The sequence below is a fragment of the Eptesicus fuscus genome, chromosome 3 (genome assembly GCF_027574615.1).
Source record: "Eptesicus fuscus isolate TK198812 chromosome 3, DD_ASM_mEF_20220401, whole genome shotgun sequence".
Lineage (NCBI taxonomy): Eukaryota > Metazoa > Chordata > Mammalia > Chiroptera > Vespertilionidae > Eptesicus > Eptesicus fuscus.
In genome coordinates this window covers 75,734,635-75,806,723 of record NC_072475.1, presented here as the reverse complement: position 1 = coordinate 75,806,723, position 72,089 = coordinate 75,734,635, and the positions used below count along the sequence as shown (strand labels likewise).

At 38.6% G+C, this 72,089-nt stretch overlaps 1 protein-coding gene across 1 annotated transcript; it reads right to left on the bottom strand.

The window, feature by feature from the left end:
* Positions 1–19,884: 19,884 nt before the first annotated feature.
* LOC129147488 (protein FAM170A-like) lies at positions 19,885–51,771 on the bottom strand. Its single transcript, XM_054709872.1, has 7 exons — positions 51,738–51,771; positions 46,112–46,261; positions 45,081–45,182; positions 39,921–40,022; positions 34,735–34,836; positions 24,232–24,333; positions 19,885–20,504 (listed from the first exon to the last, which is right to left on the bottom strand). The coding sequence occupies exons 1-7, from the start codon at positions 51,769–51,771 to the stop codon at positions 19,885–19,887; spliced, it is 1,212 nt and encodes a 403-aa protein (XP_054565847.1).
* Between the last annotated feature and the right edge of the window lie 20,318 nt (positions 51,772–72,089).

The window sequence follows — 72,089 nt, the reverse complement described above, 5'->3', positions numbered from 1 at the left end:
CAAGACACTGAAAACCTATTTGAAGAAATAATGACAGAAAACTTCCCCCACCTGGTGAAAGAAATAGACTTACAAGTCCAGGAAGCGCACAGAACCCCAAATAAAAGGAATCCAAAGAGGACCACACCAGGACATATCATAATTAAAATGCCGAGGGCAAAAGACAAAGAGAGAATCTTACAAGCAGCAAGAGAAAAACAGTTAGTTACTTACAAGGGAGCACCCATACGATTGTCAGATGATTTCTCAACAGAAACTATGCAGGCCAGAAGGAGTGGCAAGAAATATTCAAAGTGAAGAATAGCAAGAACCTACAACCAAGACTACTCTATCCAGCAAAGTTATCATTCAGAATTGAAGGACAGATAAAGAGCTTCACAGATAAGAAAAAGCTAAAGGAGTTCACCACCACCAAACCAGTATTATATGAAAAGCTGAAAGGTATTATTTAAAAAGAGGAAAATGAAGAAAAAAGTAAAGATAAAAATTATGAACAACAAATACATATCTATCAACAAGTAAATCTAAAAGTCAAGTGAATTAAAAATCTGAAGAACAGAATGAACTGGTGAACATAATAGAATCAGGAGCATAGAATCGGAGTGGATTGATAATTCTCAGGGGGAAAGGGGTGTCTGTGTGAGGGGTACGGGAAGAGACTGGACAAAATCATACATCTATGGATGAGGACAGTGCGGGGGAGGTAAGGGCAGAGTGGGGGAGGGAACCGGGTGGAGGGGAGATATGAGGGGCAAAAAAGGAGAAAGAATTGTAATAATCTGAACAATAAAGATTTATTAAAAAAAAAAAAGACTGAGGACCACACTCACAACAAAACCAGGCTGTAAATTACCTTATAGCCCCCAAATAAGTTGGAGAAAAAAATGTGTCACTATCTTCCAGGAAAATAATTTATAATTCAAATATTACTCTAGTAACAAAATTAACTTTTCCAGAATTTGTAAAGACTTCTCATTAACGAATGGATTACTGTACTGCATTTAAATGATTTCTGGGTCTTTTTTAGTAGCAGCATGATCAGAACCTGGAGTACAAGGCCTCCACTTCAATTAATTAAGTAGGTATATTTTCATAGACACAGAAACAGTAATAACAGATTTCCAAGAATAATATTGAACCATGCACTATATAGCAAATAATAATTTATAGTGCAAAGTGAGGAGGGTGGTCAAATCTCACAGGTCTCTCTTCTCAATACTTACCATGATTCTAATTTCTTGTTGGTGCCCACCCTCTCTAAAAAACACCAGCCTATGTCCTTGCCTGCTCGCTACTGTAATTTTAGTTCTTAACATTAAGTTAGTAATGCCTGATTGATGGACAGTTGCGAAATTGAAATAAGGTAGAGTAAAGCAAAAGAAAAACACAAGCAGCCTCCCTCACCAAGATCCCTGGCAAAGACTCACCCCCTTTTCATACTTCACACTACCTATGTCTCATACTGATATGATCACCACAGCAGGACTGAATCTCTATGGTGCTGCCCTTGCCTTATGCTTGCAATTTCCTTCTTCTGCCTTCTTTAAAAAACAAAACAAAAAATTTAAAAAATAATCCAAGTTTCGTAAAATCCCTGAGATGAGTTAATTATGAAGGGAAATATATATATTTTTGTTAATCCTCATCTAAGATATTTTCCCATTGATTTTTTTAGAGATCCTGGAAGAAAGGGGGAGATGCAGAGGGAGAGAAACATAGATGTGTGAGAGATCGGTTGCCTCTGAGATCAAGCCTAGAACCCAGGTATATGCCCTTAACCAGAATCAGCACAGGACCTTTCTGTCCGTGGGCCTACACTCTATCCACTGAGCCAAACTGGCTAGGGTGAAGAAAAATAATGTTTTCACTGATAATGTTTGTACTTGTTTTGTGTGTGTGTTTGTTTATTTTTGTTGTTTTTTTCAAATAAGGGGATTTCCTAAAAATAAATGGCCTCCAATGGTGTACTTAATAGACAAATCTGTCATTTTGGATATCCATGTTTACTTTCATTATTCAATTACTCATGATTTTTATACCCAATAATTTTAGTAACCCACTGAATATTCTGGGGAAACTGGCTGTCTATACTATACAAGAGAAAATAGATGTGACATATAGCAAGTTTTGTTTGAACAACAAAAAAAATCTTGAAATTTGATTTTTTACAGTTAAAGTTCTAGATTTCTAGATTCTTTTGGGGAAAAGTAACAAACAGTGTATGTGTTAATGCTAGTTCTGAATTATAACATGGCAGCAATCTGATAGACATGAGTTTTAGACTTAACCTTTTGTATCTGAACTTTAATTTATCTACAATCCCATCTTACCTCCTCCATCTTACTTACTGCCTGGCTCTTGCAGACATCTGATTGTACTACCACCACCCATTAATGAGACTATCAGAGGTCAGGAGTTGACTGTCAGACTTAATTGGGTAGAAAAATGTTTGTTCATTTAAAATATAATTAATTAATTTTAATCCTCCTTTAATTATCCTTTTATACAGAGAATATTCATATTCAAATATATAAACATTAAGTCTTAGTAAACATGTTCTGAAAATAGAAAACAATAAATGTAGTTATAAGATTTCCAAAGAATTCAGTTATATAGCTGAAAATTAGTACTCCAACAACATGGCCTTCTTTTGAAAAGATGTTTTCACAAAATATTTATTGTTATTTAGATATGACATTTTAAAATGTATTTGCTTTTTCTATGAAAAGATATAAATCAGTGAAATATTTATAAATTTCTATGTATGCTTTACTTCACAATATACAGGGTGGACAAAAGTGGGCTTACAGTTCTTCATATGAAAAGTAATACAATAATTAATAAATAATAATACAAGAATAAACTATGTTCCATGTACTCACAACTGTAAACCTACTTTTTCCCAGCCCAGCATTAATATACTACTGTCATAGTTATTAAGATGCTCATAAGCAATTTAATTTGAAGCAGTAATATCTTCAGTAATGTTCCTGTACAGAGAGTAGTTATGTCTCACATAAATTATATATGATAGATAGATAGATAGATAGATAGATAGATAGATAGATGGATGATAGATGATATATGGGTAGATAAGAGAGAGGAGATAGAAGAGAGAAGAGAGAAACATTACTTAATCCTTTGGCTATATAAATTGTATAAGAAGCACACAAAATATACTTGTTACATAAAGAAGTGAGTCAGAAGATTTTTAATTCTTGCTCATACAATTTTCAACTGAGTATTATTTTACTGCTTCAAAAATTCAGGGGATACTAAATTTTCTTTTAATTACAATGCTTTACCACAAATAAAATGTAACTGCCAGGGCTGACCAGCAGACCCTGAGTGATGGATGAATGGATTACTCTGACACACATTTCTGTGAAAGAGAGGCTAAGGGACTGCTTGGCTATAGGAACCAAGTAGCCCTGTTCACCTGCCTCTTTAGGCTTTTATTGTAACAACAGTTTGAATTAAAAGTAATCTCTAGATACAATCATCAGGATGAGTATCCTTGAGAAAGCACATGCTTCTACAATGTCAGGTCTAAAAACTAAACATAGAGATTCCAGTAAAACACCTGGGCCTCAGACTTATTTGGAAAAGTCAAGGCAGTGGCTGCTGCCTTTGGCAAGGTCCCCCTAGAGGCCCTGACCTTTCAGAGAATCCTTCTTACAGACTTTCCAAACACATTCCATGCTTCTCTGTAGGTAACTATTTCAAACACTCTCTTGAGGTGAGACATTTCTAAAAATTAAGTTATGATAAATAAAGAATGAAAATATGAAATAAAAAATATATGGATTATGTATGCATGCCCAATTATTCATTTCTTTCTCTCCAACACCTCTCTGTGACACCTATCACCAGTTCAGGTCTGGATAAAAAAGCTGACTGAGGATAGATGAGACATCCTAAAGAGGCCTGGCAAGAACATTTTAATAGATTTATAAACATTATTGAATCTCTTAAAAATGTTCATAGGGACATCATTTTCCAATGTTCTATCATTTTTGTCACCTTTAGACCCTATGTTGGAAACATTTAAAAATTCAGGAAACTATGATTATGACAAATATATAATTTGCATTAATCAAATAAGAGGCAACACATCTTCTTGTGATAATTTTTAATGAATATTGAAATCTGATTATATTTCTCTTGTGTCTGAGTAATGCACTATCTATAAATTTGCCAAATTGAGTTTGACATTTGCTTTATTTGTCTGAGCTATATGTTCATAATAACTCTTTAGCATGTTTGAGTAAAAGTATTATTTTTCAGGGAAATTTTATGAAGCTAGCTATAATCATTTGGAACAAAACACTAGAAAAAAAGCAAATTATCTGTACTGATAAATCTGATTAAATGTATAATTCAAAATGAATTTAGAAATGACAGGCATTCCCACAAAGTTTGCAAATAAAATCCAGCTCCCCTATACACCATATTAGAAGATTTAAAATGACAATGCATTTTATCACTATCATTACAAATTCTGCTGTTTGGTTTGTGGCACATTCTTAGGATGCTGTAAAATCCTGTTATTCAATTTATGTTGCACAACTGCTAACATGTACAAAAAATGGAGAAATGGAAGATAAGTTGCACGTAATGAAATGAAAGAAGAAACAGTGAACAAAAGTGGGATGTTAACTTTAAATCTGCCTTCACACAAAGTTGTATGGAAAATAACAAACAGCCCTGGATGGGTCACTCAGTTGTTAGAGCATCGTCCCACTATACCAAAGTTGTGGGATTGATCCCTGGTCAGGGCACATACAAGAATCAACCAATGAATGCATAAATGAGTGGGACAACAAATAAATGCTTCTCTCTCTCCTCCACCCTCCTTCTCTTTCTTTCTAAAATCAGTAAATTAACAGAGAGAGAGAGAGAGAGAGAGAGAGAGAGAGAGAGAGAGAGAGAGAAGACATGCATTTAGCAGGATAGACAGTAATGTGGCTGGAGTATGAGATGTATTATCTGATTTTTTTTCTTCATTTTTATTGTTGATATTATTAGAGATGTCCCCAACTCCCCTTTTACCCCTCCACCCAGCCCTATGCCCCTCCCTCTGGCTATCACCACACTATCATCTGTGTCCATGGGTTATGCATATGTTTTTTGATTAATCCCTTCACCTTCTTTCATTCAGTCCCATCCTTCTCCCCTCAGACAGCTGTCAGACTATTCCATATATCCATGCTTCTATTTTGTTCATCAGTTTATTTTGTTCATTAGATTCTACATACACCTGAGATCATACAGTATGTATCTTTCTTTGACTTGTTATTTCTCTTAGCATAAATTCTCCAGTTCCATTAATGCTGTCACAAAAGGTAAGATTTCGTTCTTTCTTATGACCACATAGTATCCCACTGTGTAAATCCACCACAGCTTTTTTATCCACTCATTTACTGAGGAGCACTTGGGTTGTTTCCAGATCATAGCTATTGTAAATAATGCTACAATGAACATAGGTGTGAACATATACCATATATATATGTTTGTGTGTATATATATATATATATATATATATATATATATATATATTCAAATTAGTGCTTTGGGATTTTTAGGGTATAGTCCCAGAAGTAGGATCACTGCCTTAGCCCACCTCTTTATTCCTATGCTGCTATCAGAGTTCAGGCCATTATTACCTGGGATACTTCAATAGCTTTCCAACCAATCTCCTTACATCCAGTCACTTTTGACTTGGTTCATTTCTCATACACTGAAAAACTCAACAACCTATAAGATCTGTATTTATGGCTCATCCCATTTCAAAAACTCTAGGGCTTGCTTCACTTTCCCACAATATTTTCCTACACCTTAGAATTGAAAACCTTAAGCTGAATCAAGTTGCTTAATATACTACAAGCCTACTTGTTTATTGATATTACTTTCCAGGCAAATGGCACTAATTGCTATTAAGTAATCACTTTTCCATTTGTTATTGGAATGGTTTTCTCTCCATCAAGACATGAAAATCCTACCTATCGCTTAGGGCCTATTTTTAAAGTGCCAACTCACCTCTTAAATGTCTCTAGTATTTATACCTTCTGGAAGAAAACTTATCCTTCTATAAATAGAATGAGAATTATTTCTGTAGATATTTGATAAAAGTACGTTCTTCCTTAAAATTAATTTAGTCAAGAAATATTTATCAAGTAACCATGAGAATGATTATTTACATAAGCAAGTTTTACATTTAAAAAGAAAAACCCACAAAAAACTCACAAAATTATTTATGTGAAGCATTTAGCAGAAGAAGCATTTAGCAGAATAGATCCTATTTTATTAGGGACTCAGTCAAGAACATTTTCCTCTCATCTTCTTCCCCTAGTGAAAGGCTCAAGACTGTTTTACCACTATACATTTGCATAGCATCCAATCTATTGTCTTATAAGTAATCAATGTGCAGTAATTATTATTGAATTAGCAGGTGGATTTTTCCTTAACTGTTTCATAATCTTTTAAAACCATCACATTAATCATAAAACATTGCTCTAATATGGTTCATTTTATGAAAATGCCCATTTTTATAGATGTAGACCTGGGTACATCATAATGCACAACTGAGAAATATTTTTTTTGTTTCTTTTTTTGTTTTCTAAGCTCAAAGAACCATTTCAAATATTTTTTATTATTTATATTTTGTGATAAGAATAAAGAAAAAACTAAGTGTATTATCTTTTCAAGGGAGAAAATATCAAAACGGAAAGAGTTACAAATACCTGGTCATAGATACTGTCTTTTATTAGAATTAGCAACACAGTAGATCTTTCAGGTCTACATTCCAAATAGCCTTACATATAACTATGACTAAATTATAGTCATTAACATAATTGCAAGGTAATATAAAAGTTATATATCTACACTAATAAAAGAGAAACATGCAAAATGACCATCACTCCACTACACCCACCAGCCAATCAGAGTGAGTATGCAAATTAACCCAACTAAGATGGTGGCCACCACAGAGCTGGAGCAAGCAGGAAGCTTGGGGTGCCTCCGGTGATGGAGGAAGCCAAAATTCCTCCGCTCAAGGCTACAAAGTTTCAATTATAGAAGATAAATAAATCCTAACAAATATAGCAGTGGACACGAGGCTGGAGTGAGCCAGAGGCTTGGGTTGCCCTGGTGATGGAGGAAGCCAAGCTTCTCACTGCCCTGGCCTTCCCTGGCCTCTGCTCAAGGTTACAAAGTTTCAATTATAGAAGATAAATAAATCCCAGATACCAGGGTCTCCATTTGGGTCACCAGGGGTAGTAACTGGCCTGCAAACCACTACAGGCTCCTCATCCAGGCTGCCCCATGCCCTCACCCTGATCTGGGACACCCTTCAGGGCAAACCATATGGCCCCCACCCATGCACCAGGCCTCTATCCTATCTAATAAAAAATAATATGCAAATTGACTGTCACTCCAACACACAAGATGGCTGCCCCATGTGGACACAAGATGGCTTCCACAAGATAGCCAGCAGGGGAGGACAGTTGGGGGTGATCAAGCCTGCAGGTGAGGGAAGTTAGGGGTGACCAGGTCAGCAGAGGAGGGAAGTTGGGGTTGACCAGGCTGGCAGAGGAGGGAAGTTGGGGGCAAACAGGCCTGCAGGGAAGGACAGTTGGGGTGGACCAGGCCTGCAGGAGAGGGCAGTTATAAATGACCAGGTTGGCAGAGGATGGAGTTGGGAGGCATCAGATCTGCAATGGAAGGTAGTTGGGGGAGATCAGGCCAGCAGGTGAGGGCAGTTGGGGAGGACCAGGCCTGCAGGGAAGGGCAGTTAGGGGCAATCAGGCTGGCAGGGGAATAGTTAGGAATCAATCAGGCTGGCAGGGGAGTCGTTAGGGGGTGATCAGGCTGGCAGGCAGAAGTGGTTAGGGGTAATCAGGAAGGCAGGCAGGCGAGCAGTTGGGATCCAGCAGTCCTGGTTTGTGAGAGGGATGTCCAACTGCCCATTTAGGCCTGACCCTACTGGGTGAGAATTAAAGAAAAAAAAGAACAGATGGTTAATGAAGGCATAAAAATGGAAACTCTAAGAAAGTGTGAAAAGGAAATTCTAGGAATCAGACACTATAACAGAAATGAAGACTGCCCTTGTTGGACTAAATAGACTGCAAAAGCCAAAGAAAGAATCGGTGAGTTTAAAAATGGGGAAGTAGAATTGTTCCAAACTAAAATGCAAAAATGAAGAATTAACATGAATTTTATATAATCTTTTCCAGAATATCGTAGACAAAAATCTCTTTCCAAACAATTGTATGATGCTAGTGTTTTATGGATATAAAATCAGACAAAGACAATATTAGAAGAAGAAGAAAAGAAGGAGAAGGAGAAGGAGAAGGAGAAGGAGAAGGAGAAGAAAAAATGCTAGGCCAATATTTTTTATGAAATTAAACACAATATAAACAACCCAAATGCAAAATATATAAAACTAATTATACAGCATAACAAAGAGAGGTATGCAAGGCTGCTTCAAAATCTGAAAATAAATCAATACAAACCATCATATCAACAAATACATCAATTGAAACAGAAAGAACATTTGACAAACTCCAACACATATTCATGATAAAAGTTCTCAGAAAATTAGAAACTAAGAGAAACCTCCTTAACTTGATTTAAAAAAATCTAGGTAACCTACCTCTGATAACATACTTAAAGATGAATGACTGAATAATATCCTTTTGAGGTCAATGGGGGAAAACGGAGACATATGTAATACTTTAAACAATAAAGAATTTTTTTAAAAAAGTGAGAGCAAAGCAAGGATGTCTGTCTCACCAAACTTACTCCACACAATAATGGAAATTGTAGACACAAAGTAAGGATGAATAAATAAGTAAATAAAAGCCATAATAATAGAAAAGGAAAAAAAATAAAACTTTCTATTTGCAGATGGCATGATTGACTATATAGAAACATTTTAAACAAAAATAATAACAAAACCAAAATTTTCCTGGAAATAATAAATGAGTTCATTTAAATTGCTAAATATAAAAGGAACACTGCACAATCACATTTTTGTATACTGATAATAAACATTCAGAAACTGATATTAATATTAAAGTGTTAATAATCACTCTAAAAAATAAATACTTAGGTACACACTCAGCAAGGCATGTACATTGTATCTATGTGTAAATTATAAAATATTAGAGAATAAAGCAAAAATACCTAAATAAAAGGAGAATAAACCAAGTCCATGTATTAAAAGACTCAACATAGTAAAGATGAAATTTTTTTCCTAAATTGATTAAACGTTTAATGCAGTCCAATCAAAATCCCACAAGATTGTTGTATACATATACAAGCTTATTTTATAATTTATATGGAAATGAATAAAATCTGTTAAATAGCTAAAACAAGAAAGAACAAAGTGGAAACAATCACTCTGTTTTGTATTAAAGCTTACTCTGTATTTACAGCAATTAACAGTATGATATTGGTGAAGGTTCAGTACATAGAACAAAGTAAAATAATATAACAAGTAAAGACCAATACAAATATACTCAGCTGATTTTTTCTTTTCTTTTCTTTTCTTTTTTTTTTTTTTTTACAAATGAGTAAAAGTGATTCAATGAAGTAAGGAAGCCTTTTCAATGGATGGTTCTCGGGCAATTGGACAAGCACATGCAAATAAATAAATAAGTAAACTTCAACCCAAATCTTATAATTTATACAAAAAATTATTCAAAATGTATCACAGACTTCAATATAAAAAGTAAAGCTATAAAAATTTTAGAAATAAAAATAAATAAAAGTATTTGGTATCTCTGGCTAGGCCAAGAGTTCTTAGACTTGATATAAGAAAACATATTCCATAAGGTAAAACTTGATGAATTATACATCATGAAAATTATGAACTTTTACTCTATGAAAAGCCATGAGAAGAATATGAAAAGACTGAAATATTTGCAAACTGCATATCTGAAAAAACAAAAACAGAAACTAGTATCTAGAATATATAAAGAACTCTCAATACCCAACAGCTTAAGAAAAAGTCAAATAGAAAATGAACAGAAGTCAAGAACAGACATTTCACTAAAGAGTTTATACAGATGGCAAATAAGCACATAAAAAGGTGTTTGACATCATTAGCCATTTGGGAAATGCAAATTAAACCCACAGAGGATATAACCACATACCTTTCAGAATGGTCAAATAAAAAATAATGACAACACCAAATGCTACCCAGGATGCAGAGAAAATGGATTATATATACACTGCTGGTGGAGATATAAAATATTACAGCTTGCAAATGTTAAATTCTGAAAAATAGTTTGGCAGTTTCTGATAAAACTGAATACACAATAACCATATGATCCAACAATTGCACTTTTGGACACTTATTCCAGAAAAATAAAAACTCATGTTTACACAAAAATTCTACATAAATGTTTTTAGTAGTTTTATATGAATTAGCCAAAAACTAATCAGCTCAGATATACTTCAACAGTTAAATATTAAGAATTATATATTGTTGTATTAAACTCAGCAATCAAAAGGAATGGGCTATTGATACACTCAACTTGGGTGAATCTGCAGGGAATTATATTGATTGAGCACATCATTCACTAAGACACTAGCTTTACTAAGGTATTCAAATTCAGACCCTAGTTTAAATATGAATATTTTTAAACCACTAACTGACAGCACATGCAGAAGAAAGCTATAGCATTTAAATTTAGTTATATAATTAAAATCTGAATTTACAATTAGTATAAAAGTTAATGTTACTAAAAAGTTTTAAGTCAAATATTTTATAGAGCCTTGGTATTCAATATATAGTACCAGGAGCAGTTGTACCAGTATTCATATCTGTGAACTTGCTGTAAATGAAGAAACTTAGGCCTCAAACTAGTTAATATCTTCATTTTCTAAGATCCCTGTCTAGGTATTAAATTTTGAGACTCATTGTTGTAGAGTAATGGAAAGCTGTATGATGAGTAATTGTGCAGTACAATTTTTAAAAAATCACTTAACTATGCCGTGTTCTCACTATATATGGGCGTTAACTACCATATAAATGTTAAACCTTTATACATCACAGAACAAAATTAATAAAATAAAAAGGAAAACTACTGAATGGGAGAAAATATTGACAAATCATGTACCTTTTAAGGGGTTAATATCCATAAAACACAAATTAGTTTGAGAGTTCCAAAATGGTGGAGGAGTAAGTGGTAGCTTCACTGACACTCTCCCAAGACTAAACTGGAATGACAATTAAAATACAGAAACAAAACAAAACAAACAACATACTGAATAATGAACTGTAGACTAACTGGAGAGAACCTTGATAACCAAGACTGAAAATGGAGACTGCATAGAGACTGGTAGAAAGTGCAGAGGTGCTACAGGGCTGGCCTGGCTCCCACAGCGAGCAGATGAGGTTCTGGAGGGATATCTCAGCTGTGGTGGGTTTACATAGAGAACTCTGGGGTCTAAACCTCAAGTAGAGCTCCCCAGCCCAGAGCACTGAAACTGATAAAGGTGCCCACATAATATCTGGTTGTATAAATCAATGGGGGTTGCTGTCTGTCAAGGAGAGACATCCGGAAATGCAGAAACCCTCTTAAAAGGATAAAACACAAAATTTCATGTGCAGCCACTCACCATGGGCTCCAGCAGAAGGCGGGCAAGATTGCACTACATTTGTGTGAGGAGAATCCAGGGTTTTGAGCTCTGGGGTTAAAACTTGAAAGACAGCCAACCTGGTTTCCTAGGATGAGTCATTCTCTTCTACTTCAGAGGACATCTTTCTTGGACAAACATTCACCATCCAGGCAGCTTTTTCCTGGGGGGAAGGAGCAATTGCCCCACTCTGTAGTTAAACCTCTTCTCCCACCCTGTGAAGGCAACACCTTGCTGTGGTCTATAGCCTGAAGCAAATGTAAGACTGAGATTAAAAATCAGACTGTAAATAGAGGTGGATATCTGGAGGCTTTAAGTCTGCCTGATCTCCTTCTAGACTTGGGGCTAGGAAAAGCAGACATTGATATACATCTAGGTCTTTTCCTAAGACACCCAGCCCCAGCAGAGGGAGTCACAAGCTGTGAAATGACGATAGCTCCAAACAGGGTACTCAGGCCAGTTACAAACAGTGTCTTAAATTGCCCTACAACAGACACTGGGAGTCATAGCAAATATACCTAGTACATAGACACAAACCAAAATAGGCAGCTAAAATGGGGAGACTAAAACAAGCCCCAAATGAAAGGAAAAAAAAAAAGAATTCTGCCAAAAAAAGAGCTAAATTAAATGGAGATAACTTTATCAGATAGAGTTTTGAAAAGTGATTTCAAGGACCCTCAACAGCATGAGAAATATATAGAAACTGTGAAAAATGACCAGTCAGAAATGAAGAATAACATAGCACTAATAAATAACACATTAGAAAGTATACACAGATGATTAGGGGAAGTGGAGGATCAAATCAGTGAGTTAGAATACAAGGTAAAAAAAAAAAATCACTCAATCAGAGAACCAAAAAGAAGAAATAAAAAACAACAATTAAAAAAACAGGAAGACAGCTTAAGGGAGCTGTGGGACAACAGAAAACTTGGCAATAATCACATCAGAGGAGTTTCAGAAGGTGAAAAAAGTGAGCAAGGGGTAGAGAACATCATTGAAAAATATTGGCAGAAAACTTACTTAATGTGGTGAAGGAAAAAGTCAATATAAGTTCAGGAGGCACAGAGAGCCCATGCAAGAAGAACCCAAACAGGCCCACACCCAGACACATCACAATTAAAATGCCAAAAATTAAAGACAATGAGAGAATCTTAAAGGCAACAAAAGAAAAACAGTTTTTATTACCTACAAGGAGCTGCCATAAAGCTGTCAACTGATTTCTCATCAGAAACTCTACAGGCCAGAAAGGAACAGCATGAAGTAATAAAAGGCAAGAATCTGAAACCAGGACTACTATATCCAACAAGGCTAGCATTCAAAATAGATGATGAAATAAAGAGCTTCCCAGACAAATAAATAAATAAATAAATAAATAAATAAATAAAAATAAAAACATTTAAAAAGACTAAAGGAGTTTATCACCACCAAACAGGTTTGCACAAAAGCTTAAGGGACTGCTGTAATAATAAGAAATAAAGAGAGAGAAAAACATAGGCAACAATACTTAAAATAGCAATTAATAAGTACCTATCATTAATAACATTAAATATAAATGGATTAAATGCTTCAATCAAAAGACATAGGATAACTGAATGGATAAAAAAAAAATGACCAAGTACATGCTATCTATAAGAGACACACCTCATAACAAAAGATTCACATAGGATGAGAGTGAAGGAACGGAAAAAATATTCCATTGAAATGGAAATTTAAAACTGGTGTAGCAATACTCTTATCTGACATAATAGACTTCAAAATGAAGTCCATCACAAGAGATAGTAAAGGTCACCATATAATATTAAAGGAATAGATCCAACAAGAGAATATAACCCTGATAAATATAAATACACCCAATATTTGAGCCCCTAAATATATCCTACCTAATAATAGACAAATATGCAAATTGACCATACCTTTGCTATGCCCGCAATTGGCCAGGAGGCGTGGGGGGGTGGGACTCGGGGTGGCCGGGGTAGGCCGATTGGGCCGGCGGGACACTGAGCTCGTGTCGCCAGTGGCGGCTCAAGCTCAGCGTCTGCGCCATGGCTGTGCTGTGGCACAGAAGGGGCCTCTGGTGCAGCGAGCTCACGTCCCACCTCGGACCACCAAAAGTGGGGGAGCTGGGTGCCTGTCCGCTCAGCTTCGCCACACCGGAGGCTTCTGAAAGGCCTGGTGCACCAGCGGACAGGCACCCAGCTCCCCCCATAAATGTGCATGATTCAATCAAGCACTGGGCCTTTAATATATATATATATATATGTAATTCTAGAGAACTTTAAGGGAAAGATCATCAGCAATCCTATCTAATAAAGCAGGAATATGCAAATTGACTGTCACTCCGTGACAATGATTGTGACACCCACAGCCAATAAGGTGAGAATATGCAAATTGACATGACAAAGATGGCGGCGGCTGATCCAGGACACTTGCGTTGTCGCCATAGCAATGATGCAGGCTTTCCATCCCGCCCTGGCCACTCCGGGCCTCTGGAAAGCACATGCATGCAGGTGTGGAGCTGCCAGGGCAGGGCGGGACACCTGATATGAAGGGGGCGGGGGCGTGGAGGGAGCTACAAGAGGGTGGCAGGGCCAGAGTGAAGGCAGAAGGCAGCTCCAGCCAGAGTGAGGGTCCAGGTCCCGGGTGCCGGAGGGAAGCTGGTACTGGCAGCCAGGGGAAGGAAGGCCTATTCTTGCATGAATCTTCATGCATCGGACCTCTAGTACATTCATATTAGAGGACTTTAATACCCCACTGACTTCACGGAATAGATCACTCCAAAGTTGGAGCAATCACAATACCAGATATCTAGTTATACTTCAAAGCCACTGTAATCAAAGCAGCCTGGTACTGGCTCAAGAACACATATATAGATCAATGGAACAGAACAAGACCCCAGAAATTTACCCAAGCCATTACACTCAATGAATATTTGACAAAGAAGGCAAGATCATAAAATGGAGTCAAGATAGTCTCTTCAATAGATGTTGTTAGGAATATTGGACAAATATATGCAAAATAACAAAATTAGATAACCAACTTACACCATACAAAAGAATAAACTCAAAGTGGATCAATAACTTAAATGTCACTCATGAAAACCTAAAAATCCTATAAGAAACCATAAGTAGCAAAATCTTAAACATCTCAAATAGAAATATGTTAGCTGATAGATAGTCTAGGGTAGGGGAAACAAAAGAGAAAATAAACAAATGGGACTATCCAATCTATTAAAAGAGTAATATGTGAATTAACCATCACTCCGCTACACCCACCAGCCACGCCCACCAGCCACGCCCACCAACCACACCCACCAGACAATAAGGAGCGAGTATACAAATTAACCCAACCAAGATGTCTGCGGCCATGGAGAGAGCAGGAGAGAGTATTGGGTTTCCCTGGTGATGGAAGAAGCCAAGCTTTCTGCACACCCTGGCTGGCCCAGGCATCCGCTCAAGGCTACAAAGTTTCAATGATAGAAGATAAATAAATCACAACAGAAATGGCAGCAGCCATGGAGCTGGAGAGAGCAGGAGGCTTGAGTTGCCCCCGGTGATGGAGGAAGCCAAGCCTTTTGCACACCCTGGCTGGCCCAGGCCTCTAATTAAGGCTACAAAGTTTCAATTATAGAAGATATACACAAACCCCAAAAGAAATGGCTGCCACCACGGAGCAAGCATAAGGCTTGACTCTGCTCCAGACTACAAAGTTTCAATTGTAGAAGATAAATAAATCCCAGATACCAGGTCCTCTGCTTGAGTAGACAGGGGGTGTGGCTGGCCTGCAAACCACCACAGGCCCCTTGCCCAGGCTGCCCCACGCCACAAGGGAAACCCCACCATGATCCGGGACAACCTTCAGGGCAAACCAGCTGGCCCCTACCTATGCACCAGGCCTCTATCCTATCTAATAAAATAGTAATATGCAGATTGATAATCACTCTAACACACAAGATGGCTGCCCCCATGTGGTCAAAGATCCTGCCCCCAGGTGGATACAAGATGGCCACCTAAGATGGCTAGCAGGGGAGGGCAGATGGGAGGGACCAGACCTGCAAGGGAGGGCAGTTGGGGGCAATCAAGCCTGCAGGGGAGGGCAGTAAGGGGAGACCAGGCCGGCAGAGGAGGGAAGTTGGGGGTGACCGGGCCTGCAGGGGAAGGCAGTTGTGGGGGACCCACGCCTGCAGGGGAGAGCAGAGATCAGGCATAAACAGGCAATCGGACATCCTTTGAGGGGTCCCAGATTGGAGAGGGTGCTTGCTGGGCTGAGTGACACCCCCCCCCATGCACGAATTTCATGCACCGGGTCTCTAGTGTCAAAATAAAAAGCTTCTGAACAGAAAAACAAACAAACAAACAAACAAACAAAAAAGCCACACAAAACAAACAAAATTAACAAAATTAAAAGGGAGCCCACTGTATGAGAGAAGATGTTTGGCAATGATACATCCAATAAAGGGTTAATATCTAGAATACATAAGGAATTTATACAAATTAACAAAAGGAAGGCAAACAATCCAATTAAAAGTGCTCAAGTGACCTATATAGACAAAATGGACATACTGAAGGACAATAAACAAATGAAAAATACTCAATGTCACTAATCATCAGAGAGATGCGAATTAAGACCACAGTGATATATTATCTTATACCTGTCAGAATGGCTACCATCAAAAATCAACAAATGACAAGAGCTGGTGAGGATGTGGGGAAAACAGAACCGTAGTACTTGTGGGGATGTAGACTGGTGCAGCCATTATGAAAAACAGTATAAAGTTTCCTCAAAATATTAAAAATGAAACTGCCATTTGGCCCAGTGATCCCACTTCTAGAAATATATCCTAAGAAAACCAAAACACTAATCAAAAAGAATGTATGCACTCCTATCCCCAAAGTGGCACCATTTACAGTATCTAAGATTGAGAAACAGCTCAAGTGCCTGTCAGTAGATGAGTGAATAAAAAAACCTGTGGTACTTTTTCACCATGGATACCTCTCAGGTGTATAAAGAAAGAAAATATTACCTTTTGCAACATGGATGGAAATGATTATTATACTACATGAAATAAGTTCTTTAGAGAAAGATAAATGCCATATGATCTCACTCATATGTGGAATCTAATGAACAAATAATTTAACAAACAAAATGGAAATAGCAGGAGAGCTTCATATAACAAACTGACAGCTGGGGACTTGTAGGGCTGGATGAAATGAGGTGAATGCTTTAGAGGAGAGATGGAAGTGGCCAAAGATGCGATAAATAGTGACAAAAGTGACTTAGTTCCGGTGATGCAATATGCAGATGATGTTTTATTGAGTTATACAAGCCTTGAAACCTATATCATTTTATTAACCAATGTCAATGCAATAAATTCAATAAAAAACAAAACAAACAAACAAACAAACAAACAAACAAAAAACAACCTCATTTCTGCCTGGCAGGTGTGGCTCAGTGTTGGAACGTGGACCTAGGAATCAGGAGGTTAGAGTTTGATTCCTGGTCAGGGCACATGCCCTGGTTGTGGACTAGATCCTTAGTGAGGGTGTGGGGGGAAGCAGTAGGAAGCAGATCCATGAGTCTCTCTCATCATTGATGCTTCCATCTCTCTATCCCTCTTATTTTTCTCTGAAATCAATAAAAAATATGTTTAAATCATAACTCATTTCATTTGAGCATTGATGAGTTCTTTGAATTTTCAATTTTAAGAATAAAAAATAAGAAACTGTTTTAATAAGTCATTCTATCTGTAAAACCTTAGAAGCATACTATGCTATGAATAAGTGAAAAAATATACAATATAAACATTACCACGAATTTAAAACAAAGGCACAGCACATTAATATGGAAAAATGTTTGACAGGGAACTCAGTCTTTGAGCTGTAGAAAATTAAAAGCTATCCTTATTACCCAAAACATAATTTGTTACTCTAATCACTCTGTGGTAGCCACTGTAGAAAGTACTAGACTTTTTAAAAAAGGATATTTTATAGTATACTTAACAGTAGGTATACTGGAATGAGTAAGAAAATGAAAACAAGCATAGGGAGGATTTTGAATCTCAAAAGGATATACACTAGTACATGTATTTTTTAGACAAATGGGGAAAACACAACTGAATATAATATATGTAGATATTAGAATTATTAGCCATGATCTAGATAATAAGAATAAATAGTAAATACCCAAAATGGAATTGGTAACATATAAGAAATTTTATTCACTTTGCCCATTAAACAAAATTCCCAGTGGAACAGATACATATTTTCAATTATGCTCCAAATACATGCTATATTAACAAAGACCACTTTCATAGAAATTATAATCTGTATTATCAAAATTATAGTTTTTATGTTCTTTTAAAGCAAGCATGTATTCTTGGATGGTATATGTGGGGGATATAATAAAGTTGGATAGTCTGTAAGGCAATATCTGGGATGGTGTGATCTGCCTTCTTCTCCCTCAGGAAAGTGGTAGATGGTATAAAAAGGAGTTGTCTGCTCATATTGCTGGTATAGTTTAGAGGAAATGGTGGTAGATAAAAATATTGGATACTATATCTACTTAAGTACGTCCTAATTAATCAACTATAGATACTGACTACATGTATATCCCTTGATGTTTCAATATAAAGTCAGTGGAATATACTGTGTTACTTTTTAAGTTATATAATTTGAAATATTAAAATGGAAGAATGAGCACGTTAAAGCTGTAATTTGCATCAATTAAGGAACATTAGGTTACAAACAACAGTAAAGGGCTTAGGCTCATTGAGGAAAACAATCAAGATCTTAGTCACAGTTAAAACAGCCTGGTCTTTCAAAAGAGAGGAAATGAAGCAAGTCTAGAGTGGAATTGGAGTTGCAGACAAAGGATAACTCACCACCATCACCCTCCTCCCCTCCCCCCCCCCCAAATCTCTGTCTCTTCTGTTTTAATTTTCCAATTTATCAGTACAGATTGGTCAAGCATGGATGTTTATCCCTAGGTCCATTGATGAAAGGCACGTAGAGAAGTAATGATTTACCCACATATTTGGCCAGAAAATAGAGCCTCTTTTCAAAGGAAGAAGAAAAAAAATACTAGTCAGATGAAACCAACAGCAACTATAATCTCTCTCTTAGCTTCTTTGAACTTGTGGACAAACAGGTGCATATACAGTTCTTATACATGCATTTTCATGGGGAAGGATGGAGAATTGAACAGTTTCAAGATAATATGTGTATATACAGCTGTACAAAGTGTCACAGTGCAGTTTTAAGCTTTAATAAATTCAGAAGGATAAATACTATAAACTATGAAAATTTTTATGTAAAAGGGGAACTATTTTAATTTCCCTTCTCCTATATAGTTTTGTGAATTTTGAATAATTTTTTTATTTTATTTTTTGTTTGTATATGAGCCTCTGCAGATGACAGAGACCCAAAAATTAAAAATGATCTTTGAAAATGAGTGAAGTTAAATAAGTGTAAAAACATGCAAATAATTAAACATGCAAATTGTTTTTCACAGGTTGGTAGCTTTTACCCTTCTAAAGTTATTAAGCTTAAATACTCACTAGGACACTTTGGACACCTGTATATTATACATATCAGAAGATTTTGAAAGTACTCATTTTGTGCTCCATCCTTCCCCATGAATATGTATGTATAAGAGGTGAATATGCACCTGTGTGTCCACAGTAGAAGGTAAGGGGTGGATTATAGTTGCTTTTTGTTCCATCTGTGCAGTACCTTATTATCCCTCAATAATATCTGTCTTCCAGAAAATAATTGTGCAGATGAATATGTAATAGGGAGGAGATGTTGGAAAGAGGTATATCTTCATTTAAATAAATGGATTTAGAAAAATATGTAAAATTGTTTAAAAAGACCAATTTCATTGAAATGTGGGAGTCAGTGCAGGGGAGCGGTATTAGGATCTGTACTATTAAAACCTGTAGTGTCTACACTCTTTTGCATCAAGCATGCATTTATGGATGCTATATGTGTGGGTATAATCAATAAAGTAGGAGAGAGGGTAAGGCAGTATCTGGGATGGTGTGGTCTGCCTTCTGGTCCCTCGTTCTTAGTATTAAAAGGGGCTGTCTGCTCAGATTGGTGGTGTGGTCCTAGAGATGGTGGTGCTAGAAATGGAAAAAAGGTTGGATACTTTGTCTGCTGAGGGGAATGAAGCCTCCTCAGTGGAGTCTAACCTGCTTCACTTCCTCTCCTTTAGGGGCTGAAAAACATTCTCTTTAGTTGTTCAAATTTGTCTTCGTGTCAAATGTTTTTCCTCCTGGCAACTTAATGATGCCTTCATCAATTTCTTCTTCTTTCTCTTAAGCTTTTTGTACTTCAGACGAGCCATGGCTCGATGAAACACACGGCAGCTGAAGCCCTCCTGGACCCCATGCTCCACATGCCCCTGAAGGGCCTCCAGGCTAGCAAAGACGCGGCAGCAGGCCAGGCACCTGAACCCGCTCTCCAGGGCCCTCCACAATGGGATCCTGCGACATGCCACCAGATTTGGAGGTTCTGCGCTACAGCCAGCCTTCTCCCTTTTCTCTTGGGCTGGACTGTCTACGCTGGGCTCAGGGTCATTTAGGAGATTCTCCCCAGACATGTGAGAGAGGGGGACATTTTTATGCACCTCTGTAGTATAGGTCATTTCTTCCATTTTGATCTTTTTTGAGGGAGGCTCCCATCCTTCCCCTGTATGGCACAAGACAGCCACACCCCTTTTCAATTGTACACGCATATAGTAAATTTTCATGAGGCCGGGCTCCTTATTACTAGATGAATGTGAGGAATTGGAGCTATATGAATAGTCAGAGGAAGACTCTGTTTGCACCAAGTTCTTGGGTACACGTCTCTCCTTGATTCCTAGGAAAGAAAATGTCAAACATTAAAAAAATATTAGAACGGGTGTGGGATGGCTGTAGGTGTTATAATGGCTATGATCTACATGAACAGGTGAAATAAAGTACATCTGTATGTGATATTTCAGAATTCTGGGTGTAGTGTGCTTTATCTTAGATATTTAGATGGTTTAACTACGTGGGAATGAGGATGTAGGATTATATGTATATACTTTTGGAGTTGTATGTATATTCTGGGACATATCTGGGAAGTGTTTTTTGATGTTGCTAAAAGGCGATGGCTAATGTGTGTGTGCATGTTTGTTATATGTTATGATAGAACATGTGAGCAGTGCAAGAGTGGTACCGGGTATTACTATGAGATTGTGAGACTGAGAATGTTAGAGGAGGTGTGTATGAGCTCTCAGAATGTTCAGCTCATGAAGCTCTCAAGTGCTGGCAGCTGATGTGCTATATGGTTAGAGACAAAGCAGAAGAAAATTAATTTCCTTCAGGACATGAACATTTTTTCAAGTTTGACCTAAACAGGTTATCTATGTGATGGGGATGTGAACTATTTATGGAATTAGTGGGTAAATGGGTGAGTATGAAAATGCTTGTGTGAAGGAATGAAGGTAAGGGTGTATCTAGTAATGCTATTAGAGATAGGGAATAAAGGCCTGTGCATTTGAGAGAATAAGTGAAAAGAAGGAGAAATGGGGCAATAGCTTATATGAAGGAGTACAGATGTATGAGTGTGTGAAGATCCGAGTTTGTGCTCATTGGGGAGAAGGTTCTGAGTGAACTCCCATACACATGTCAGCCCTGCCCAGTACCCCAACCACAGCTGTCCCTCTGCTGCTATATTGAAAATTGGTGCTGAGGGACCTTGCCCTGTCCTGGAAGGCACACTCCCTACTGGTCCCGCTTCAGAAGCCTTAGTACTAGTCATCTGCCCTGAAGCCCTCTCCTGGTTTTGAGGGGAAAGTGAACTAAGTAGAGTAGGCTGAGTAGCTGAGCTGCATCTCTTGACCAAATCCAACTCCCACCTTTGTTTATTCCTTACCATCCTTATTATAACAGAAAAGCTAGGATGGTGAGGAAACACAAGTGAAATATTCAGAGGATGATGTATTTTCTCCTGCTAGCTGACTACAGCCTGGGGCCTCCACACGAGACACAGGCCAAGGAGTAACCTGTTGAATGTTGGAGGGTCCTGGGCAATGGAATAAAAAAGAACATTGAGATGAGGCATTTTAGGGGTCTGTGTCAATTCAAAAACTACATGTTGGGTGGACATTATATGTCAGGCATTATCACTTCACATGACATTGCTTTCACAGAAATTAAGTATAGTTTCCATTTAAAATTCCATTATTCCAAACCATAAATAAGCACATTAAATGGTGAGTTTGGTGGATGTCATTGGGAGTGAGTGTCTCGTATGTGATTTTTTTAGTGATCTATATGGATAATCAAAAACTTAGAAATACACTTGAAGGACAGAATGCAGGAATTACAACATGGATATCAACTCTATTTTCTAATAAAAAAATTTACCACTAGGGGATATATGGTACAAGTTTAAGAAACATTCTGCATGCATATGTATCTATTTTTATTGATATCTATATTGAGTTATAAATAGAGATGTAAAAAGATAAATTTTTATTTTTAAGAAATTAACTGCTAATTATTAGGTCACCATTCATTTTTCATTGTTAACAAAACTCAATGCTCATTATTTAACTGTTTAAAATTATCATCATGTCTAATGAATGTGTATGGTAAATATATTATTTCCATTTTTAGTAGTATGATATAGTGAGTGTAATGAGCTTGGTGTTTATGTTCATAATTTGTTGGTTAAAACTGGGTTAAGATTGAATAATGTGTGATTGATTTGTTCTTTGCAAATCTGAATATGAGATGAGTTTTGTGTGAATGAGGATAGTATGTGTACTTTGTGTCTCTGTGTTAGTTCAACACATGTTTATGTATGTAGATTGCTTTTCCTATTATTATGGGTTTTTCTGTGTGTTTAATATGTCATGTAGTTTAGGTATGGTATGTTATACTGAGAATATTCTCTGTGAGATTGGTGGAATGAGTGTATTTGCAAAATGAGAGGAAATGATTACAGAATGTGAGGATGTGAAAATCAAGAAGTATAAGAGAAAAAATACCTGGACTTTGAAAAAGATGGCAGAGAGTGAGGAGAAGTGTGTTTAAACAAGCTGTGCAGTAATATGAGATTGCATTAGAAAGTAAAGTGTGAAAAATTGAGTTATGAAGGGACTAAAAACTGAATATGGAAACTCAGGCCTAGCGGACTAACTTTTAAGCATTCAACAATCAGAAATGTGTACATGTTGAGAAAAAAAAGTAATAGAATATTCAGAATATCAGTTTCTTAAGTAATCCCAGACTCTTAGCAACCAAAATGCTCAGAAAAGTATAATCAATAATGAAATTATATTCATGCACTGGTATATAGAATGAGCAAACTAACATCACATGCAATGTGAATAAATCACACAAACATAATTATGAGAGAAAGTGATCAGACACAAAGTACATATTGTGCCCTTCTGTTTAAAGGAATTTAAAAACAAATGCTATCTAGTGTGTTAGGGGTCAGAGAAACTATAATTCCTTGTATGGTACAGACAATAAGAGATCATGGAGAATGTAGATGCACATGGAAGGCTATAAGGTAATGAAAGATGGGGAGAGTGAGTACAATGCAACTGATAAGGGATGACTGTGAATGTAAAACGTTGCCTATGAAAATATATGGGTGTGATGTGATCTTCAACTGGGTATCTCTGTACTCTATATCAATTTCAGTCTTGAGTATTTTAACACTTGTGTTGTTGTAAGTTATTGATGCTACACTGTAAAATAACATGCCCTTGTTTGACTCATAGGCACATACTATCCCATTTTTCTCTGATAAAACTCTCATCCCTTTAGGTCCTCTCCTAATATTTCCTCAAATAGAACACTGTTCTCCACAGATCTCCTTGCACATACTTAATGCTTTTCAGTGTTTTCCCTTGGAATACATTACTTCCTCTGCTGATCACATTGAAGATGATGAAGAAGAGTTTGAGTTTTTGCACTGAACAGCCGTGTGTTAATTAATGAGCAGAACCACTCAGCTCAACTCTGGGTTCTCTCTACATTCCCAGCAACTTTGTGTACTATTCATCCTTCCTTACCAGCACCAGATAGCCTGTCTTTAGAAGAGATAGAGGATACATTGTCTGAAGAAGAGGCCTTCCATGCTTTCAGGCCTTGAGTTAGGGCCACTGCCCTGTGTCTGTTCTGCAAAGTATCTTCTCTTAAATTCAACTTTGCTGAGCAAGTAAATAAAAATAATACAGATGTGGACCATGCTTGTGATCTGAGTATTTATCTGTCCATTAAACAAAAAAATAAGAGTCTGCTATGTGACATGTTCAGTGAACACACACAGTTTCTCTTCATGGAAAGTGTGAAAAGGTTCCCATGAAAATATAAAATGCACAGAAATATGCATTGTATCAATATATATCATGGGTGACTGGGTTTGCATAAAAAATATTATTTTTAAATGAAACAGAGACTGCTCTCACTTTTCTACCTGGACATACAAATATGTTGTAGTTATCAATTTCTCTTGAAGGTAGTTCTCACCATGATATAACATTCATAAAATGAAAAAAATGGAAATTACATGCACCACTAACAGGTATAAACACACAAACCTCCTATGTGCCCCTCCAAGATCTTCCATTTCCGTTCTGGCTGGTACACAGGCATATTAAGATTCCCAAGATAGGGAAAATTTTGTTGTAATTGATGGAATCCTAGGAAAGAAAGTTTCAAACATTAGAAAACTAGAATGTGTGTGCGAGGGCTGTGGGAGGTAAGATGGCCGTGCCTTATGGGAGCATGTAGAGTGAAAGTAGGTCTATGCATGATATTTCAGAATTCTGTGTGTGGTACGCCTCACTTAAGGTATTTACAAGGTATAACAATGCATGTGGTATGCTTTATTTGAGGAATTTACATGGTATAATTATGAGGATATAGCATTGTATGTATGTTTGTGTGTAGTTGTATGGATGTTCTGGGATATATCCCATGGGTATTTTTGATATTGATAAAAGGGAATGGCAAAAGACTTGGTGGCTGAAGTGGTTCATGGATTAGAAAGATAATAGGCCAAAGTACATATCCTTTAAGGCATATGAGTTTTCACATGTTTGGCGTAGAATTAAGATTGTAAAAGAGATTATCTGTCTGAGTGCATATAAGTTATTTATAGATTTAGTGTGTAATTGGGTGAGTGTGAAAGTATCAAGGTAAGAATGTACCTAGGTAATGGTACTAGAGAATGGGATGACAGGTGTGGAATGAAGGCCTGTGTATTTGAGAGAAAAACTTAAAAGGAGAAATGGGAAGATACCTGGTATGAAGGAGTACAGATGTGTGTGTGTGTGTGTGTGTGTGTGTGTGTGTGTGTGTGTGTGTGTGTGTGTAGAGTATATCAGTCTCTGCTCCCTGAGGAGCAGGTTCTGAGTAAATATGTAAACACGTATCAGCACTGTCCACTACCTCAGCCACAGCTGTCCCCATGCTTTTATGTTGGAAATGTGTGCTGAGCGATCTTGCTCTGTGTTGAAGGCACACTCCCTACTTGTCCCTCTGCAGAAGCCTTAGTACTGGTCTGTCTGCCCTCAATCCCTTTCCTGTTTTTGATGGGAAAGTGAAATCAGATGAGACTGGGCAGAGCAGCTGAGCAGCATCACTTCACCAAGCTCAGATCCTGCCTTTATATATTCCTTACCATCCTCATCATAATGGGGAAGCTTGGATGGTGAGGAGACACAAGAGAAATATTCAGAGGAGAATGCATTTTCTCCTGCTGCCTGACTACGGCCTGGGGCCTCCATAAGTGACTGAGGCTGAGGCACATCCTGTTGAATGTTACAGGGTCCAGGGCAATAGAAGAAGAAAGCACCTTAAGATGAGGCATTTTGTGGTTCTGTGTTAATTGAAAAACTACATGTTGAGTGGACATTACACATCAGACATTATTACCACACATGATATTGGTTCTCATACAATTTAAGATGGCTTTCCCATTTAAAATACCATTTATTCCTAAACTCTAAGTAAAAGCATATTAAAACTGTGTTTGATGAATATCATTGTATGTGATATTTCTGTTGATGTGTATGGATTATCATATACTTAGAAGTATACCTGAAAGACGGTATACATGAAATAAAATGTGGATATCAACGCAATTTTCTCATGAAAAAGTTATACCATTAGGGAATATGTGTTGCATGTTTTATGAATCATTCTGCATGTATATCTATCTATTATACTGATATCTATGTTGAGGTACATATATAGAGATATGTAAAAGGATAATTTATATAAATTAATTATGAATAGTTAATTTATTCAAAAATTCAGTTTCTGTTTCACTGTTCCTCTTCCTCTGTCATCTACACTAATAAAAGAGAAACATGCAAATTGACTGTCCCTGTGCTAAACTCACCAGCCAATCAGTAGCGAATATGCAGATTAACCCAACAAAGAAGGAGGTGGCCACAGAGCTGGACTGAGCAGGAGGCTTGGGTTATCCCTAGCTATGGAGGAAGTGAAGCTTCCTGTCCACCCTGGCGTCTACTCAAGGAGTGGCTCAGAGCCTGGGTCCTAGTAGGTGAACCAGGCTTTCAGCCTACCCTGGCTACTGCTGAAGGAGTGGTCCAGAAAAAAAAAAAAAAAAGAAAGAAAGGGTTGGGAGCCTGTGTCACTGGGGGGTGTGGCCAGCCTGAAAATAGGCCTCAGCACCTTACCTAGGATGGCCATGCCTCCATGGAGTAAGAGCTCACACTGGGGAGCCTGGCCAGCCTTCAAATAGCCATCAGCCGCTAACCCATGCTTGCAAAGCACCCCATGGGGACACCCCACCCTAAAGGGCTGTGGTCAGACTGAAAACAGCCTTCATCCCCTCAGCCATGCTGGTCAAACCCTCATGGGGTAAGTGTCCCTGCTGGGCCGGCTTGGTCAGCCTGCAAACAGCCATCAGCCTCTCACCCAGGCAGGCCAGGCACCCCATTGGAAACTCACACTCCAAAGGGGCTTTGACCAGCCTGAAAATGGCCCTCAGACCCTCACCCAGGCTGGCCACTCCCCCCAGTGGGGACGCTCAGCCCAGGGGAGAGTCGCTGGCCTGAAAACCACCACAGGCTCCTAGCCCAGGGCAACCTACGCTCCAAGGGAACTCCCACCCTGATCCTGGACGCCCTTCAGGGCAAACCATCCAGCCCCCACCTGTGCACCAGGCCTCTACCTATACTAATAAAAGGTTAATATGCTAATTAGACTGGGAGACCTTTCAGGAGATTTTCTGGACATTCTTCTGGAGAAAACCATGTTGGCAGGGCCAAGGCAGAGGTGGTTAGAGGCCAAAAGGAAAGGGCAGTTGTGGGTGATCAGTCCAGGCTGGAAATGCAGTTGTGAGAGATCAGGCTGTTGGGGGGGGGGGGGGGGGGGGGCATTGCAGGTGATCACGCCAGCGAGGGAATCCAGTTGGGGGTGAGTAGGCTATCAGTGTGGGTGATCAGGATGGGGGGGCAGTTTGGAGAGAGCAGGCCAGCAGGAGGCAGTTTTGGGCGAGCAGGCTAGTGGGAAGGGAAGGTGTGGGAAAGCAGGCTGGCAGGCAGAATAGTTATGGGCAATCAGGCAGGCAGGCGGGTGAGAGGTTAGGAGCTAGCAGGCCCAGATTGGGAGAGGGATGTTCGACTGCCAGTTTAGGCCCAATCTCTGTAAACTGGCAGTAGGACATCCTTTGAGGGGTAACAGATTGGAGGAGGTCCAGACCAGGCTGAGGGATACCCCCCGCCATGCACGAATTTTGTGCAACTGTCAACTAGTTGTTAATAACGCTCAATGCTCATTATATAACTGTTTAAGATTATCATCATCTCTTATAATGTTTCTGGTAAATGTATTATTCGCATTTTAGCAGTCAAGTATAGTGAATATAATGTGTTTGGTGTTTAAGTTCATAATTTGTTGGTTAAAACTGGGTTAAGATTAAATAATGTGTGAGTGATTTGTCTTCAATTCTGAATATGAAATAAGTTTTTGTGACTGTGAATAGTGTGTATACTTTTATCTGTGTGTTAGGTAAGCACATATTTTACTGTGTACATTGCTTTTCCTATATTGATAGAGATTTTTGTGTGTTTTACATACTATGTGGTTTGGATATGATATGTTATTACTGAGAATATTCCCTTTGATACTAGAAGAATTGCAAAACGTGAGGAAATATTTAAACAATGTGAGGATATGAAAACCAAGTTATGTAAGTGAAAGCATCCTGGGCTTTGAAAAGATGGCAGAGAGTGCAGAGAAGAGTGTGCAAATTAGGTGTGCAGTAACATGAGATTGCCTTAGAAAGCAAATAGAGAAAAATTGAGTTCTGAAAGGGGCTAAGATAGAATATGCAAGCTAAGCACTTGCAGTCTAACTGTTAAATATTCACCAAACCTAAATATCCTTATTGAAAGTACATGTAATATAATGCCCAGAACATCACCTTTATTAAGTAATTCAGACTGAAAGCAACCAAATGCTCAGAAAAGTATGATCAATAAAGAAATTATATTCATGCTATGGTATACATAGAATGAACAAACTAAAGTCACATGCAACATGAATATATTATACAAATACAATGATGAGAGAAATAAACCAGACAGAAAACATATATTGTGCCCTTCTGCTTATGAAAAATTAAAAACATGGAAAGTCATTTAGTGTGCTAAGAGTCAGGGAAATTTCTATGATACAGACAAAATGGAGCATAGAAAATTTAGAAGCCTGTGGAAAACTGTAAGGAAATGATTGATGGGGAGAATGAGTGCAAAAGGGTCTGTGTGATAGGGATGGCTGTGAATGTAAACATTGGCTATGAAAGGATATGGATGCGATGGGGTCTTTAATTGCATATGTCTGTACACTAGCTCAAGTTAAGTTCTTGAGGATCCTACCACTTTTGGCCTGTATTAAGATATTAGCGCTTCACAGGTTCACTGTAACATAACATGCCCTTGTCTGACTCATAGAAACATACTCTTAGATTTTTCTCTGATAAAACTCTCATCCATTTAAGTCCTCTCCTACTATTTCCTCAAATAGAACACTATTCTCCACTGATCTCCTTGCACATGCCCTAGTCCTTTTTAATGTTTTCCCTTGGAATACATTACTTCCTCTTCTGATCACATTGAAGATGATGCAGAAGAGTTTGAGTTTTTGCACTGAACAGCCGTGTGTTAATTAATGAGCAGAACCACTCAGCTCAACTCTGGGTTCTCTCTACATTCCCACCAACTTTGTGTACTATTCATCCTTCTTTACCAGCACCAGATATTCTGTCTTTAGAAGAGATGGAGGATACATTGTCTGAAGAAGAGGCCTTCCATGCTTTCAGGCCTTGAGTTACGGCCACTATCCTGTGTCTGTTAAATTCAACTTTGCTGAGCAATTAAATAAAAGTAATACAGATATGGACCATCAATGTTATCTGTGTATTTATCTGTCCATTAAACAAAAAATAAGAGTCTGCTATGTGACATATACAGTGATCACACACAGCCCTCTCTTCATGGAAAGTGTATGGTTCCCATGAAAATATAAAATGCACAGAAATATGCATTGTGTCAATATATATCATGGGTGACTGGGTTTGCATAAAAAATATTATTTTTAAATGAAACAGAGACTGCTCTCACTTTTCTACCTGGACATACAAATTTGTTATAGTTATCAATTTCCCTTGAAGGTAGTTCTCACCACGATATAACATTCATACAATGAAAAAATGGAAATTACATGGACCACTAACAGGCATAACCATACAAACCTCTTATGCGCCCCTCCATGATCTTCCGTTTCCGTGCTGTCTGGTACACAGGCATATTAAGATTCCCAAGATAGGGAACATTTTGTTGTAATTGATGGAATCCTAGGAAAGAAAGTTTCAAACATTAATAAACTAGAATGTGTGTGCGAGGGCTGTGGCAGGTAAGATGACCATGCCATAAGGGAGCATGTAGAGTGAAAGTAGGTCTATGGGTGATATTTCAGAATTCTGTGTGTGGTATGCCTCACTTGTGGTGTTTACAAGGTGTAACAATGTGTGTGATATGCTTTATTTGAGGAATTTACGTGGTGTAATTATGAGGATATAGCATTGTATGTATGTTTGTGTGGAGTTGTATGGATGTTCTGGGATATATCCTATGGGTATTTCCGATATTGGTAAAAGGGAATGGCAAAAGACTTGGTGGCTGAAGTGGTTCATGGATTAGAAAGATAATAGGTCAAAGTACATATCTTTTAAGGCACATGAGTTTTCAAGTGTTTGGGCTAGAATGAGGATTTTAAAAGACATTATCTGTCTGATTGCATATAAATTATTTATAGATTTAGTGTTTTATTGGGTGAGTGTGAAGGTATCAAGGTAAGAATGTACCTAGTTAATGGTACTAGAGAATGGGAGGACAGGTGTGGAATGAAGGCCTGTGTATTTGAGAGAAAAAGTTAAAAGGAGAAATGGGAAGTTACCTGGTATGAAGGAGTACAGAAGTGTGTGTGTGTGTGTGTGTGTGTGTGTGTGTGTGTGTGTGTGTGTGTGTAGAGTATATCAGTCTCTGCTCACCTGAGGGGCAGGTTCTGAGTAAATTTGCAAACACATATCAGCACTGTCCACTACCTCAGCCACAGCTGTCTCCATGCTGTTATGTTGGAAATGTGCGCTGAGCGATCCTGCTCTGTGTTGAAGGCACACTCCCTACTTGTCCCTCTGCAGAAGCCTTAGTACTAGTCTCTCTGTCCTCAATCCCTTTCCGGTTTTTGATGGGAAAGTGAAATCAGATGAGACTGGGCTGAGCAGCTGAGCTGCATCACTACACCAAGCTCAGATCCTGCCTTTGTATATTCCTCACCATCCTCATCATAATGGGGAAGCTTGGATGGTGAGGAGACACAGGAGAAATATTCAGAGGAGAATGCATTTTCTCCTGCTGCCTGACTACAGCCTGGGGCCTCCATAAATGACTGAGGCTGAGGCGCATCCTGTTGAATGTTACAGGGTCCAGGGCAATGGAAGAAGAAAGCACATTAAGATGAGGCATTTTGTGGTTCTGTGTTAATTGAAAAACTACATGTTGAGTGGACATTACACATCAGGCATTATTACCACACATGATAATGGTTCTCATACAAATTAAGATGGCTTTCCCATTTAAAATTCCATTTATTCCTAAACTCTAAGTAAACTCTTATTAAAACTGTGTTTGGTGGATGTCACTGTATGTGATATTTCTGTTAATGTGTATGGATTATCATAGACTTAGAAGTATGCCTGAAAGACTGTATGCATGAAATAAAATGTGGATATCAACTCAATTTTCACATGAAAAAGTTGTACCATTAGGGAATATGTGGTACATGTTTTATGAATCATTCTGCATGTATATCTATCTATTATACTGATATCTATGTTGAGGTACATATATAGAGATATGTAAAGGATAATTTATATAAACTGACTATGAATAGTTAATTTATTCAAAAATTCACTGTTCCTGTTTCATTGTTCCTCTTCTTCTGTCATCTACACTAATAAAAGAGAAACATGCAAATTGACTGTCCCACTGCTACACCTGCCAGCCGATCTGTAGCGAGTATGCAAATTAACGAAACAAAGAAGAAGGTGGCCACAGAGCTGGAGTGAGCAGGAGGCTTGGGTTGTCCCTGGATATGGTGGAAGCTAAGCTTCCTGTCCACCCTGGCCTCTACTCAAGGAGTGGCTCAGATCCAGGGTTCCAGGGGGTGAACCAGGCTTTCAGCATGCCCTGGCTACTGCTGAAGGAGTGGCCTGGAAACAAAAAAAAAAAGAAAGAAAGGGTTGGGAGCCTGTGTCACTGGGGGGTGTGGCCAGCCTGAAAATAGCCCTCAGCACTGCACTTAGGATGGCCATGCCTCCATGGAGTAAGAGCTCACACTCCCGGGGAGCCTGGCCAGCCTTCAAAGAGCCATCAGCCGCTAACCCATGCTTGCCAAGCACCCCATGGGGACACCCCACCCTAAAGGGCTGTGGTCAGACTGAAAACAGCCTTCATCCCCTCAGCCATGCTGGTCAAACCCTCATGGGGTAAGTGTCCCTGCTGGGCCGGCTTGGTCAGCCTGCAAACAGCCATCAGCCTCTCACCCAGTCAGGCCAGGCACCCCATTGGAAACTCACACTCCAAAGGTGCTTTGACCAGCCTGAAAATGGCCCTCAGACCTTCACCCAGGCTGGCCACTCCCCCCAGTGGGGACTCTCAGCCCAGGGGAGAGTCGCTGGCCTGAAAACCACCACTGGCTCTTAGCCCAGGGCAACCAACGATCCAGGGAACTCCCACCCTGCTCCCGGACGCCATTCAGGGTAAACAAGCCAGCCCCCACCTGTGCACCAGGCCTCTACCTATACTAATAAAAGGTTAATATGCTAATTAGACTGGGAGACCTTTCAGGAGATGTTCTGGATATTCTTCTGGACAAAGCCATGTTGGCAGGGCCAAAGTAGAGGCGGTTAGAGGCCAAAAGGAAAGGGCAGTTGTGGGTGATCAGGTCTGGATGGGACAGCAGTTGTGAGAGATCAGGCTGATGGGGGGGGGCATTGCAGATGATCATGCCAGCGAGGGGGTTCAGTTGGGGGTGAGTAGGCCATCAGTGTGGGTCAGTTGTGGGTGATCAGGATGTGGGGGCAGTTTGGAGTGAGCAGGCCAGCAGGAGGCAGTTTGGGGCAAGCAGGCTAGTGGGAAGGGAAGGTGTGGGAAAGCAGGCTGGCAGGCATAGTGGTTATGGGCAATCAGGCAGGCAGGCTGGTGAGTGGTTAGGTTCTAGCAGGCCCAGATTGGGAGAGGGATGTTCGACTGCCAGTTTAGGCCCGATCTCTGTAAACTGGCAGTAGGACATCCTTTGAGGGGTCACAGATTGGAGGAGGTTCAGACCAGGCTGAGGGATACCCCCGCCATGCACGAATTTTGTGCACAGGTCCAATAGTTGTTAATAATGCTCAATGCTCATTATATAACGGTTTAAGATTATCATCATCTCTTATGAATGTTTCTGGTAAATGTATTATTCACATTTTAGCAGTATGGTACAGTGAATGTAATGTGTTTGGTGTTAAAGTTCATAATTTGTTGGTTAAAACTGGGTTAACATTAAATAATGTGTGACTTATTTGTCTTCAAATCTGAATATGGAATAAGTTTTGTGTGACTGTGCGTAGTATGTATACTTTGTATCTGTGTGTTAGGTAAGCACATGTTTATGTGTGTACATTGCTTTTCCTATACTGATAGATTTGTGTGTGTGTGTTTACATACTATGTTGTTTGGATATGGAATGTTATTACTGAGAATATTCCCTTTGACACTAGTAGAATTAGTGTACTTGCAAAAAGTGAGGAAATACTTAAACAATGTGAAGATATGAAAACCAACTTGTGTAAGTGAAAGAATCCTGGGCTTTGAAAAGATGGCAGAGAGTGCAAAGAAGAGTGTGCAAATTAGGAGTGCAATAATATGAGATTGCCTTTGAAAGAAAATGGTGAAAAAATGAGTTCTGAAAGGGGCTAAGATAGAATATGCAAGTTAAGCACTAGCAGTCTCACTGTTAAATATTCACCAAACAGAAATATCCTTATTAAAAGTACATGTAATATAATGCCCAGAACATCAATTTTTCAAGTAATTCAGACTGAAAGCAACCGAATGCTCAGAAAAGTATGATCAATAAAGAAATTATATTCATGCAATGGTATACATAGAATGAACAAACTAAAGTCACATGCAACATGAATAAATTATACAAATATAATGATGAGAGAAAGAAACCAGACACAATGCATATATTATGCCCTTCTTCTTAGGTAAAAATTAAAAACATGAATACTCATTCAGTGTGCTAAAGTCAGGGAATTTTATATGATACAGACAAAATAGAGCATGGAAAATTTAGAAACCTGTAGAAGACTGTAAGGAAATGAATGATGGGGAGAATGAATGCAAATGGGTCTGTCTGGTAGGGATGTCTGTGATTGTAAACTTTGGGTATGAAAGTATATGGATGTGATAGGATCTTTAACCATTTGCACTGGCTTGCTTTTTCTCGATTCCTTTATTCTAATGCTAACCGTGTGGAGTCACACTCAACATCCGAGTGCAAAAGGTTAATTGCATATGTCTGTACTCTTGCTCAAGTTAAATTCTTGAGGATCCTACCACTTTTGGCCTGTGTGAAGTTATTAGTGCTTCACAGGTTCACTGTAACATAACATGCCCTTGTCTAACTCATAGAAACATATTCTTAGATTTTTCTCTGATAAAACTCTCATACATTTAAGTCCTCTCCTACTATTTCCTCAAATAGAACACTATTCTCCACTGATCTCCTTGCACATTCTCTAGTCCTTTTTCAGTGTTTTCCTTGGAATAGATTACCTCTTCTGCTGATCACATTGAAGATGATGCGGAAATGTTTGAGTTTTTGTACTGAGCAGGCGTGTGTTGACTAATGGGCAGAACAACTCAGCTCAACTCTGGTTCTCTCTACATCCCCACCAACTTTGTGTACTATTCAATATTCCTTCCTTACCAGCACCAGTTAGCCTGTCTTTAGAAAAGATGGAGGATACATTGTCTGCAAAAGAGGCTTTCCATGCGTTCTGGCCTTGAATTAGGGCCACAGCCCTGTGTCTGTTCTGCAAACAATCTTCTCTTAAATTCAACTTTGCTGAGCAATTAAATAAAAATAATACAGATGTGGACCATGCTTGTGATCTGAGTATTTATCTGTCCATTAAACAAAAAATAAGAGTCTGCTATGTGACATGTTCAGTGAACACACACAGCTTCTCTTCATGGAAAGTGTAAAAAGGTTCCCATGAAAACACTAAATGCACAGAAATATGCATTGTGTCAATATATATCATGGATGAATGGTTTTGCATAAAAAATATTATTTTTAAATGAAACAGAGACTGCTCTCACTTTTCTACCTGGACACACAAATATTTTATAGGTATCAATTTCCCTTGAAGATAGTTCTCACCATGATATTGCATTCATAAAATGAAAAAAATGGAAATTACATGCACCACTAACAGGTATAAACATACAAACCTCCTATGTGCCCCTCCATGATCTTCCGTTTCCGTGATGGCTGGTACACAGGCATGTTAAGATTCCCAAGATAGGGAAAATTTTGTTGTAATTGATGGGATCCTAGGAAAGAAAGTTTCAAACATTAGAAAACTAGAATGTGTGTGCGAAGGCTGTGGGAGGTAAGATGGCCATGCCATATGGGAGCATGTAGAGTGAAAGTAGGTTTATGGGTGATATTTCAGAATTCTGTGTGTGGTATGCCTCACTTGAGGTATTTACAAGGTATAACAATGCATGTGGTATGCTTTATTTAAGGAATTTACGTGGTATAATTATGAGAATATAGCATTGTATGTATGTTTGTGTGTAGTTGTATGGATGTTCTGGGATATATCCCATGGGTATTTTCGATATTGGTAAAAGGGAATGGCAAAAGACTTGGTGGCTGAAGTGGTTCATGGATTAGAAAGATAATAGGTCAAAGTACATATCCTTTAAAGCATATGAGTTTTCACGTGTTTGGCCTAGAATGAGGATTGTAAAAGTGATTATCTGTCTGATTGCATATAAATTATTTATAGATTTAGTGTGTTATTGGGTGAGTGTGAAGCTATAAAGATAAGAATGTACCTAGGTAATGGTACTAGAGAATGGGATGACAGGTGTGGAATGAAGGCCTGTGTATTTGAGAGAAAAAGTTAAAAGGAGAAATGGGAAGTTACCTGGTATGAAGGAGTACAGTTCTGTGATTATGTGAAGAGGATATCAGTCTGTGCTCACCTGAGGAGCAGGTTCTGACTAAATTTGTAAACACATATCAGCACTGTCCACTACCTCAGCCACAGCTATCCCCGTGCTGTTATGTTGGAAATGTGCGCTGAGCGATCTTGCTCTGTGTTGAAGGCACACTCCCTACTTGTCCCTCTGCAGAAGCCTTAGTACTAGTCTGTCTGCCCTCAATCCCTTTCCTGTTTTTGATGAGAAAGTGAAATCAGTAGAGACTGGGTTGAGAAGCTGAGCTGCAACACTTCACCAAGCTCAGATCCAGCCTTTGTATAATCCTTACCATCCTCATCATAATGGGGAAGCTTGGATGGTGAGGAGACACAGGAGAAATATTCAGAGGAGGATGCATTTTCTCCTGCTGCCTGACTACGGCCTGGGGCCTCCATAAGTGACTGAGGCTGAGGCACATCCTGTTGAATGTTACAGGGTCCAGGGCAATGGAAGAAGAAAGCACATTAAGATGAGGCATTTTGTGGTTCTGTGTTAATTGAAAAACTACATGTTGAGTGGACATTACACATCAGGCATTATTACCACACATGATAATGGTTCTCATACAAATTAAGATGGCTTTCCCATTTAAAATTCCATTTACTCCTAAACTCTAAGTAAACTCTTATTAAAACTGTGTTTGGTGGATGTCACTGTATGTGATATTTCTGTTGTTGTGTATGGATTATCATATACTTAGAAGTATGCCAGAAAGACAGTATGCATGAAATAAAATGTGGATATCAATTCAATTTTCACATGAAAAAGTTGTACCATTAGGGAAAATGTGGTACATGTTTTATGAATCATTCTGCATGTATATCTATCTATTTATACTGATATCTATGTTGAGGTACATATATAGAGATATGTAAAAGGATAATTTATATAAATTAATTATGAATAGTTAATTTATTCAAAAATTCAGTTTCTGTTTCATTGTTCCTATTCCTGTCATCTACACTAATAAAAGAGAAACATGCACATTGACTGTCCCTGTGCTAAACTCACTAGCCAATCTGTACTAAGTATGCAGATTAACCCAACAAAGAAGGAGGTGGCCACAGAGCTGGAGTGAGCAGGAGGCTTGGGTTGTCCCTGGCTATGGAGGAAGCGAAGCTTCCTGTCCACCCTGGCCTCTACTCAAGGAGTGGCTCAGAGCCTGGGTACCAGGGGTGAAACAGGCTTTCAGCCTGCCCTGGCTACTGCTGAAGGAGTGGCCCAGAAAAAAAAAAAAAAAGAAAGAAAGAAAGGGTTGGGAGCCTGTGTCACTGGGGTGCGTGGCCAGCCTGAAAATAGGCCTCAGCACCTTACCTAGGATGGCCATACCTCCATGGTGTAGGTTCTCACACTGGGGAGAATGGCCAGCTTTCAAACAGCCATCAGCCGCTAACCCATACTTGCAAAGCATCCCATGTGGACAACCCACACTGAAGGCCTGTGGCCAGACTGAAAACAGCCTTTATCCTCTCAGCCATGCTGGTCAAACCCTCATGGGGTAAGTGTCCCTACTGGGCAGGCTTGGTCAGCCTACAAACAGCCATCAGCCCCTCACCCAGGCAGGCCAGGCACCCCATTGGAAACGCACACTCTAAAAGGGCTGGGAGCAACCTGAAAATGGCCCTCAGACCCTCACCCAGGCTGGCCACTCCCCCCAGTGGGAATCCTCAGCCCAGGGGAGAGTGGCTGGCCTGAAAACCACCACTGGCTCTTAGCCCAGGGCAACCAACGCTCCAGGGAACTCCCACCCTGATCCTGGATGCCCTTCAGGGCAAACCATCCAGCCCCCACCTGTGCACCAGGCCTCTATCTATACTAATAAAATGATAATATGCTATTTAGACTGGGAGACCTTTCAGCAGATTTTATGGACATTCTTCTGGAGAAAACATTGTTGGCAGGGCCAAGGTAGAGGTGGTTAGAGGCCAAAAGGAAAGGGCAGTTGTGGGTGATCAGTCCAGGATGGAACTGCAGTTGTGAGAGATCAGGCTGTTGGGGGGGCCATTGCAGGTGATCACGCCTGCGAGGGGATCTAGTTGGGGGTGAGTAGGCCATCAGTGTGGGTCAGTTGTGGGTGATCAGGATAGGGGGGCAGTTTGAAGTGAGCAGGCCAAAAGGGGGCAGTTTTGGGCGAGCAGGCTAGTGTGAAGGGAAGGTGTGGGAAAGCAGGCTGGCAGGCAGAGTGGTTATGGGCAATCAGGCAGGCAGGCTGGTGAGTGGTTAGGTTCTAACAGCCCCAATTTGGGAGAGTGATGTTCGACTGCCAGTTTAGGCCCAATCTCTGTAAACTGGCAGTAGGACATCCTTTGAGGGGTCACAGATTGGAGGAGGTCCAGACCAGGCTGAGGGATACCCCCTGCCATGCATGAATTTCGTGCACCTGTCCACTGGTTGTTAATAACGCTCAATGCTCATTATATAACTATTTAAGATTATCATCATCTCTTATGAATGTTTCTGGTAAATGTATTATTCACATTTTAGCAGTATGGTACAGTGAATATAATGTGTTTGGTTTCTAAGTTCATAATTTGTTGGTTAAAACTGGGTTAAGAATAATAATGTGTGACTTATTTGTCTTCAAATCTGAATATGGAATAAGTTTTGTGTGACTGTGCGTAGTATGTATACTTTGTATCTGTGTGTTAGGTAAGCACATATTTATGTGTGTACATTGCTTTTCCTATACTGATAGATTTGTGTGTGTGTTTTACATACTATGTTGTTTGGATATGGAATGTTATTACTGAGAATATTCCCTTTGACACTAGTAGAATTAGTGTACATGCAAAAAGTGAGGAAATATTTAAACAATGTGAGGATATGAAAACCAAGTTGTGTAAGTGAAAGCATCCTGGGCTTTGTAGAGATGGCAGAGAGTGCAGAGAAAAGTGAAATTAGTTGTGCAGTAACATGAGATTGCCTTAGAAAGCAAATGGTGAAAAATTGAGTTCTGAAAGGGGCTAAGATAGAATATGCAAGCTAAGAATTAGCGGTCTAACTGTTAAATACTCAACAAACAGAAATATCCTTATTGAAAATACATGTAATATAATGCCCAGAACATCACGTTTTCAAGTAATTCAGACTGAAAGCAACCAAATTCTCACAAAAGGATGATCAATAAAGAAATTATATTCATACAATAGTATACATAGAATGAACAAACTAAAGTCACAAGCAACAGGAATAAATTATACAAATATAATGATGAGAGAAAGAAACCAGACACAAAGCATATATTGTGCCCTTCTGCTTTCATAAAAATTAAAAACATGGATACTCATCTACTGTGCTAAGAGTCAGGGAAATATCTATGGTACAGACAAAATGGATCATGGAAAATTTAGAAGCCTGTGGAAGACTGTAAGGAAATGAATGATGGGGAGAATGAATGCAAATTGGTCTGCCTTTTAGTGATGCCTGTGAATGTAAACATTGGCTATGAAAGGATATGGATGTGATGGGGTCTTTAATTGCATATGTCTGTACTCTTGTTCAAGTTAAGTTCTTGAGGATCCTACCACTTTTGGCCTGTGTTAAGTTATTAGTGCTTCACAGGTTCACTGTAACATAACATTCCCTTGTCTGACTCATAGAAACATACTCTTAGATTTTTCTCTGATAAAACTCTCATCCATTCAAGTCCTTTCCTACTATTTCCTCAAATAGAACACTGTTCTCCACTAATCTCCTTGCATATGCTTTAGTCCTTTTCATTGTTTTCCCTTGGAATAGATTGCTTCCTCTGCTGATCACATTGAAGATGATGCAGAAGTGTTTGAGTTTTTGCACTGAGCAGTCGTGTGTTGACTAATGGGCAGAACAACTCAGCGTAACTCTGTGTTCTCTCTACATTCCCATCAACTTTATGTAATATTCAATGTTCCTTCCTTACTAGCACCAGATAGTCTGTCTTTAGAAGAGATGTAGTATACACTCTCTGAACAAGGGGTATTCCATGCTGTCAGGCCGTGAGTTTGGGCCACAGCCCTGTGTCTGTTCTGCAAAGTATCTTCTCTTAAATTCAACTTTGCTGAGCAATTAAATAAAAATAATACAGATGTGGACCATGCTTGTTATCTGTGTATTTATCTGTCCATAAAACAAAAAAATAAGAGTCTGCTATGTGACATGTTCAGTGAACACACATAAGCTCTCTTCATGGAAAGTGTAAAATGGTTCCCATGAAAACACTAAATGCACAGAAATATGCACTGTGTCAATATATATCATGGGTGAATGGTTTTGCATAAAAAATATTATTTTTAAATGAAACAGAGACTGTTGACTCCTTTCTACCTGGACATACAAATATGTTATACTTATAAATTTCCCTTGAAAATAGTTCTCACCATGAGATTACATATATACAATGAAAAAATATGAAAATTACATGCACCACTAACAGGCATAAACATACAAACCTCCTATGTGCCCCTCCATGATCTTCCGTTTCCATGCTGGTTGGTACACAGGCTTATTAAGTTTCCCAAAATAGGGAAAATATTTTTGTAATTGATGGAATCCTAGGAAAGAAAGTTTCAAACATTAGAAAACTAGAATGTGTGTGCGAAGGCTGTGGGAGGTAAGATGGTCGTGCCTTATGGGAGCATGTAGAGTGAAAGTATGTCTATGCATGATATTTCAGAATTCTGTGTGTGGTATGCCTCACTTGCCATATTTACATGGTGTATCAATGTGTGTGGTATGCTTACTTTGAGGAATTTAAGGGGTATAATTATGAGGATATAGCATTTTATGTATGTTTGTGTGGAGTTCTATGGATGTTCAGGGATACATTCATGAGTATTTTTGATAATGATAAAAGTAAATGGCAAAAGACTTGGTGGCTGAAGTGGTTCATGGATTAGAAAGATAATAGGTCAAAGTACATATCCTTTAAGGCATATGAGTTTTCACGTGTTTGGCCCTGAATGAGGATTTTAAAGCCGATTATCTGTGTGATTTCATGTAAATTATTTATAGATTTAGTGTGTAATTAGGTGAGTGTGAAGGTATCAAAGTAAGAATGTACCTAGGTAATGCTACTAGAGAATGGGAAGACAGGTGTGGAATGAAGGCCTGTGTATTTGAGAGAAAAAGTTAAAAGGAGAAATGGGGAGTTACCTGGTATGAAGGAGTACAGATGTGTGAGTGTGTGAAGAGGATATCCTTTTGTGCTCACCTGAGGGGCAGGTTCTGAGTAAATTTGTACATACATATCAGCCCTGTCCACCACCTCAGCCACAGCTGTCCCAGTGCTGTTATGTTGGAAATGTGTGTTGAGCGATCTTGCTATGTGTTGAAGGCACACTCCCTATTTATCCCTCTGCTGAAGCCTTAGTACTGGTCTGTATGCCCTCAATCCCTTTCCTGTTTTTGATGGGAAAGTGAAATCAGTAGAGACTGGTCTGAGCAGCTGAGCAGCATCACTTCACCAAGCTCAGATCCTGTCTTTGTATATTCCTTACCATCCTCATCATAATGGGGAAGCTTGGATGGTGAGGAGACACAGGAGAAATATTCAGAGGAGGATGCATTTTCTCCTGCTGCCTGACTACAGCCTGGGGCCTCCATAAATGATTGAGGCTGAGGCGCATCCTGTTTCATGTTACAGGGTCCAGGACAATGGAAGAAGAAAGCACATTAAGATTAGGCATTTTGTGGTTCTGCGTTAATTGAAAAACTACATGTTGAGTGGACATTACACATCAGGCATTATTATCACACATGATATTGGTTCTCATACAAATTAAGATGGCTTTCCCATTTAAAATTCCATTTACTCCTTAACTCTAAGTAAAAACATATTAAAACTGTGTTTGGTGGATGTCACTGTATGTGATATTTCTGTTGATGTGTATGGATTATCATATTCTTAGAAGTATGCCAGAAAGACAGTATGCATAAAATAAAATGTGGATATCAACTCAATATTCTCATGAAAAAATTGTACCATTAGGGAATATGTGGTGCATGTTTTATTAATTATTCTGCATGTATATCTATCTATTTATATCGATATCTATGTTGAGATACATATATAGAGATATGTAAAAGGATAATTTATATAAATTAACTATGGATAGTCAATTTATTCAAAAATACACTGTTCCTGTTTTATTTTTCCTCTTCCTCTGTCATTTACACTAATAAAACTGAAACATGCAAATTGACTTTCCCTCTGCTACACCCGCCAGCCAATCTGTAGTGAGTATGCAAATTAACCCAACAAAGAAGGAGGTGGCCAGAGAGCTGGAGTGAGCGGGAGGCTTGGGTTGTCCCTGGCTATGGAGGAAGCTAAGCTTCCTGCCTGCCATGGCCTCTACTCAAGGAGTGGCTCAGAGCCTGGCTCCCAGTGGGTGAAACAGGCTTTCAGCCTGCCCTGGCTGTTGCTGAAGGAGTGGTCCGGAAAAAAAAACACACAAAAAAGAAAGAAAGGGTTGGGAGCCTGTGTCACTGGGGGGTGTTGCCAGCCTGAAAATAGCCCTCAGCACCTTACCTAGGATGGCTACACCTCCATGAAGTAAGAGCTCAAACTGGGGAGCCTGTCCAGCCTTCAAACAGCCATCAGCCACTAAGCCACGCTTGCCAAGCACCCCAATGGGGACACCCCACCCTGAAGGGCTGTGGCCAGACTGAAAACAGCCTTCATCCCCTCAGCCATGCTGGTCAAACCCTCATGGGGTAAGTGTCCCTGCTGGGCAGGCGTGGTCATCCTGCAAACAGCCATTAGCACCTCACCCAGACTGGCCAGGCACCCATTTGTTAACCCCACACTCTAAAGGGGCTGTGACCAGCCTGAAAATAGCCCTCAGACATTCACTCAGGGTGGCCATGCCCCCCCGTGGGGACCCTCAGTCCAGCGGAGAGTAGCAGGCCTGAAAACCACCACAGCCTCTTAGTCCAGGGCAACCAACGCTCAAAGGGAACCCCCATCCTGATCCCAGACCCCCTTCCAGACAAACCAGCCAGCCCCCACCTGTACACCAGGCCTCTATCTATACTAATAAAATGATAATATGCTAATTAGACTGGGAGACCTTTCAGGAGATGTTCTGGACATTCTTCTGGAGAAAACCATGTTGGCAGGGCCAAGGGAGAGGTGGTTAGAGGCCAAAAGGAAAGGGGAGTTGTGGGTGATCCGTCCAGGATGGGACAGCAGTTGTGGGAGATCAGGCTGTTTGGGGACCATTGTGAGGGATCACTCCAGCGAGGGGGGCTATTTGGGGGTGAGTAGGCCATCAGTGTGGGTCAGTTGTGGGTGATCAGGATGAGGGGGCAGTTTGTTGTGAACAGGCCAGTGTGAAGGGAATGTGTAGGAAAGCAGGCTGGCAGGGAGAGTGGTTATGGGCAATCAGGCAGGCAGGCTCGTGAGCGGTTAGGAGCTAGCAGTCCCAGATTGGGAGAGGGATGTTCGACTGCCAGTTTAGGCCCGATCTCTGTAAACTGGCAGTAGGACATCCTTTGAGGGGTCACAGATTGGAGGAGGTCCAGACCAGGCTGAGGGATACCCCCTGCCATGCACGAATTTCGTGCAAGTGTCCACTAGTTGTTAATAATTCTCAATATTCTTTATATAACTGTTTAAGATTATCATCATCTCTTATGAATGTTTCTGGTAAATGTACTATTCACATTTTAGCAGTATGATACAGTGAATGTAATGTGTTTGGTGATTAAGTTCATAATTTGTTGGTTAAATCTGGATTAAGATTAAATAATGTGTGATTGATTTGTCTTCAAATCTGAATATGGAATAAGTTTTGTGTGACTGTAGATAGTATGTGTACTTTGTATCTGTGTTAGGTAAGCACATATTTATGTGTGTACATTGCTTTTCCTATACTGATAGATTTGTGTGTGTGTTTTACATACTATGTTGTTTGCACATGCAATGTTATTACTGAGAATATAACTTTGAACCTAGTAGAATTATTTTACTTGCTAAATGTGAGGAAATAAGTAAAAAATGTGAGGATATGAAAACCAAGTTGTGTAAGTGAAAGCATCCTGGGCTTTGAAAAGATGGCAGAGAGTGCAGAGAAGACTGTGCAAATTAGGAGTGCAGTAGTATGAGATTATCTTAGAAAGCAAATGGTGAAAAATTGAGTTCTGAAAGGGGCTAAGATAGAATATGCAAGCTAAGGAGTTGCAGTCTAACTGTTAAATATTCACCAAACAGAAACATCCTTATTGAAAATGCATGTAATATATTGCCCAGAACATCACCTTCTGAAGTAATTCAGACTGAAAGTAACCAAATGATAAAAAAGTATGATCAATAAAGAAATTATATTCATGCAATAGTATACATAGAATGAACAAACTAAAGTCACATGCAACATGAATATATTATACAAATATAATGATGAGAGAAAGAAACCAAACACAAGCATATATTGTGCCCTTCTGCTTTCATAAAAATTAAAATCATGGATACTCATCCAGTGTGTTAAGAGTCAGGGAAATATCTATGGTACAGACAAAATGGATCATGGAAAATTTAGAAGCCTGTGGAAGACTGTAAGGAAATGAATGATGGGGAGAATGAATGCAAATGGGTCTGCCTGATTGTGATGTCTGTGAATGTAAACATTGGCTATGAAAGGATATGGATGCGATGGGGTCTTTAATTGCATATGTCTGTACTGTTGCTCAAATTAAGATCTTGAGGATCCTACCACTTTTGGCCTGTGTTACATTATTAGTGCTTCACAGGTTCACTGTAACATAACATGCCCTTGTCTGACTCATAGAAACATACTCTTAGATTTTTCTCTGATAAAACTCTCATCCATTTAAGTCCTCTCCTACTATTTCCTCAAATAGAACACTATTCTCCACTGATCTCCTTGCACATGTCCTAGTCCTTTTTAATGTTTTCCCTTGGAATACATTACTTCCTCTTCTGATCACATTGAAGATGATGCAGAAGTGTTTGAGTTTTTGCACTGAGCAGTCGTGTGTTGACTAATGGGCAGAACAACTCAGCTCAACTCTGGGTTCTCTCTACATCCCCACCAACTTTGTGTACTATTCAATATTCCTTCCTTACCAGCACCAGTTAGCCTGTCTTTAGAAGAGATGGAGGATACATTGTCTGAAGAAGAGGCCTTGCATGCTTTCATGCCTTGAGTTAGGGCCCCTTCCCTGTGTCTGATCTGTAAAGTATCTTCTCTTTAATTCAACTTTGCTGAGCAATTAATAAAAATAATACAGATGTGGACCATGATTGTTATCTGTGTATTTATCTGTCCATTAAACAAACAATAAGAGTCTGCTATGTGACATGTTCAGTGAACACACACAGCCCTCTCTTCATGGAAAGTGTAAAATGGTTCCCATGAAAATAAAAATACTCAGAAATATGCGTTGTGTCAATATATGTCATGGGTGAGTGGGTTTATAAAAAATATTATTTTTAAATGGAACAGAGACTGCTGTCTTCTTTCTACCTGGACATACAATTACATTAGAGTTATCAATTTTCCTTGAAGGTATTTCTCACCATTATATTACATTCATACAATGAAAAAATAATTGAAATTACATGCACCACTAACTGGCATCATCATACAAACCTCCTATGGTCCACTCCATGATCTTCCGTTTCCATGTTGTCAGTGACACAGACATGTTAAGTTTCCCAAGATAGGGAAAATTTTGTTGTAATTGATGGGATCCTAGGAAAGAAAGTTTCAAACATTAGAAAACTAGAATGTGTGTGCGAGGGCTGTGGAAGGTTAGATGACCATGCAATATGGGAGCTTTTTTAGTGAAACACGTCAATTTGTGATATTTCAGAATTCTGTGTATGGTATGCCTCACTTGAGGTGTTTACATGGTGTAACAATGTGTGTGGTTGCTTTATTTGAGGAATTTATGTGGTATAATTATGAGGATATAGCATTGTATGTATGTTTTTGTGGAGTTGTATGAATATTCTGGGATATATCCCATGAATATTTTCTATATTGGTAAAAGGGAATGATGAAAGACATGGTGGCTGAAGTGGCTTATGAATTAGAAAGACAATAGATCAAAGTTCATTTCCTTTAGGGCATATGAGTTTTTAAATGTTTGGCCTAGAATGAGGATTTTAAAACAGATTATCTGTGTGATTGCATGTAAATTATTTATAGATTTGGTCTTAAATTAGGGGAATATGAATGAATCAAGGTAAAAGTGAATCTAGTTAATGCTAAAAGAGAACGGGAAGACAGGTGTGGAATGATGGCCTGTGTATTTGAGAGAAAAAGTTAAAAGGAGAAATGGGAAGCTACCTGGTATGAAGGAGTACAGATGTGTGTGTCTGAGAAGAGGATATCCTTTTGTGCTCACCTGAGGGGCAGGTTCTGAGTAAATTTATAAACACATATCAGCACTGTCCACTACCTCAGCCACAGCTGTCCCCGTGCTGTTATGTTGGAAATGTGTGCTGTGTTGAAGGCACACTCCCTATTTGTCCCCCTGCAGAAGCCTTAGTACTAGTCTGTCTGCCCTGAATCCCATTCCTGTTTTTGATGTGAAATTGATATCAGTAGAGACTGCTCTGAGCAGCTGAGCTGAATCACTTCACTAAGTTCAGATCCCGCCTTTGTATATTCCTTACCATCCTCATCATAACGGGGACGCTTTGAAGGTGAGGAGACACTGGTGAAATATTCAGAGGCAGATGCATTTTCTCCTGCTGCCTGAATGCAGCCTGGGGCCTCCATGAATGACTGAGGTTGAGGCGCATCCTGTTGAATGCTGCAAGTTCCTGGGCAATGGAATAAAATCACATTAAGATGAGGATTGCTGTCTTAATTGAAAAAGCAATCATTGTATGTAATATTTCTGTTGATGTGTATGGATTTTCATATACTTAGAAGTATGCCTGATAGATAATATGCATGAAATAAAATGTGGATATCAACTCAATTTTCTCACGAAAAATTGTACCGTTAGGGAAAATGTGGTGCAAATTTTATGAATCCTTCTGCATGTATATTTATTTATACTGATATATATGTTGAGGTACATATATCGAGATATATAAAAAGATCATTTATATAAATTAACTATGAATAGTTAATTTATTCAAAAAATCACTGTTCCTGTTTTATGGTTCCTATTCCCCAGTCATCTACACTAATAAAAGAGACACATGCAAATTGACTTTCCCTCTGCTATACCCACCAGCCAATATTTAGCTAGTATGCAAATTAACCCAATAAAGATTGTGGTGGCCATAGACCTGGAGTGAGCAGGAGGCTTGGGTTGTCCCTGGCTATGGAGGAAGCTAAGCTTCCTGCCTGCCCTGGCCTCTACTCAAGGAGTGGCTCAGACCTTGTGTCCCAGGGGGTGAACCAGGCTTCCAGCCTGCCCTGGCTGCTACTGAAAAAGTGGTTGGGGAAAAAAAAAGAACGTGTTGGGAGCCTGTGTCACTTGTGGGCTTGGCCAGCCTTCAAATAGCCATCAGCCCCTCACCCAGGCTGGCCAGGTACCCTGTTGGAGACACCCCACCCTGAAGGGGGTGTGGCAAGACTGAAATCAGTCTTAATCCTCTCACCCAGGCTGGCCAGGCACCCCAATGGGGTCACACACCATGAAGGGGTTGTGGCCAGGCTGAAAATGGCCCTCAGGCCCTTACACAGGCTGTCCATGCCCCTGTGGAGTAAGAGTCCCTGCTAGGGTATGTGGCCAGCCTGTAAACAGCCATCAGCCCTCACCCAAACTGGCCAGATACCCCAGCAGGGACTCCCACCCTGAAGGGGGTGTGGCCAGTTTAAAAAAAGCCCTCAGTCCCTCATCCATTCTGGCTATGCCCCCACAGTGGGGACCCTCACCCCTGGGGAGAGTGGCCAGCCTGCAAAACCTGAGGGGCAGGTTCTGAGTAAATTTGTAAACACATATCAGCACTGTCTACTACCTCAGCCACAGCTGTCCCAGTGCTGTTATGTTGGAAATGTGTGCTGAGCGATCTTGCCCTGTGCTTGAAGGCACACTCCCTTCTTGTCCCTCTGCAGAAGCCTTAGTACTAGTCTGTCTGCCCTGAATCCCTTTCCTGTTTATATATATATATATATATATATATATATATATATATATATATATAAATATATATATTTCATTGCTTTTTTACAATGAGGAAAGGAGAGGGACAGAGAGCTAGAAACATCAATGAAAGAGAAATATCGACCAGCTGCCTCCTGCACACCCGCTACTAGGGATGTGCCCGCAACCAATGTACATGTCCTTGACTGGAATCGAACCTGGGACCTTTCAGTCCGCAGACCGATGCTCTATCCACTGAGCCAAACCAGTTTCGGCCCCTTTCTTGTATTTGATGGAAAAGTGAAATCAGTAGAGACTGGATTGAGCAGCTGAACTACATCTCTTGACCAAGCTCAGATCCTGCCTTTGTATATTCCTTATCATCCTCAACATGGTGAGAAAGATTGGATAATGAAGAGACACAGGTGAAATATTCAGAGGTAGATGAATTTTCTGCTGCTGCCTGACTGCAGCCAGGGAGGCATAAATGACTGAGGCTTTGGCACATCTTGAGTGCGACAAGGTCCTGGGCAATGGAGTAAAAAAAGCAAATTGAGATGAGGCATTTTGGAGGTTCTGTGTTAATTGAAAAACTACATGTTGAGTGGACATTACACATCAGGCATTATTACCACACATGATAATGGTTATCATACAAATTAAGATGGCTTTCCCACTTGAAATTCCGTTTACTCTAAACTCTAAATAAACACTTATTAAAACTGTGTTTGGTGGATGTAACTGGGATTGGGTACATTGTATATGATATTTCTGTTGATGTGTATGGATTATCATATACTTAGAAGTATGCCTGTAAGACAGTACGCATCAACTAAAATGTGGATATCAACTCAATTTTCTCATGAAAAAATTGTACCATTAGGGAATATGTGGTGCAAGTTTTACGAAACATTCTGCATGTCTATCTATTTATATTGATATCCATATTGAAGTACATATATAGAGAGATGTAAAAAGATCATTTTTAATTAATGAAGTGTTCATTGTTCTCATGTCACTGTTCCTGTTTCATTGTTAACAAAACTTAATTCTCATTATTTAACTGTTTCAAGAATATTCATCTCTTATGAATGTTTCTGGTAAATATATTATTCACATTTTAGCAGTATTCTAAAGGGAATGTAATGTGTTCGGTGTTTAAATTCATAATTTCTTGGTTAAAATTGGATTAAGATTAAATAATGTATGACTAATTTCTTGTTTGAAAATCTGAATATGGGATAAATTTTGTGTGACTGTGGATGATATGTGTCTTGCGTTTCTGTGTGTTATGTAAGCACATATTTATGTGTGTACATTGCTTTTCCAATACTGATAGATTTGTGTGTGTTTTACATATGACATAGTTTAGTAATGGAATGTTATTACTGAGAATATTTCCTTTAAAGGTAGTGGAATGAATGTATTTGTGTAATGTGAGGAAATAATTAAAGAACATGAAGATGTGAAAATCAAGTTGTATTAGAGAAAAAACACCTGTGCTTTGAAAAAGATGGCAGAGAGATGCGTGTGCATATTAGGTGTGCAGTAACATGAGATTGTCTTAGAAAGCAAATGGTGAAAAATTGAGCTCTGAAAGGGGCTACAATAGAATATGCAAGCTAAGCACTAGCTGTCTAACTGTTAAATATTCACCAAACAAAAATGTCCTCATTGAAAAGCACATTCTACCTAATAGTAGACAAATATGCAAATTGACCGTACCTTCGCTATGCCTGCGATTGACCAGGAGGCGTGGGGGGGCGGGACTCGGGGTGGCTGGGGTGGCCGATTGGGCTGGCAGGACGCTGAGCTCGCGTTGCCACAGGCGGTTCGAGCTCAGCGTCTGCGCCATGGCTGTTCTGCGGCACAGAAGGGGCCTCTGGGGCAGCGAGCTCACGTCCCACCAGGGACCATCAAAAGCGGGGGAGCTGGGTGCCTGTCTGCTCTTTTGAGAGCCAATTTTTTAAAACTTAAACTTCTTCTAATGCCTCTTCTTCAAAATAGACTTGCCCAGGTCCTGGTTTTTGTGGAAGAGCCACACTCAAGGAGCCAAAGAGCCGCAAGTGGCTTGCAAACCTTGCTGGCGGGACGGAGCCTTCTGAAAGTCCAGGTGCACCAGCAGACAGGCACCCAGCTTCCCCATGATCGAAAGCAAAAGGGTGGGATCTGGGTGCCTATCCGCTCAGGCACCAGGCCTTTCAGAAGCCTCCACTGGGCCAGAGGCTTCTGAAAGGCCTGGTGCACCAGCGGACAGGCACCCAGCTCCCCCATGATCGAAAGCAAAAGCGTGAAGGGGACCCTACATGTGCATGATTCAATCATGCACTGGGCCTCTAGTGTAATATAATTCCCAGAACATCAATTTTTCAAGTAATTCAGACTGAAAGCAACCAAATGCTTAGAAAAGTATGATCAATAAAGAAATTATATCATGCAATGGTATACATAGAATGAACAAACTAAAGTCACATGCAACATGAATAAATTATACAAATATAATGATGAGAGAAAGAAACCAGAATCAAAGCATATATTGTGCCCTTCTGCTTACATAAAAATTAAAAACATGTATACTCATCTAGTGTGCTAAGAGTCAGGGAAATTTCTATGGTACAGACAAAATGGAGCATGGAAAATTTAGAAGCCTATGGAAAACTATAACAGTGTTATGGTGGCCAGAGAGAAGGTGGAGTGAGTGTGAAGGGGAAGTGGGGGAAGCCTGGTGGAGGGGGGATGGAAACATAAGCCCCTTCCACCATGCTCTTCTTTTTCCTAATTTACTGGGATGTTGATATCTTGGGGTTCTTTTTGAAAGCTGCATGTTAATGATAACAAAGTTTATATCAGCTCAGACCAATGAATTACCTCATGGAAGAGACTTGACCTAGTGACCTGCATATATATGCCAATTTGTCATATAAGCAAGAAATAGATCCCTTTATTAGTCACTGAATACTAATCTATTCTAATGAAGTAGAGATATGTGTTTTTGAGAGGCAAAAAAAATAAATAAATAAATGGACCTGGTACATAATTAGTGGGCAATTATGTCAGGTTCTTATCTATTTTTCCCCTGGATTATTTATGTTCTATATGTGTGTAATGTTTTGTATGTGTTTATATGTGAACAGGTTTGATTGTATTTTTCCATGTCTCATAGTTTATGTTCAATAACATATATAATATGAACTATTGTTTTTTGAAAGTGAAATGAATACAGCCTTTTCCAAAGATTCATTGGAGTTTGCAGAAATCCCAAACAAGTTAGTAATATCAGTCCTTGCCCTAACCGGTTTGGCTCAGTGGATAGAACATCCACCTGCGGACTCAAAGGTCCCAGGTTCGATTCAGGTCAAGGGCATGTACCTTGGTTGCAGGCACATACCCAGTGGGAAGTGTGTAGGAGGCAGCTGATGAATGTTTCTCTTTCATCGATGTTTCTAACTCTCTATCCCTCTCCCTTCCTCTCTGTAAAAAATTAATAAAATATATGTTTTTAAAAGGCAATATCAGTCCTCTTTAGGAATGTGAGCTACCATTGGAACTTTGGGGTTGGCTCCATTCTGTCCTCTTCCCACCACTGAGCAAGGTTCTTCCTCATAGTGGTTACTTGTTTACTTTCAATCTCCATAGTAACCAAACTATTTTAGATTTCCATTTTTCCAGAAAGAGCCAAAATATCTCCTTAATTAAACCATCATTGTTAAAAGGTGTGTGTGTGTGTGTGTGTGTGTGTGTGCGCGTCCCATTTTTTTCTTACATTTCATATAGAAGCCCAGCATTTACATCTTCATAGCCTAACAAAATAATTCATCTTTACCTCTGGTTAAATAAATTCTTTCTGAAATTATACTCTAATCCCTACACTACCAGTTTTAAGTGTTCATAGTTCTTTCCCCTTCCCTCCCCTCTCCTCCTTTCTCTCCCTTATTCTCCTTCTCCTTCACCCTCCCCCTCCTATCACTTTCTCTGTGTCTCCATCTCTCTCCCACTCCCCATCCCTGCCTTCATCTCTCCTCCTTTTCCTTCCTTCCTATCCCTCTGTCACTCTCTCCCCACCTATCTCTCTTTCCCTCCCTTCCTCATTACAACTAGGATTCTCTTTCTTTAGAAAACAGTACCTGATTATCCTATTCCCCAAGGATGTGCTTAACACATACCTCTTCAAATCCTTGCAGTTTTGATGAAATACTCACTTTCTAGATGTTTCTTCTTTTCTTTATGCTTCATGGTTCAACTCTGTAAAGAGGCACTCAAATCAGGCACCTTTCTCCCCCAAACTCTACTCTCAGAATGTCAGTTGATGATGATAAAGAATGAAATTACAACAAGCACAATTAATATAAACAAATTACAATCAATAACAAGTCACTTGAGAGTCTTCTACTCTCAGCAATCACTGCTCTGACCAGTGCCTAGGACACCACCAGGGCAGTTACGATGCAAGTCATCGCTATGGCTTCAGCAGTGTTCCATGACATGTGCATGACATCAGTGCATTCCAGGCTCCAGCTAGTATTCATAGGACGGCAGGACTGCCACATCCAGGGACCACAGTGATCCCTTTTATCCAATGGAAACTGTGCCATGAACTTGAATTTCTTTGAATCATTTACTCCATATCAAAACTAGAGGATTGGCGACTTGAATTAAGCAAAGGCAATTATTTTATGTGTCTAGGGCAGTGGTCGGCAAACTCATTAGTCAACAGAGCCAAATATCAACAGTACAATGATTGAAATTTCTTTTGAGAGCCAATTTTTTAAAACTTAAACTTCTTCTAATGCCACTTCTTCAAAATAGACTTGCCCAGGTCCTGGTTTTTGTGGAAGAGCCACACTCAAGGAGCCAAAGAGCCGCAAGTGGCTTGCGAACCTCGGTTTGCCGACCACTGGTCTAGGGTAATGGCATCACTAAATCTCCCCAATGGTGATTCTGAGCAATATCTGAGAAAAATAGGCTTAGCTCCATGCTTGTCCCATAAAAATAGTATTGCTTATTTATATCCTATGGGCAGTACTACTTAACTAATGTACAAACATGATTATAAGTGAGGTGCATATTGGTGTATATGTGTGGATTTGAAAACATCTCATAATTCCTTACAGTTCTAACATTTATTGAATATCCCCCATTATTAGGAATAATCTCATATATTTTTACAACAAGCCATTGCCACTTTTGCTACTCTTTTCCTTATCATTTTCCCAGAGGCTTGGAAAAGAGGAAGCCTCTGGACCTTGTCAAGAATCCTGTTCTTGTTAAGCCCAAAGGTCTCATTCACCAGGCCTCTGTTAGGCGCCATGCTATTTCTTCTGGAAACTGCTGGGCTCTGTACAGGGTTTGAACTCTATATGGTCGCTCCATTATACATCCCACCCACCACAGAATATGCCTCCTCCATTCAGAGCAATATGTGTTTACTTCCAAACCTTAGCAGTTCCATTAGAACCAGGCCATTACTTAGCCTTCTTCAGTCTTCTTTACCTTCAGTAGGTCCTGCCTTTGTGGGTAAAGAACTCTTACCCCACCTAACCATTGGCAGCATTTTCCAGTGCTTGAAATCACACCTACACACTATTAGACTAATGCATAAAGTCAATTTTGTGCTCACAAATGCTCATAATAATGGTGTCAATATTTCTGAATCCCTAATGCTACTACATTAGTTTCCACTCTTTTTGACCAGCATGGAGTTTTGCCTCACTACTTTCAACTATGAATTTTGAGGCTTGAAAAAGAGAAAGTTTTGAACCTCAGATACGAATTAATTTGTATTCCTGGTTTCACACCCCTGGCTGAGAATGAATCTAAAGTCAAGAATTTACACTTAATCAATAAAGAAATTTAAAAAAAAAGAATTTACACAAGAAAAAATCACTTTGGTGGCCAGTATGTTATGTACACATTAGTGGCTAATCAATGCTATTGTCCTCAGCTCCATTAATTTTTAATACATTAAATTAAGGACTGAGTATTTCCCTATAATAAGTAATCAATAAAATTAAGATAATTTTCAAAAGAGGGGTCAAATATAATGAAGAAGGAATAAAAGCTATGCTTTTGACTTGAGTCTCAAGATTTACTGTGAAATGTGGGGAAATCATGAAATATTTGATTTACAGCAGACCTGCTAAAAGCTTTGTTTATTTGCAAAACACAATGTGAGGACAATTTACCAATTTGACACCTAAGTATGGGTCAAATTCTGACCTCCCAAATGACACTAGTAGAGAATATAACAAATATTTGAGATAAATGTAAGCTTTTCAAAATAAGGGGTAATAGAGTAAAAGAGATATTAATTTGCCTCCCCATAGTAAAAGATTAACTACTTAAAATAGTTTGTCAAACATTGAACTTAACTGCTTTAATTTTAACCTCTTGAGACTGAACATAAAACCCCCCATATTGAAACCAGATTTATTTGAGATACATAAATTTAGCATTTTACAAATTATCGGAATAATCTATTCCTAAACACCAATGAGAAAAATACACTAGTAACAAGAAAATTATCCACAAATAAAGCAGCACTGATTTTAAAACTAAATGTATTATTCAAACCAAATTAGTCTGCAATGGGTTCATTCCTCTGCAAAGGAAGATATTTGTGAAATAGTAAGAACCTTAGTTTTACAGATATTGAAGTTTAAAAGAAATCAGATTGAATTGCATTGGTAACCTCCATTTTCAGGATATTAACCTCAAAACCATATGTACAAATAGACCATATTTTAGTCACACAAGTACAAAAAAAATCTTTAAAAAATTAAACTTGGTAAATATTTACAGAATCTTACCTAGGATTTAAAGGATGTAAAAACTCATATATATGTACATATAAAAAGTAACTTGTGGTTTGTAATTTCATATTATAGAAGTTTATTTATTTAATTACTTTTTAAAGACGTGTTTTATTGATTTAAGAGAGAAGGAGAGAAAAAGACATTGATTCGAGAGAGAAAAATTCATTGGCTGCCTCCTGTATGCCCCCATTGGGAATCAAGCCTGCAACCTAGTCACTTGCCTTGGCTGTGAATTGAACAAGCACATTTTGGGTACATGGGATGACATTCAACAAACTGAGACACATCCGCCAGGGCATATAGAGGGTTATTTTTTCTTTTAAGTCTATTTAACTTTATGGTACAACTAAAGGATAACCAGCATTCAAAGAAACTGTTACGCCCTGGCAGGTTTTTCTCAGTGGTTGGAGCATTGGTCCTCGGACCGAAGGGTCAGGTTCTAGCGCATGTACCTTGATTGTAGGCTCAATCCGGGGCCTCAGTAAGCATGTATGCTGGAGACAATCAATCAATGTGCCTCTCTCAGATTGATGCTTCTCTTTCTCCCACTCCACTATCTCTCTAAAAATAAAATAAAATAAAATAAAATAAAATAAAATAAAATAAAATAAAATAAAATAAAATGAAAAAAAATATCCTCAAGTGAGGATTAAAAAAAGAAAAAGAAAAGAAACTGTTGCCCTAACCGGTTTTCCTCAGTGGATAGAGCATTGGCCTTCAGACTGGAAGGTCCCAGGTTCAATTCCGGCCAAGCGATGTACCTGGGTTGTGGGCACATCCCCAGTAGGAGGTGTGCAGAATGCAGCTGATCGATGTTTCTAACTCTCTATCCCTCTCCCCTCTTCTCTGTTAAAAATCGATGTTATTATATATATATATATATATATATATATATGTTAATATAATAAAATATATTAAAACATTACATTTTTAAAAGAAAGAAACTGTTAAAAGTATGGGAACATTTTGGGTTTTCCTCTACTTACAAGCTAAATATTTAGCTGCCACACATTCATTACTGCTGACAGAAGACACAAGTTTTCTGAGACAGGGACAAAGGATATTATTTCTTGTGTCCCAGTAGTCAGAAGGATCATGATATTCATATTTGCTCAAATGCAGATATTACACTTGCTGAAGGTTTGCATTAGAGGTGAGTCAGCCCCTGAAAGCCATGTCCTTTTATTAGTCATAGCAGCAGTTCATTGGAGATGATAAGGCTCTTGGAACACACACAATACATTTAGAGCTTACTGTGGGTCAAGCTCTCAATAAATGGTTTTCATCTATTATCTGATGAAATTTTAAAAATAAGATAAAAAATAAGAGATATTGATATTTACGGAGGAGATGATAGAACTTAAGCAAATGGGGCTTACTTACCTTAAGCCCACAGACAAGGAATCCTAGATCCCTGGTTCTAGAGCTCATAGCTGTAATCACGCTGCTAAAGCCCTTTATCCATGATAAAGTTACTCCTAATCTGGGTACTCTGAGAGACAATTGGTCAAACTTCTTCTGAAGAGCCCTAAAAATACAGATAATGATCTCTAATTGGGATTACATGAGATTGACAAATTGTGCTATTTTATTTAATTATAATGAGAATTATGTGTAAAGATATATTATACATATTGCATTGAAAGAATATGTAATATTTCCAAGCCTTTTGTATCACAGTAGTTCTTGGACCAGCAACATCACCAGGCAAGTTGTTAGCAAATTTCAGGCACCACCACCACCAAGGAATCACAACCTCTGAAAATGTGTCCAGGCAAAGTGTTTTAACAAGCCCTCCTGGTGATTGTGATATATGCTAAGAATGACTTCTGGGGAATATTTTAGCTGGCTTCCAAATCAGGGCAATGAAAAGCAGTTTGAAATGGGGAGTGGATATATTATGAAAATGGATTGAAACAATCTATAAAGAGTGGTTGCTATTAGTTCTCTTCCAACTACTTAAAAAATATCCTGATACCTACATGTTTTCCTTCACTGGAGATTTGAGGACTTTTCTTGTTTTTTTTTAAAGAATTTAAACAGCAAGAAAGAAAATTTCTACAAATGTGAATTAAAAATGGTCTTTAAATTGAAACAAGCAATTCTCACTTTCCTCACAGTGAGGACCACCAGTCAACAAATCCTGCTAATAGTCACAGAGGTTCCAATTGGCTTTTTATGCTTCACTGTAAAACTTTGTATGAGCCAAACTATAAATTAAAGTTAAATAATAAACACATTCATTTTCAGACATTCAAAGACTCAAATACACTCTTTCTCAGAAAACTCCAAGAGGTTTTACTCCACTAAAACAAGGAAGTAGACCAAAGGAAGAGGAAGACCTGGGATCCATTGAGTAGACCTTCTAATAGGAGTAGAAAAAGTATATTCCATAAGTATATTGGTGCAGAAGACTTAGCAAGTATATATTATGATTATTTCTCTAAGGGGGATGACGATAGCTAAAAATTCTCCAATGAAAAAATGGGATTGATAGATTATCTAATGTAATTTGAAAGTGGCATTCAAATAAGTGTTTTTGTGTATATATATATATATATATATATATATATATATATATATATATTTCTGTTGAATAATTGAACATCAAACTAGAAATGGGAGTGGGAGATGGCTCCAGACAGCAACCCTTCTTGTTTCTACAGTCAGATGTTTTCTGGGCACTTTTCTCAGTTCTGGTGCTCTGGGATGGCCATCCCAGCTTGGGTTTAGACCCCAGTGTTCTCAGTGGGAACTGCCCACAGCTCAAATATCCCTCCAGAACTTCAGCTGCTGTCTACAGATCCCAGCCAGCTCTTTTGTGCCTCTGCACTTCCTACCATCTCTATGAGGTCTCCACTCTCCATCCTTGGTTTACAGGATTCTCTCCAGCTAGTCTTTAGTTGATTATTCATAATAAATTTTCTATATTTTAGTTGTAATTCCAGTTTGGTCCTGGGAAAGTGTCAATGTAGCTTCCACTTACTCCTCCACCATTTTGGAACTTGATGTTTGTCTGTTGAGTTTGATTATGATTTTATGTTTCCAAACAGAGTGTTTTGATTTCACAAAGTGAACTGTATGAATCTTTCATTTATTGTTCCTAGATTTATATTCATAATTTAATTTTTGTGTTCCATGGTTAAAAGTCAATATATCTATATTCTTTTCGGGCTACCATTTTTTAAAAAAAATTCCGTTTATTTTTTTAATTCTTTATTGTTGAAAAAATATTTGCCTTTTAAAGCAAGTGGTGGTCTGGGGTATTGATCCAGTTTTATTTTTTATTCTCCAAATAGTTTTTTTTTTTCATTTCCCTAATTTCATTTACTTAAATGTTCATCATTTACTTAGTAATTGGTCAAGTCCCCACCATTGGTTTAACATTTTTTATCATAGACTAAATTTTATATTCATTTAGGTCTAATTTTAGGTTTTTCTTAGTCCATTGTAGCTTGCTTTCTTGATCTCTATATCTCTTTAAATGCTGTAAGGCTGTCTTGAATATAAAAGCTATGTAGTAGACTTTAATGCTTCATAAGATTATATTCCTTCTACTGTTGTTGCTTTCCTCCCCTGCCCCAAGGAGACTCTTAGCTCTTCTTCCTGTTACTATTTCATGTGTACTTTAGTATCAATTATCTTTTATAGAGAACAAAATTAAAACAAAAAGATTTGTTTGGTATTCAATTTGGATTGCCTTATATTTTTATCTTATAATTTAGAGAACTGATATTTTTTATGATACTGTAGTCATCCTACCTAATAAAAGGGTAACATGCAAATTGACCGCAACTTTGCTATGCCTAAGCCATGTCCACCAGCCAATCAGGGTGAGTATGCAAATTAACCCAACCAAGATGGTGGCTAATTTGCATACACTGAGGGAGGAAGGAGTGAAGACTGAAGACACCATAAAAGGAATAGGGAGGGAAAGTAGAAAGCAAGGCTGCTGCTGGAGGGAAAGCACAGGCAGCGCCTGCAGCCACAGAGGAGGCGGGCAGTGGTGGGTGGCAGCAGCAGGGGCAGTGGGTCAGGGAAGCGGGAGGGGGGGGACACGGGGCTAGCTATGGAGGCAGCAGTGGCAGCGGTGCTCGGGGCCATGGAGGTGGCGACGGCAGTTGCCATGAGGTCAGGGCATTCAATGGGGGCAGCAGTGCAGGGGACCATGAAGCAGTGGAGGCGGGCGTGACAGGGTGGGCGGGGCGCGCCCCGCCCACCGCAGCTGGAGAGGTAGGAGGGGTGGGAGAGGTGCAGGTGGCAGGAGGGAAACTCGCAGGAAGTCTTGCAGAATTTTTCCTGCAAAACGGGCCCCTAGTTAATATATAATACTTTCCACTTGTTAAATCTAAATTTGAGACTGTCTTAACATTATATACTGAAGGATTATATTTTTCTTGTCAGTCTTAGATTGAGACATTATTATAAATGGACTTTTCCTATTATATATTCTAGTGGGTGTATTTAAGGTTTAGATGTGAAGGCAATTGATTATTATTTTTTAAAGCTGTAATGATAGCAATACCACGTGTTCAAAAATAGTAGAGATTTTATTTCACTATTTGAAATCTTTAAAAAGTTCATCCTGTACTACCAGATATTTTTTCATAAAGAAATAATAAGGTACCTGGAAACATGTTGATCCTCTTGGTCTAGGTTTTAAACTTTGTTGGTGGGATCAAAGCTTCATTTATTCTAGGGTTATATGGTTAAATTATCCCTTTTCCTCTATTTAGACAAGACAATTCTAGTAGTTTAATCAGTGCCCACTGGTTTATGAGGTTTTCCTCCTGGCTATTAGGTACAGGCACTTTTCATGCAAAGTGACCATAGCAACAGAGAGGGGAGAACTTATTCATGAACTCAACAACATGGATTACTGTACTTTGCAACAAGGCTGATTGGTTTAATGCACTGCTAAATGCCCATCCTATGTACAGTGGAGACTAGCAATGCTGAAATAATTCTATTTTACAGTGGGGAAACTGTTCTTGTAACTGATACCAGGTTGATTATATTGGATCAGACACTGTTTCCTCTAGTCTTTTCAGGGTTTGATATTTTTTCCTAGCCTTGAATATTTCTCATATGTACTCCTTTATTAGTACTCAACTGAATATTTAAGTGGTACTCTCTACAGATCTCTAGGTAAAACTCTGGGTAACTCTCTTGTTTTTGCTATGCCTTACAACTTCTTGGTTCATTGGATACCTTGGGCTCCCAGCTCTGTCTCCACAACTTAGGAAACCCAGAAAGCTCTACCTGCGTGTTGGCCATGATATTTCCTCTATGTTGTAGGATGGAGCAGTAGTAGAATGTTAGGTTTTCTGTCTCTCTAGAATGTCCATTTTTCACTATCTGATTCTTTGTGTGCTATTATTTCATACTAGCATTCCCGTTGCAGGAAAAATCCTGCAATAGGGTTTCTTGCTTCACTCTACCCCGCCCCGCCTCCGCTCCTCCCTTGTCCCCCGGCCTGCCTTCTCCACCAGCCCGCCCTGCTCTCCTTCCTTCTCCCCCAGGCCCGCCTCCACTCCTCCCTTCTCCTCCCCCCCGGCTTGATTGCTTCTCCACAGCTTTGTTCCCTTCAGCATCTCTTGGCTTCTTTCTACGCTGTTTTGATATGCAAATTATCCGGCATCTTTGTTGGGGTAATTTGCATGGTCATCCTGATTGGTTGATGGGTGTGGCTTGGTTGGTGGGCGTGGCTTGGGCATAGCGAAGGTGTGGTCAATTTGCATATTTGTCTATTATAAGGTAAGATATTTTATTTGTAAAAATAACATTACATATTATTGATGGCATATTTTGCATAGATACAATAATTTATTATTTAATCTAGACACAAAAATTGTTATTCTCTGCCAATTTTGAAAGATTCATCTACATCTCTTCCTCTGATTAATTTGCTACTAATCCTTTAATCTTGTAATATTTAAATCCATGATCATATGGAAAAATTATTAACCACTGTCCACAAATATATACTATACATCTATCTGGCCCTTTATATATTTATACTGTGACAACAAAATATATTGCTTTAAATTCTTACTGGGAGGATACTCTTTACCATTATATTTAAGGACCATACCTGAAGGTGACTATATTACTTTGACAATCTACTTCTGACTGGTACCAGAAGTTTGGGCAAATCCATCTATGTTGGGCAAAATAATGGCCACCAAAGATATCCACATGCTAATATCTGGAACTTTGGAATATTTTATTATGTTATATGGCAAGGGAGGCTTAAAGTGAAAGATAGAATTATGTTGGCTAATCAGCTGACCTTGAGGTAAATAAAGTAGCTTAGATTGTCTAAGTTAGCTCAATGTAACAATAACAGTAATAACAGTCCTTTTAAGAGAAAAAGTGAGGCCAGAAGGTCAGAGAGATTTGAAGACACTATGCTGTTCTGGCTTTGAAGGTGGAGCAAGGGGCTGGGAGCTAAGAAATTTAGGAGATCTTCAGCAACTGGAAAAGGCAAAGAAACACATTCTTGCCTAGTTCCTCCAGAAGAAATGCAGCCCTGCTGAACACCTTGATTTCTAGGCCAGTAATAACCATTTGGGACTTCTGAACTCCAGAGCTGTAAGATAACAAATTTTAATTGTTTATACCACTAAGCAAATGGAAGCTAATATGCCATTTTTTCCCTTTGCTAACTGATCATAGCAAACATCCCATGAGATATAAGAATTTGATGGAGAAATTGCAATGAAACATAAATGGCTACTGTAGAAATATGAAAAACTTGCTAATGCAATGTACTTGAGTTTTCATAACTATTCAGGTCTCATATCAAATATACAACTTCTTTAAGAATGAGCACTGCTATTTTCACTGAAAATTATGGTTTTGTGGGTTATAAAAGATCCAGTTAATAAAATTCAAATCAAGGATCCTGGTTATTTGGTATGTCATGGTTAATAATCAGTTTCTACCAATGTCCAATAGCAAAACAAAAGTTTTTCTCAATAAATTATATTTAATTGCAAAAGAAGGATGTATTTACTTCAGCACCTTGAGCTACTGTACTACAATTCTCTTAGTGGGACTTTTCAGAACTCCATACAACAAGCTACTTGCTATTTCAGCAGACCAGAAGAAGGAAGTATAACATAAACCACCATAAAATATTTGGACTTTTTAAAGTCCAATATTTCTACCCAGCACCTGGAATCTAGACAATAAATCTAGTTTTTCTTATCCTTGAGAAAGAGAAAACACTAAAATTAGGTGGTAGATTTGACGGGTAAAGGGGTCTCATAAAAAATTCCTGTCCTATAAACCTATATATTGTACTATATATTGAGAAAAAGATTTCCCAGACAATTTACAAAGCTCATAACATAATTTTCATTAAATTTGTTTATCATAATAACTTTTTACATGGTCACCAATACAATGAAATAGTAAAGAATAAGATATGATGACAGCAATAAAATTGTAGCTACATAGACAAGGGATGCTATTTGTTCATCTTTAAAAATATCTAAGCAAATTTTGGTTCCTTTGTGCTTTTGAACCAGCATCTGCACAATAAAAAAAAAAAAAATACACATATCTTATGGCTTTCTAGACATCTTTCCAATTAGAAAACAAGTTTGTTAGATATTTTATAAAATACAAAAACTTTATATTAGAAAAATAATCAAAGTACTCCTTAGAGGAAACAACTAAGTGGAAAAGAAAGTAAAATTGTATAAACTATTTAGATAATCTCCTAGGATACAGTGTAGAGATTATATGAGGATAAACAATTCTCTGATATAACCTGGTATATTTTTGAGAACTAGAATAATGATAATAAATTACGTATTATGAGTATAATTTTACAAATATATGTACTGCTCTTAAATTAGACCCCTGTTGTTTTACCCAAGTATTCTGTGTCTACATTGTATTTTCTAATTTTTAATGAATAACTTCAGAACAAGACTGCCCTTCTTAAACATTTACCATAGCATGAAAAATTAATGGTCTCAATAAATTACAAATACTATTAATTATAAATCATTCAAAAGTTGATAAATGTTGAATCTTTGTCATATTAAAAACTTTAAATTATTATTTGCTTATTTACAAATATCTAAACCAACAGTTCTCAAAGAAAAGCATTTATTTCACACCACAGCCATCTCTAATCTTGAAGCTATTTAGTTGACTTAGCACAAATTATTATAATGATTAGGTTATTTAAAAGTTTAAACAAAGCATATTTTTTTTAAAATGCTGCAAATCTTCTGTAACTGAAAAAGGGAAGATCAGTGACTTTAATTCATAGAAAGGCTTAGCAGACTGCAACACTTGAAAGAAGCACATTTTAAAAATATTTTTGTTGATTTCAGAGAGGAAGGAAGACGGAGAAAGATATAGAAACATCATTTATGAGAGAGAATTACGGATTGCCTTCCTCCTGCACTCCCCACAACCCAGGTATGTGCCCTGACCAGGAATCGAATCTGACCTCCTGGTTCACAAATCGACTCTCAACCACTGCCATGCCAGCCTGGCCAGAAGCACACTTTTTAAGCAAGAAATGATGAATAGTTTATAATACTTAAATATTTCATTAAATACATGATTATAGTATGAAAAATACAGAAAAAAATAAAATTAATAACTCTGTAAATGAGTGATATTAAATATAAAACATAACCAAAAGTTATTGACTAAGACTTTGTTGTCTTTCCCACAGAGGAGATTTTGACAAAGATTAGTCTTGTACAGCCAAGAGCAGGCTAGATAGGAAAAGATTATAGCTCAGACAAGTAAGGAAACTAGAGTTAAAGTTTCTTAAATTTAAGACATGCAGATGAGTCCACAAAATTGGAGAGATACTTAATATCAAAAAATACATCAAAATAGCTTATAAACATGTGAAAATGCTCTCCATATTTATAATCATGAGCATGGAAAATATAACTAGGAGATACCACTTAATCCCAACTAATACACTAATTCAAAAGAATATAGGCACCCATGCATTCATTGTAGCATTATTTACAATAACCAAGGTTAGCCCCTCAGTAGACAAATGGATAAAAAAGCTGTGGTAGATTTATACAGATGGACTACTATTATTCTATTAAAATAATGAATTAGTTAATTAATTAACATTACCCTTTGCAACAGCATGGGTGGATCTGCAGATTATTATGCAACATGAAATAAGTCAGTCAGAGAAAGACAGATACCATATGATCTTACTTGTGGATGGAATATAATTAACAAAATAAAGTAATGAACAAAACAGAGACAGGTGCATGGACACAGAATAGATTGACAGCTGCCAGAGGGGAGTGGTGCTTGTGAAAGAGAAACACTAGGAATTAGGTGGTAGATTTGAAAGAATGTAATGGAGTTAAGCAAAGACACCGACAACAGTATGGTGATAGCCGGAGAGAAAGGGGGTTGTGGGGCTAGGTGAGGTGGGCAAAGAGTGGGAAAATGGGAACAGAGAGAGACTTTGCTTGTGGCAATAGATGCACCTTGCAGTGTACAAATGATGCTTTATTGAACTCTATACTTGAAAACCATATAGTTTTGTGAACCAAAGTCACCCTAATAAAAACAAAAAAGTATTGGAGAAGTTCTGGATCACCTGGAATGCTCATATATGGCTAAAAGTGTAAATTTGTATGATCACTTTAGAAAACTTTGACACTAAACTTGATCATAGACACACACTGCTCAGCAATTCCTTTCTTAGGAATATACTTGTATTAGTTTGCTAGGTAGGGCTACTCAAAACAAAGTATATACCAGAGACAATGGTCTCAATAAATTACAAATACTATTAATTATAAAGTATTCAGACTAGGTTTAAATGACAGAACAATTTATTTTTTTCACAGTTATATAGTCTAGAAATCTAAGATTTCTAGTAGAGTTGACTTTTAGTAGTTTTTATATAGTTGATTTTTTTTTCTGAAATCCATGAGGAAGGATCTCAGCTTGGCTTATAGGTGTGTGTCTTCTCCATGAGTCTTTACGTTGTCTTCCCTCTGTGTCTGCCTGTGTCCAAATTCTCCTTTTATAAAGACGCTGTTATATTGAATTAGGACTCACCCATATGACTTCATTTTAACATAATTATCTCTTTAAAAACTGTATCTTCAAATATGTATATTCTGAGGTTCTAGAGGGTAAAACTTGTACACATGAATTTGGGGGAGGGGAGAAATAATTCAGCCCATAACAATACTGAACAGAAATATACACACACACACACACTAGAGGCCCGGTGCACGAAATTTGTGCACAGGTGTGTGTGTCTCTCAGCCCATCTGAACCCTCTCCAATGCAGGACTCCTCGAAGGATGTCTGACTGCCCATATGATCGGGCCTAAACGGGCAGTTGGACATCCCTCTCACAATCCAGGACTGCTGGATCCCAAATGCTTGCCTGCCTGCCTTCCAGATTACCCCTAACCACTTCTGCCTGCCAGCCTGAACACCCACTAACCACTCCCCTGCCAGCCTGATTAATGCCTAACTGCTCCCCTGCTGGCCTGTTTGCCCCTAACTGCCATCCCCTGCAGGCCTGGCCGCCTCTAACTGCCCTCCTCTGCAGCCTGGTCCCCCCCAACGGCTCTCCCCTGCAGGCCTGGGTCCCCCCCGCCCCCATTCTGACCTTCCGTACAGGCCCGGTCACCTCCAACTTCCCTCCTCTGCCAGCCTGGTCACCCCTAACTGCCCTTCCCTGCTGACTTGATCGCCCCCAACTGCCCTCCCTTGCAGGCCTGGTCCCTCCCAATTGCCCTCCCCTGCTGGCCATCTTAGGGTGGCCATCTTTTGTCCACATGGGGGCAGCTATCTTTGACCACATGGGGGCAGCCATCTTGTGTGTTAGAGTGACAGTCAATTTGCATATTACTCTTTTATTAATTAGGATAGAGGCCTGGTGCATGGGTGGGGGCCAGCTGGTTTGCCCTGAAGGGTGTCCGGGATCAAGGTGGGGGTTCCCTTGGGATGTTTGGTGGCCTGGGCGAGAGGCCTGTGGTGGTTTGCAAGCCAGCCATGCTTCCCCGGTGACCCAAGCAGAGGCCCTGGTATCTGGGATTTATTTATCTTCTATAATTGAAACTTACTAGCCATGAGTGGAGGCCTGGGCCTGCCAGGGTGTGCGGAAAACTTGACTTCCTCCATTGCCGGGGAAACCCAAGCCTCCTGCTCACTTCGTGGCCTTCTTGGTTGGTTTAATTTGCATACTCACTCCTGATTGGCTGGTGGGTGTAGTGGAGTGATGGTTAATTTGTATATAACTCTTTTATTAGATAGGATGATATATATATATATATATATATATGTATATATATATATATATATATGCATTTATTATTTATATATCCAACATATAATTTACCCAAATGAGCGTAACAAACAGAATGAATAAGTAAATTTTGATATGTTCACACTATAGACTATTACAATGAGAACATATGGATGAATTTGAGAAACAGAAAGAGGCAAATATCAAAGAATACATACAGCATCATTTCATTTATGTAAAGTGCAGGAATAAGAAAAACTAATCTGTAATGTTAGAACTTGGGATAAGAATTGCTCTTGGTGGGGGAGGGAGAGCTTGTTAATGGATGGAGCATAAGGGCACTTCTGAGGTGTTTGTAATATGCCCATGTTTTGTTGTTATTATCTGGGTATGTGCAGTTTGCAAAAATACATTAGGGAGTTCATATAAGAATCCTGTGCATTACTGAACCTAATTTATATTATAAGATTTTTTAAAAACAAACAAAATAAAAGCACTGGCTGACTGAAACCACTATTGTTGTTTTTAATAACAGGACATACTATTTTGAAATATTTTAAGAGAGATTAGGGCATTCAACAAACATCCACAAATTAAAAACTTGATGAACTATTTTGTTTTCCAGCTCTCACCCTTAACTAGATTTATGATCTTTAACACATATTTTTAATTCACTGAACCCCTGATACCTCTCCCTTAAATTAATTATTTTTATAGTTACTGCTTTTGAACTTCTCATTCAACTTTAGAATTCTATATTCTTATTAATTTAGGGATTTAGTTTAATTGAAGTGAAAATACTCTTTCAACATTTGACTAAAAATAGATTGTTTCCCTACACTGAAGATAATAACCCACTTCTTACTTTACTGTCATTGAAATATTAAGTTTTTTTCCAAAAACAAGGTTAATTGCAGGATAATCTTGTTTTTGCTATTAATTTTGACAAACTGATTATATATGCTTCCAGATGAAATTTACTTATGTAAAAATAATTGAGATGACAAAGTTTTTCTAATTATCTTAAGTAAAGAATGTTAACTTACTAATAATATTAAAACTCAGCAAATACTTTTCTAATGTATATTTTATGTAATAAGAAATCTTGAAACTATTACTATAATACATGAAAGAAAGACAAATATTGATTAAACATATTCAGAACCATCTCTAAGGCCAGGTAAAAAGAAAAGCATGCTTGAGTTGTCAAGAATTATTAGAGCAACTGGAAAAGGACTAGTGGTGATTTGAAATCAATGATTGACACAGGTAAAACAAATAAAAATAAATGGTTGTTTTGAAGGAGCAGAGAATCTGAATATTTACAGTCAATAAAATTCCAAGGAAAATAAAACGTAAACCATGCCAGTGTGCAGGCAAATATGAGAGTCCTCATGTGTACATATTCAGTGATTTCTTTATCTAATAAGAAATAGGAAATTATGACTCATGGGTAGACTCACATCAAAAGTCAAAATCAAATGGCTTTATTGAGCATTTTACTTTGTGCCCATGCAGTAATATTTTACACAGAGACCTGCTGTAAAAATAATACCTGTGTCAGAAAACAAGAAAAAGTAATAGAAGAATGATGAACTGAAGTCACCCGTAAGCAGAAGTTGCCTGATATTGCTACACTTTCTTTCCAGAAATATTCATAGAATAAAATTTATGTTGGAACCATCCAGATTATTGTGTTTGAAGACAAGTGGAGGAGAGAGTGTGAAATATATTGAATAGCTTTCTTGTTCTAAATGCAAGCAGAGTTTAGTGTTTTATACTTCCTTTGAGTGGTCATGCAGTAACCTTTTCAAACTTTGTGACAAACAACCTCACAGTTGGGCAATAATGTTGCCATGTGAAAAATGCCAAAACACTTAAAACTCAAAACCTATTTCTCATATTTTAAATCCTGACTTTTTTTTGCCTTTTAACTTTAGTTTACAGTTTTCATGTTCAATCAGTTTTAAAAAAGGAGGAAATGTAAGTATAAGTACTTATAATGGTTTAAACAACTATACACAATATTAAGACATTTGAGATGAGGAGAAGGATTTACAGTCTGACAGATGCGCATATTTTAAAAATTTCCTTATTTTTATTCTTGAAGCAGAACATTTGTCCTTGGAAAGATCATTTAAACTTTCTTTTTTTTTTAATTTATCTTTATTGTTGAAAGTATTACAGATGTCCCCTTTGTTTCTCCCACTGACCCCTTCCACCCTGTACCATCCTCTGCCAGGCCTTCACCACACCATTGTCTGTGTCCATGGGCTATGTATATATGCATATAAGTTCTCCAGTTAATCACTCCCCAACCCTACCTTCCCTCTGAAATACGTCAATCTGTTCCACGCTTCTATGTTTCTTACATAATATTATCTATCACCATGCATTAGCTAAATGGTACTAATAACCATCATAGAAATTATAGGAAGAATAAATATTGAATAGTATAAAAGTTAGTGGAAAAATGTTTAGTTTGAATAACAGTCATAATACTAGGGAACTGTTTTAATGAGCTCAACTCAGACTAAAGTTAATATTTTACATTCACTTGTGACATATTAAGACAGTAAACCTATTCAATGTTTCTTTTAAAGATCAATAAATGAATACATTTTTTGTTAGTGATTGTCATTTTCTCTTATGATTTGTAGCCAAAGTTATTAAAAATAGCTGTTATTATACAACGAGGAAAAAAGTCAGTCACACTCCATACATCATTCCAGTGAGCCATGTGCAGATTCCACTTTGCTAAAGAGGCTGTAAAGGGGCCAAATGTCCACTGGCCCAGGCCCTTATTCTGTTATAATGCTGACAAGAATGGTAGTCTACAGCGGTGATCAACTATTTAATGCTACAAGATATTACATTACCTTTGGTTCAACAACAATTGATTAGAATTTAAAAGGCATGAAAACAGTTTTAAGAGACAATTAAAATGAATATTTTAACTATATATGAGTTCATGTGTCCCCTCATTTATTCTTAACAAACATTTGCTAAGAACTTTATAAGTGCCAAGTCCCCTATTTTTTCTGGTGCTTAGAGTCACTAGCAAATATATTAGACAAATATTCTTCTGTTTAAGTTTTACATCCTAAAAAGAAGACATAAAAAAATAAAATAAAATTATATATTACATTGATTGTTGATAGACTTTATGTTTCTTAAAAAGGTAGGAAAGATAAAAGGGAACAGGGAGCACAAAGTGTTCCAGGGAAGAGGGGAAAGTTGCAATTTTAAATAAGGTTGTCGAGGTAGTCTCAGTGACAATGTATCTTTGAGCAGACTTCAGGTAGGCAAAGGAGTTACCAATGCAGACACCTGAGAAGGAAATATTCTATAAGAGGTAACTGCCAATACAAAAGCCCTAAAATGTAAGCATGCCTGTTGTGTTCAAGGTAAATCAGCCAGTGCAGCTGAGGAGAGGGACAGAAGGCACAAGATGAGGTGTTTGGGGGCTTGTCTATGAAGAACATAGTAAAATATTGTGATAGTTAATTTTATGTGTCAATTTCGCTGGGTGTTGAGATACCTGGATACTTTGTTAACATTATTTCCAGATGAGATTAGCATTTGAATCAGTAGTGAGTAAAGCAGATTGCCCTCCCCAACATGAGTGGGCCTCATCTCATCTGATGAGGATCTGAATAGAAAGAAGGAAGAAGAAGGGAGAATTCCTTCTCTCTGCCCTCGGCCTGGAACCTAAATCATTGGCTCTCTTGTTTGCAGACCTGCAAACGTGGACTTGAACTTCACCATCAGCTTTCCTGGGTCACCAGCTTACAGATGGCAGATTATAGGATGTTTCAGCGTCCATAATCACAAGAGCCAATTCCTTATGATAAGATAAATATATCTTTATAAAATAAGATAAATATAACTTAAACTACACACACACACACACACACACACACACACACACGCACACTGGTTCTGTTTCTCTGAAGAACTCTAATACAAGCATTGCAAGGACTTTTTTTTAAATTTAATAAATCTTTATTGTTCAGATTATTACAATTGTTTCTCCTTTTTTCCCCCCATATCTCCCCACCACCCGGTTATCACCCCCCTTCTGCCCTTACCTCCCCACTGCTGTCCTTATTCATAGGTGTATGATTTTTGTCCAGTCTCTTCCCGAACTCCCCACACAGAAACCCCTTTCCCCATGAGAATTATCAATCCACTCCCATTCTCTGACTCTGATTCTGTTATGTTCACCAGTTTATTCTGTTCCTCAGATTTTTAATTCACTTGACTTTTAGAATCACTTGTTGATAGATATGTATTTGTTGTTCATAATTTTTATCTTTACTTTTTTCTTCTTTTTCCTCTTTTTAAAGAATACCTTTCAGCATTTCATATAATACTGGTTTGGTGGTGATGAACTCCTTATCTGTGAAGCTCTTTATATGCCCTTCAATTCTGAATGATAACTTTGCTGGGTAGAGTACTCTTGGTTGTAGGTTCTTGCTATTCATCACTTTGAATATTTCTTTCCACTCCCATCTGGCCTGCATAGTTTCTGTTGAGACATCAGCTGATAATTGTATGGGTGTTCCTTTGTAGGTAACTAATTGTTTTTCTCTTACAGCTTGTAAGTTTCTCTCTTTGTCTTTTGCCCTTGGAATTTTAATTATGATGTGCCTTGGTGTGGTCCTCTCTGGATTCCTTTTGTTTGGGGTTCTGTGTGCTTCCTGGACTTGTAAGTCTATTTCTTTCATCAGGTGGGGGAAGTTTTCAGTCATTATTACTTCAAATAGGTTTTCAGTGTCTTACTCTCTCTCTTCTTCTGGAACCCCCGTAATTCTGATGTTGGTACGCTTGAAGTTGTCCCAGAGGCTTTTTACACTATCTTCAACTTTCTGAATTCTCTTCTCTTCTTGCTTCTCTGGAGGAGTGTCCTTTGCCTCTTTGTATTCCAAATCTTTGAGTTGATTCTTGCATTCCTCTAGTCTGCTGTTGGGTCTCTGTATAATATTTTTTATTTCAGTCAGTGTATGTTTCATTTCTAGTTGGTCCTTTTTCATATCCTTGAGGGTCTCATTAAATTTATCAGCCTTTTCCATGAAATTCTTGAAAAACCTTATAACCGTGGTTTTGAACTCTATGTCCATTCGTTTGTTTTCCTCCATTTCTTTCATTTGGGATCTGTTTCCTTGCCTCCTCATTTTCGCTGCTTCCCTGAGTTGGTAGGGTAGTTTTGTGTCCTATTGGTTCAACGGGTCAGCCTCCCAGTTACCTGAGGTGGACACTCTTGGTATACCCTTTTGTGGACTGTGTGTACAGCCTTGTTGTAGTTAAGTCTTGATTGTTGTTGGTGTCACTGGGAGGAATTGACCTCCAGGCCAATTGACTGTGAGGACCCGCTGTGTATAACAGAAGAATTGCTGTGCTAGAGACACAGTAGGGCTTTGATTCTCACTGAGTCTGCCTCTTGAATGTGTTTCTTATGAGAGTGGTTGAAATCTGGTTTCATTTTACATCAACCACTAGATACACTAGTTTCTGGACCTCCAATGGGGTGCAGGTCAGCTACTGTCTGAGGCCACTCAGCAGGAGCTACAGAAAGAACTATAGTTTTCTCCTCTTTGCTTGGGTGGTTTTGGATCAGTCTGACTGGAGCTGCAGTTAATTTGGTTAAGCTGCTACAGAACAGGCCATTTATATGCAAAAGCCGCTGTGTGGAGCCTGGGCTAGTTTGTAGAATGTGTGGGGCGGGGTCTCAGGGCGGGGCGGGCCTCTGGACGTCACTAGGCTAGGGTGTGGCAAACAGCGATGGCTGCCATCAGCCGTCTCTGTCTTTCCGTGTTTCCAAGTCCCCGTATCCCATGCTCCAGTGCAGTAAACACTGATTGCTGGGCGCACCTCTGCAAAAAAAGTCACTCTCACTTTCCGCCCCGAAGGCAGAGAGTCCAGATTCTCCCCGTAGGGGTCTGGATTTCAGAGCAATCAGGAGCTTGTCTCCCTTCAGGTTGAAGAAAAGCCATGCACCCAGTCACTGGTCACCAGCCCGATTCGCACGCCTCTGTACCTCAACTTTTCAGCTTTTGTGCTCCTTTCTCTTCTTAGTTGTAAATCTTCCACTCAGCCAGCTTTCCCGTGGTTCTGGGTGGTAGACGTTTTGTCTTTTAGTTGTATTTTTGAAATTGTGCGAGGCGGCAGTTTAGTTGTTTAACTTTGCCGCCATCTTGGTTCCTCCTCCTCTGGAGACTTTCACATTTCAAGGACTTTAACTTTTATTCTCATAAAAATGGGAAAGCACTGCAGAGTTTTGAGCCATCATAAATCTTTGACTGGTTATTTTTGGAGAAAATTTATAGAAAAGCAATGTAACAATTGATACTAGATATGCCAATAGCTTGGAATAAGGAGATACTAACAAAAATGATGAGAAGTGGTTGGTTTCTTGACATATCAGAGATCAAAGAACTTCCTCGTGAAATGGACAT

Bases quoted from the DNA above. Each gene is read 5' to 3' on its own strand.
- LOC129147488 (XM_054709872.1), bottom strand. From the start codon at position 51,771: ATGAAGCATAAAGAAAAGAAGAAACATCTAGAAA. The intron at 40,023-45,080 runs GTTTGTATGATG...TTTCTTTCCTAG, and splicing joins CATGGAGTGGACCATAGGAG to GATTCCATCAATTACAAAAA. The intron at 20,505-24,231 runs GTTTGTGTGTTT...TTTCTTTCCTAG, and splicing joins CTTGGAGGGGCACATAGGAG to GAATCAAGGAGAGACGTGTA.